The sequence below is a fragment of the Lutra lutra genome, chromosome 4 (genome assembly GCF_902655055.1).
Source record: "Lutra lutra chromosome 4, mLutLut1.2, whole genome shotgun sequence".
In the NCBI taxonomy this organism is placed as follows: Eukaryota; Metazoa; Chordata; class Mammalia; order Carnivora; family Mustelidae; genus Lutra; species Lutra lutra.
The window spans coordinates 79,686,289-79,758,377 of record NC_062281.1 but is presented as its reverse complement, the minus strand read 5'-3'; the positions used below and the strand labels follow the sequence as shown (position 1 = coordinate 79,758,377).

Here is a 72,089-nt window from a genome sequence, read left to right as displayed (position 1 = left end):
TGTTCTTCCATTAAAAGACTTCTAAAGAACTGTAAAAATCTAGATTTTTTTTTTTAAACTCTCGAAATAAAAAAGGAAAAGCACTGGATTTGGAATCAGATGATCCTGGCTTAAATTCTATCTTTGGGGGAAAGGTGCTTTGTAACTCTGCTCACTTATCCCTGAGAGTTCCTCCATCTGCCTTCTGGGTATGATGCCAAGGATTGCATGTCAGAGACCAACTCTGAGGGCCACACAATTCATATGAAGTTCGAGAGGCAGAAATTACAAGATTAATTTCAATCAGGAAACTGAAATTGATCTGTTCCATACTCAACACACAAACAATAATCTCTGGGTCTTGAAATATCTACCTTAGACCTCATGTATTTATCTCTTTATTTGGTTAGATCCCTAAAGAAAAGCACAGATTTATCACAAATGCATATTTGATAAAATTTGTTAAATTTTTTTGGCTGTAATTAGCACAATCTTCTGGAGAGAGGAATTGCTGAGTCAGAAATAAACCTTTTCTGATTTTGAATAAGATTTTGTAAGAATTTATATTGGTCCCTTTAAGTATCTTTACACAGATAATATTGAGCCTATCACCATGATGTCTGTTATTAGCCTTTTTATTTAAAAACCACCCCAAGAATCTCAGTTTGGGGGAAGAAAATAAAAAGCTCTTAGAATTCTCATACAGAACATCTGCTCTACTTGGGTTGGCACCTCAGGGCCTTTATAGGAAGAGGGAGAGAGAATCTGAAACTGACTTCACACTAAGCATGGAGCCTGACTTGGGGCTCAATCTCACAACCCTCAGATTATGACCTGAGCCAAAATCAAGATCCGGTTACTTAAAGGACTGAGCCACCCTGGTACCCTGACATTGCAACTTTAATTTCCCAACTAATGATGCTGAGCATTGATTTTATTTTTTTTAATTTATTTTATTAAATAAATAAAGTAAAATTCACTTTTTTAGTGCATGTGTTTATGACAGATCCATAGGGACATAGAACAGATCCATAACCACAACCACAGTCAAGGTACAGTACAGTTCTATCTCCCACCAAAATTTCTCTGATGCTGTCCCATTATTGACCCTCTTCTACATTTATACTTATGTAATTGTCAAATACGGTTGGCTTATGTATACCAGTTTGCTATGTTTTTCAAATCTTTCTTTCTGCTCTTATTTTTCCTATTTTTATCTTATTATAGAATAATCAACCATGCTCTTTTTAAAAATATTTTTTAAGATTTTATTTATTTATTTGACATAGAGAAAGACAGCGAAAGAGGGAACACAAGTTGGGGGGGTGGGAGAGGGAGAAGCAGGCTTCCCGCTGAGCAGGGGGCCTGATGCAGGACTCCATCCCAGGACCCTGGCATCATGACCTGAGCTGAAGGCAGACGCTTAATGACTGAGCCAACCAACCATGTTCTAATATTCAATTTTATTTCTACTATAGGCATTTTAGCTATATGTTCTTGTATTTATTTAGTGGTTGCTTTAGGGTTTACAATATGCATCTTTAATCTTCTAGTCTATTTTCAACTAATTCTATAACCATTTACATATAAAATAAGAATTTTCTCCCACCATACTTCGATTTCTCCCCTCTCATTCTTTGACCCGTTCTTCCATATGTGTTATTTCTACATATGCATTAAATCCTACAATACAGGAGTGGTTGGGTGGCTCGTTTGGTTAAACGCCAACTCTTGATTTCTGCTCAGGTCATGATCTCAGGGTCGTGAGATTGAGCCTCATGTTCTGTTCCCCACTGAGCATGGAGCCTGGGATTCTCTCCCTCTCCTTTTGTCCCCCTCCCTCTGTGCACTCTCTCTCTCTCTTTCTCTCTAAAAAAAAAAAAAATAATAATAATAATAGCCATATAATGTAGTATTTGTTTTTTAAACAATTGTCTTTAACTTTTTAACAGATTTATTGAGCCATGACTTTCAAAGATTTCAATTTTCTTTTAAAGGTATGAAAATAGACATAAGAAAATCTTTTACATTTACCCAAATATATACCATTCCCATTGTTTTTCATGACTTTATGTAAAACCTCATCTCTATTGCATCTCATTTTCCTTGTTTCTTTGCTAAAGAATTTCCTTTAACATTTGCATAGTACAAATCATTATCAGCACATTTTCACTGCTTTTTTTGGTATGGGAAAGACATTATTTTACCTTCACATTCCTCGTGGAAATTTTTGCAGGATATTGAGCTCTAGATTAACAGTTATTATTTTTTTTCTTTGTGCATACTGTTTGGGTTTCATTGAGTTTCTTGTTTCTGCAAATTACGGTTTTCCTCAGGTTTAAAAACTTCCTAACTATTATTTCCTCAAGTACCATTTCTGTCCTTTCTCTCCCACGTCTTCTGGGACTTTAATTAAACATGTATTAGGTCACCTGATAAGGCCCTGCAGGTCACTGAGGCTTTTCATTATTTTTTAAAAGATTTTATTTATTTATCAGATAGACAGAGAGCAGGAGCAGGGGGAAGAGCAAAGGGAGAGGGAGAACTAGACTCCCCACTGAGCAGGAGCCAGACTGGGCTTTGATCCCAGAACCCTGGAATCATGACCTGAGCCAAAGGCAGATGCTCAGCCACTGAACCATCCAGGCACCCCCTTTTCCTTATTTTATAGTCTTTTTTTTCCCCCTGTGGGCTTAATGTTAAGTAGTTGCTGCTTCTGTGCTTTCAGATTCACTGTTACTTTTTTTTTCCTTCGGTAGTGTTGATTCTGTTTATCTTATCCAGTATTTTATTTCATACATTTGTCATTTCTAGAAGTTTCATTTACACACACACACATACACACACACACAAAGACATGTCCTTACTATGTTAGTGTTTTAGTATAAATCCTTCAGCACATTTATAAGGTGTATAATTGCTGTTTTGAAGTTCTTGCCAGATTCCACCATTTCTATCATTTCCGACTCATTTTCCTACTGCTTATGGATCATAAGTTGCTAATTCTTTGCATGTCTAGTATTTTTTAATTAGATGCCAGACATTGCATATGTTACATTGCTGAGTGTTTGCATTTTGTTATTTTACTTTAAAAATGTTAGTTTTTGGGGGGGCAGCAATTAAGTTTTCCTTGGATTATGTTGATATTTTGGGGGGGTTGTTTTAGAACTTTGTTAGGGCAGTCCTAGACTATCTTTATCTCTAGAATTAATTTAGCCCTTCTAAAATTTTACTGATTTTTTCAAGTTTCCAGCAAGTTCTTTGTACTCTGTCTGGACACAATTCAAATAACAGTGTGAACTGTAGGAATTGTTCACCTCATATCTCCCAGCGTTTTTCTTTGCATGGACTTGTAGAGTTTCATCTTTCACATTCATAGATTAATACTCCACCAAAGACTCATGGGGACAACTTTGCAAATTTCTGGACCACTTTTTCTGTGTGGTTCCCTCTTGTCTGGTGATTTGCCCTCATTATTTCAGGCACATCCACCTCTCTGAACTCCCGTCTGTCTCTTCAAATCAGCAAGATGGCCGTGCTCCACTGAAGAGTCCCCTCCTTGCTCTGTGGTCAGGACATATGTCTCCAGGCAGAAGTCACTACAGGTGTAGACTCACCTCATTTGTTTCTCTCCTCTCAGGGATCACAGTCCTGTTCCACCTGGTTCCAGGTGTTTTTGAAACAATCATTTTACATAATTTGACCATTTTTCTAGTTATTTGTAGGAGGAGATAAATCTGGTCCCAGTCACTCAAGCAGAAGTAGAAATTGAAGTTCAAGAATATTTGAAAGATCAGGAGTATTTGAAAGATTTGAAAGAATCATCAGTATTTCCCGATGTATCAGATGTAGTATGTGAGAGAAAAAGATGCCAAGTGTCTCCTGCATTTTTAGGCTGAGAAATGAGAAGGATGGAGATACCCTCAAATGAGATGGGACTCTGTGGGAGAAGGAGGAAATCTCATTGTGAATTTGTTAATTCTGAGATATTCATTAAGTAGGCAGATGGAGATGTTGAGTAAGCAGTTAACTGTGTATTCTCTGGCTTTTAGGAGAGGTGTGTGGCTGAGGATATCACTGGGGATTATCAGTGTATATTATATTAATGCACTCTGTGGTACTTGGTGTGATCACTAGTGGAACCACTATAGATAGAAAAGGAAGAAAGTCCAATGACCAACCCCAGGACAATTCATCAGGAAAAAGGAGTGTGGTCCTGGGAAACCGCAAGCAGGAGAAGCAACTAGGTGGAAAGAAAGTGAGCAGCTTTCAGTGGGTGAGGGTCCAGGCTGTGGCTGGAGCTCCAGTGACAAGGCTACCATGTCCTTCATGGGGGACTCTTGCCTCTCTTCTGTGTAGTTGATAGTGTGGGTGATGAAGAGATGAAGAGATGGCTGACAGCGTCAAAACCTTTCTCCAGGACCTTGTCAAGGGGATCAAAGTCTCTGTCTGAGATATTTGTGCCATCTCAAAGCTAGATGCTCAATTTCAAGAAAAAAGAGAGGAGTAGTATTGGAGAAAGGCAAGTAATGTTTCCAAACAATGGAGAGAGGAGGCATAGTGCAGAAGCAGGAGAGTGAGCCATGCATTATTACTGGAATTTTCCAGTGCTGTGCTTGGAATGGAGGAGTATTCTGGTGTGTTCTCCACTTGTTTCCTCAAGCATTTATTCTTGAGCTTCAGTCATAAATGGCACAAGTTATGGGTGATCCATGGCTACTTGGAGATGTTTGGTCTTGGCTGAAATTCTTTCTTATAGCAATTTCCAGTGTTTCTTGGGTACTCCCTACTACCTGTGCTTAGCAAAGTTGTCAGTGCCATTTGGTTTCAGGATACAGTGGATCTGGCATTTGAAGTATCAGGGAGGAGCCTCCCCCATTCCCTAGTATCAACGAAACAACTGCTCATATGCTTTTCAGCAATTTGCTGCTGACTCTTTTCTTCATCCAGGGAATGTTGTGAGTCACTTTCCCACCTATCTTGTTGCTCAGCTGGTTAGTCTTCTGCATATGCGCCTGTCTACTGACTAAACTGCTTTGAAATCCCTAGTTCAATAAAGGAATCAATGGACCCACCACTATCAGTCAGAAAGTAATTGGCCTTACTAGCTTGGATGTGATTTGCCTTGGCTCTCCTCACAGGAATGCAGTCCTCATCCAGTATCAGTGGCTCCTGTTCTCTATCCTCCTTTATTTACTCATATTAACTCAATGCATGGCGATGAGCCCATGCACCTTTTCTTAGTGGCCTTCTTAAACAAAGACTCTTCCATAAGACTGTCTACCTGCAGTCTGCCCTGAGTATTAATTCTCCTCAAAGCAGTTCTCTTCGCCACGTTGGTCTCCAGTTAACTGTAGGCAGCTGCCCACCTATACCCTCACCACCTGCTGCCTGTGTCCAGAGGGGTCAGGGGGAAGGGGTGGGATTGGAAGGACCCTTGGGGCAGCTCTTCTCTCAGTTCTCCTCACCAGACTCCACCTGGGGCCCTCTGCATATTCCCTTCTCCCTGAGGAACTGGGATTTCTGTTTCTGGGGAGCACAAGGCACAGTCTTCCTGACACCCATATGTGGATTCTTAACAACACCCCCTAACCTGAAAGGGCCCCAAGATTCCCCCCAGCCCTTTTCTAACATTTGCCAGCTTTGTGCGGTGACTGATTTGGCACCTTCGTTTTCTCCCCTTGCCATTTATGCTTTCACCTCCCCTTCCTACCCCCCACCACCATTGGATGAATGGATTTTGTAATTCTGTCTGTTACATTTTATACATTTGTTATTTTTGTTTTTGTTTTCTGTTGTAAGGGCCAAGGGCAGGTGGCCCCAAAATGGCCCACTTTGGCATGAAGATTATTTGGAGTTAAAAAAATAATCAAAACCCAGCAGACTCATGAAAACATGTTATTTCCCCAACTGCCTAAAAATTTAGACAGAGGGCTTGCTCAAGGAAGAGAACTGTTGATGAGGGATAGAAGCATAAAAATATTCACCTTTAGCCCAGAAGGCTGACCTATAGCCTGCATTGCTTCAATAAGGCTCAAATACAGGCTGGTTGCTATATTCTTTTTTTTTTTTTTTAAGATTTTATTTATTTATATGAGGGAGAGAGAGAGAGGGAGAGAAAGCATGAGAGGGGAGAAGGTCAGAAGGAGAAACAGACTCCCCATGGAGCTGGGAGCCTGATGCAGGACTCAGTCCTGAGACTCTGGGATCATGACCTGAGCTGAAGGCAGTCTCTTAACCAACTGAGCCACCGAGGCACCCTGGTTTCTACATTCTTAAAGGGTCTCATGACTGCCTGCACATCTCACTGGTAGTTAATATTGAACTGAATGATAGCCGCAGAGAAATCTTATGAGAGTAGTTGTACGAGTAGAAATTCGAAGAAGACATTTATGATCTGACAGTCCCGGCACGTCCCCACCCCCTTGAGCATTAAGCATATAACCACCATCTTCATATAGCAAAAAGGCTGCTCTTTCCGCCCATAGGTCCCACCCCCATATTACTCAAATAAACTTACTGATAGGGAAAAACTGTGCTCTAAGATGGCTGACCAAACCAGCAAGGGAATTCCAGTCCCTGTCTCAAAGCCCTTCTGGGTTCTTCTTTCCTACCCCGTTTCCCCCGCGTGCCAAAAGTATCAAGTATGCAGAAGTAGAAGGGTATATATCCCCCTCCCTGCTTGTGCTCGGGGCTCAGAACTTTGAAGAACAATCTCCTCTGGGCCCACCGGTGTTAAATAAACCTCCAATCCTCCAAAGTCTCTGAGTGCCGCTTGGTTCTTCCTCCAGGATCCAGTCCAGGTTCTGTAACATTACTAACTTGAACAGTAAAACATTTCAAGAATTCTTTCTTGGCCATTGTGCTCCATGATCCCACAACACTACCACCATAGGTAACTATATTGTGATATGAACTAGGCAGGCACAGGAGGAACCCAACAAGGCCTATTTGATCAAAGTCCTCTCTGTCCCCTTGTTTCAGCTCAGGAAACATTTTTTTTTACCCTTTTTATTACATTACATTTATTCTTTCATCTTCCTATGAATTGCATTCCTTTCCTTTGAAGTCTCAGACCCCTATCCCCTTCTCTTCAGTTGAGAGTCATGTACAGACCTCATTTTGCCCATCTTTGGAATTTCTTGTCTGTATGGATTCCTCTTATACATGAAATGAAATTTGACTTTCTCCCGTTAATCTGTCTCATGTCAATTTGATTCTTAGTCCAGCTCAAAGGACCTTAAGGGGCAGAGGAAATTCTTCCTTCCTTACCCTGTGAAGCACCTACATTGGATGTGGGGAATGAAGGAATATCTCAATTTTTGCTGAACACTCAGTTGTTAATCAGGTTAACTTTTGGTCTCTCTTGCTCCACTGGGGCAGAGGTTGGGGGTGGGGAGCAGTCTGAGGAGATGGAACAGGAAGATAGAGAGATCTGTTAGATTTTGAGAAATGATTTTTTTCTTTCTTTCATTTTATTTGTTTTATTGGTTCATGTACGTACATTGCAATTATTAAAACACTCACTTTAAAGAAAAAAGATTTATTTATTTATTTATTTATTTATTTATTTATTTGAGAGAGATGGTGCTTGGGCACACAAGCAGAGGGAACTGCAGGCAGAGACAAAGAGAGAAGCAGGCTCCTGGCTGAGCAGGGAGCCCTATGTGGGACTCAATCCCAGGACCCTGAGATCATGATCTGAGCCAAAGGCAGAGGCTCAACCCACTGAGCCACCCAGGCATCCTGGAATGGTTTTCTTTCTTCTCAAAGAAGAAAAAGCTTTTTTTTCACTCGTGCGTTATAAATTCCCCAAAATGGGGAAGTACTAATTCTGTACCAGTGTCACTGCAAACAGGATACTCAGAAAACCTGAACTTTTCTAACACTGGAGATTGGAAATTAACTGCTGGCCAGGGCCAGATCTGTCTAGTAATTCAAAGGAATAATGGTTGCTATAAATAGTAATTGAAGGAATAAATTTATTAAATCCCAAACCTCTGATTATTTGGTGGATTTTTGGTTTCTGGTCTTGTTGTTGTTGTTATTTTAAGAAACCATAGAGGGTTTCTTATGTGGTGGGCAGATGTCCAAACAAGTATATAATTTTAAAATGTCACAGTTAAACCTGAGCTAGTCTCCCCTCCACCAAACCTCCCAAAAAGCAAGTCTGCCACTAGATAGCAATGTAAACTTTGGTAACTCATTTAGAGTGTCTGTTGCTTTCTGTATAAAATGAACCAAGTGAACTGATAGAACCCAAGATCTCTTTCAGCTTTGAAATTCTCATCTACCTTTTCCACCTGTAGAGGCTGTTCCAGACAGAAAACTTAAATGTTAAGAAGTTCTAAGGTCTTCCGATAATGTTCAACAAAGGTAATTTAAATAAATTAAAATATTGTGAAAGCAAAACAAATCAATGGCTCTGAGATTTCAAGGTCCGGTTCACTACTTACTGGAAGAAAATTATACCAAAAAATAAAGAAGCAAGGACTATGCATAAAAATAGAAAAAAGGTAGGTGGCAGAATATATAATTGTATAGAAGTCTGAGGAATATGCAGGCTTGCAAATGAGTTTAATATTAAAATGTCAAAGAAAGAGTCTGAAAGGGATAATTGAAGGTCAAGAGTAAGCCAGAGAACCGCTGACTGAAGAAGCCATAAATATACAGAACAGGAAGAAATACAGGAAATGTAAATCTATTTAAAATGTTTATTTAAACAAATGAAGGCTATAAAACTTGAGATGACTGAAATAAGGAGGAGGGGAAAGTAATTAGCATTCACTGACTACCTATTATGTGTCAGGCTTTGGGCCAGGTGGTTTACATAGCCTATGCAATTTAGGACTCCACTGAAGACTTAAAAAAGGAAACTAGGACCGTCATGAATATTTATTGTTCATTATGCACAAGTCTTGAGGAGTCAAAGAAGTCTTGGTTGCCAGTCCTGAATTTCAGCAGGACCTCAGCACAGGCTCGTCATCTGCAGTTTGAATGTTTCTCAGATGATTGTGACGTACAGCCAAGCTTGAAAATCACAGGTCTAAAGCACACCCTTAAACTTGGTGTGTTCACATTCGACCGGTGAAAACAGTGCATTATTGTTAATTGTGCAGGAGAGAGTGGGAGGCTATGGAGATGTGCAGAGACCCCCAGGAGAGCTGGAAAATGGAATGGAGAAGGGAAATCAAAGCGGTCCCTGTGGCTGGATCAGACATGGCCTACTGAGGAAGTCCCACTTAGACCATGTGGATTCCAACTAGGATAAGACTAGAGAGAAAGATAATTGATAACTGATAATTGACTAATCTTAACTACTGGTCGGGGTAATATCAGAATTGGTAAAGCAGAGCTGGAAAGTGACTGGGTCCTCGGGATAGTCATTGTCAAGTACCAATTGTGTTATACCACAAACTCCATCCAGGTTTGGATCCAAGACTCTATGAGGTATGCTAGCAGGCTTCCCTGCAAGGGAACAGGCTTCCTTGATAGGTAACAGCGTTGAGGTCCCACGGCAGCCAGGGCAGTAACAAGGACAATTATTAGATGTGTTGTGGGGAGGGAAGATGGAAGTAATAAGAAATAGGCAGCTCAGTAGGGTCTCAGACGAGGGGGTGGGTTTCAGAACTCAGTGGCTCTCATAGTTACTGGGAACTAGAGTAAACATAAGATGTCAAGTCACGGGCCCCCTCATACTAAATGGAAAGGTACAGTGACATTAAGGGGGGAATCAGAGTCTTGCAGGTCCACACCTATGAGTCTACACCAGGACCCCAGATTCCAGGCCACTCTTGTGTGGAACACAGGCCCATGTGCTCCAAAAGCAGGTGACCCATTCTGAATTCCAGCATTGCCACTATGCTTGTGTGAACTTGGCCAAGTTACTTAACCTCTATGAACCTTAATTTTCTTCCTGTAAGTTGAGTATCTGAATAAGAGTTCTACCTCATAGTGTTTTTGTTAGGATTAACTGAAGTAAGGTATGTATATTTCACAATAAAGAACCACTCAAAAGAGTTAGAAAATGTTCACAAGGGCTAGCTGTTGATGTTACCATGAGCTGATGAAGAAGATGAGCCAGACAATGGCCGTGGAATTGAGGAGTAGAGGGAGAGAATGGATGGTGGGGGGGGGGGGGGGGGGCAAGAGGGACCTAAAGTGAGCAGACAGACAGGAAATGAGAATTTGAACTATAGGAGGGCTAAAAAAAAAGAGAGAATTGAAGTCATACGGTGAAGGACAGGTTAATTGACTTGGTGATTTGGCTGTGAAGAAGCAAAGGCCCTGTCTAAGCGGCCAGATATTTGAAGCCTTAATGACTAGGGTGATAGGGTAACTGGGACAGAAATAGGAAGTGTGCCAGGGAGAAATTGTTTGGGAAGAAGAGGAGAGTGAGTCAGAGGTATTGGGATTTTAAACTACTATGTATGTAGAGATGAGTCAAGCCCCCAGGTGGAGTTTGAGGGATCCATCTGTCAGAGCTGAGAGAGATGCTGAGGTAGGTGGTAGTGGGGTGGGTGATGGGGACAGAAACGCCGAGAACCAGCTCAAGAGGAAGGCCCATAGAGAGGCAGAGAACACACCAAGAATGAGCAGAATCAGGACTCAAGAGGTGGCAGCTCATGTTTCAAAAGGCAGAAGAAATAAGGAAGGAAGAAAAAAGCAGAGGTATCAAGCACCTAAGTTGGCATAGAGCCCAGATGCAGCATGAGGACGTCATGCACTGATCACCCACATCCTCCATGGGTGATGAGGAAAACAAAGGTAAGAGAAATGTAGCTTAAATTAAATCTCCTTACAGCTTGCAGCCCACTGATAGACACCTGAAACATGCAGAGTGTGACCTTCTTCAAGGAACTCATGGCTGCCTTAGTACTTATGTTTTGTTAAAGACTGATAGTAACCTTATCTTAATAGCAGCTGGCCCCTCAAGGTCCTGTAAGCCTTGCTTCCATATTCCTTAGAGACTTAAGCTATCCCTTACACCCACAAACTAAAAAGTATATAATCAGTCACTGCTCACCATCCCAGGGCAGCTCCTTCTGCCCACAGGTCCTGTCCCCATCCTATAATAAAATCATCATTTTGTACCAAAAACATCTCACCAATTCTTTCTTGGCCATTCACTCTTGAACCCAAACTTCATGTCACATCAGCCAGTGAGAGAAACAGCTTCACTTGGGCTTTAACTTTCTTCTTTAGTGAAAAGGGAGTTTAACACCTGATCTCTGAGGTTGAAATGCTGTTTGGAGCCAGAGTGGTAGGGCAGAGACCAAGCTGTGTGCGATAATAGACAGAGCTCTTTAAACAGAAGGCAGTGAGGGAACACTGAATTTTTCAGAATTTTTACAGTGAAAGGAACTTGTGTAATAGCTTCAAAAATCAGCAAGGTCAAATGAAGGCAGTACTGACCTGGATTCTAGTGGGAAAATAGAGTGAGCATAACAGAGTAAAATCAACAGAAGAATCCTAAGAGGGGGGTCCTATGTCTCAGATATTCTCTGTGAAACATTCTGGTTCTTACAAACTGAACTGAACCCACCAAAGCCTAGAGAAGTAGGAGAGCCAGGACCATGGAGTAGCTTGGAAACAAAGGCAGTCCTTAATGGAGACTATAAATACACATTTAAATATCTTAGGGTTTTGATTAACTGCTTATGATATCCTGTGGACTAGCACAAAACTACCTTTTCAAGTCCATATGTTATAGGAACCTTATACTTTACATAACATTAAGTTTGTGTGTCACCACTAAGGACAACAGTCTCAATAGATAAATAGTCAATAGGCAATAGTCTCAATACATAAAGTGTGTGTGAGATTTCATATTCATGGACCTTAAGATGAAATAAAGTTTAATTGAACAATAAAAGCCTAGAATTTCTATGGTGTGTAGGCAGTGACAAAGCTAAGAGTTTCTTTATTATCGTGTTCTACCTTACTATAAAATTGTCTTGGCAAAACTAACCCAAGTCTAAGGGTCCTACAATACATGAAAGTACATTTAAAGGAAAACAGTTTAATCTCTCAGCAGATAATCATTCAGATCATTTAGTGGGCTTGGGCCTTTAACAATGAACAGAAGATTTCTCCAAAGAAAGATTTTTCTCAGAAAAATAAGATTGCCTTTTCAGGATGATGATGTTATTAAGAAAATGTTTTGTGTTCAAAAGAGTGGAAACCTTGGACTTAACAAAAACCTTTTGAATTTCAGCCCAGAAAAATCTGTCTGGATTTTGATTTAACATTTACCGAGTATATCTGGCATACAGATCTAGACAGACATTGCCAGACAGAGCTCAATGCTGTGAGATTAGAGTTTCTGAATTTACTTCTTCCCTTAGGTCACACAGACTCTAGTTTAAACACAGTTTCCTTCCAAATGCCAATAATTTCCCCTGTTGCTATAAAACAAAGATAATAGGAAGTCTTAATTTTGGTCCTCAGAAAAGTTCCTTGGTTGCTAACCCATGCATAGTTAATAGCAATTGTTCTTGGTATAGTTTGATGGTTTATAATTCATCTCAGTCTAAATCATTGCATCATCTCTTGATAATCATCCTGAGATGTACTTATCATCCTCATTTTTCAGGTGAGAAAAACATGACTAACTTAAGGTTATTCAGTGAACACATGATTCAGAATGTAGGTCTGCTACCACCATAGCAACATGCACATTCTATTCCATGTAATCCACACACATGTTCATTCATTTATTCAAAAACATTTGCTGAATAAAAGAAAGGGAATACAAAAAGCATGTCTTGGGCACAACCTAATAAGCTCCTATACAAATAGCTTGAATTTTGTTAGTCATAATCCTCTAAAAATGACCCCTAATCTCTCTATCAAACTAAATGGGAGGTGTAAGTATGGCATTATAGTTCTAGGGCTGGTTTTACTAAGAAACAGAATGGAAATAAGTATAAGTCGTCAGTGCTATTTGATATTTTCTGAATTCCTAAGGTGATCTGCGTGGAAGATGGAATCAAATGAGTCCTAGGGACAGAGAAATTGGGAGAGGAGACAACATGAAAGGAAGAGCAGGAGGCAGAACAAAGGAGAGAGTCAGAACATAAGTTTCACAATGATCTTTCTACCTGGATCCACAGTCTTGTCAGGAAAAGAGTGACTGCCTCCTCTGAATCAACAAGCATGAAATCTAATCTGAAACTTAAAATGGAGACCACCTTGGACATATTCAGAACATGTGTTTGTCATAGACATGTAATTGAACTTCCAGAGTTGAAGTACACGTTGAACCTATGGACTTTTAGTTGGTTGAACTGTTAGGATTTCCTCATGGTCTTTAGACTCACAGGAATTAATATAATGAAGCATGGATCTTTTTTATTGTCTGTGATTTTAATATGTTTAATATTAACCACACTGGTGTTTTAGAAGTTTTTGTTCTCAAAATTTAAGAGTGCATTCTCTATACTAAAATGATTGTAATAAGAACCACTCCATTTTATTTGTTTACTTATTAGATATGTCTTTTTTTGAGCACCTGCTAAGTGCAAGGCACTTTGCTGGGTTCTGTAGAGAAAATTGAGCTCTTAATTGTTGCTTGTTAAACCTGAAAATATAAATGTAACTACTGTGTAATGTAAGACTCTTAATCGAAATCATTTGAGTACTTGGATTTTCTATACCTAATATTTGATGTACTCATTAAGACAGAATAAGAATGTTTAATATTCAAGCCAGAATGCTTAACATGTCAGTTCAACAAATATTTGTCACACATATCCTATGGATTCCACACTATACTAGGTTTTGAGGATACGCAGATAAGTATACCTCCTTTTATCATGAAGCTCATTGAGACCCAGAGCTATTAACACCAACTATGCTGCAAAATTTCCTGTGGTGCCTTAGAAATACAAAGACCTCTCACTGTGTTCCTCAGTGTTAATTTGGGACAGGACTTGGTATCTGTTATTTTTATGCCTCATGGAGGATTGTAATACCCAGTCAATGAAAAGAATCACTAGTCTCATGGAAATTATTTTGCTTATGAACTATTCTTTATTTTTCAATGAATCATTTAGTGCTGTTTCTCATATAACTAGACATACACCAGCCCTATCACCTAGCAATTTTACTTCTATGTTACTCAAAACAAATAAATACACATGTCCACAAAAGGACATGTACAAGAATGTTTATGGAACTTTATTAGTAATAGCTTGTGTGTTCAGCAAAAGGAAAATAGGGGGCGTGACCCTCTGATATACAATGAAATACCACTCACCAACTTAAAGGAATGAACTACTGATATATACAACAATGTGAATAAATCTCAGAAAATATAATGCTAAATGAAAGAGGCATTATATAAAAACATGCATACTGGGGGCACCACAGTGGCTCAGTGGGTTAAGCCTCTGTCTTCAACTCGGGACATGATCCCACGGTCCTGGGATCAAGCCCGACATTGGGCTCTCTGCTCGGCAGGGATCCTCCTTCCCCCTCTCCCTCTCTGCCTGCCTCTCTGCCTACTTGTGACCTCTGTCTGTCAAATAAATAAATAAAATCTTTAAAAAAAATGCATACTGAATCATCCTATTTGTCTTCAGTTCTATAATAGGCAACCATGGTGGAAAATAATCAAAACAGTGATTGCCTTGAGGAGGTTGGCAGGTAAGAAAGGCCAAGAAGGAACTTTCTAAGATGACAGCAATATTCTATTTATTAACAGAGATTTGGTTATCCTGGGAAATGTGTTTATCAAAACTCAAAGCGTGCTGTACCTAAGAAAAGAAGAAATCTCAAAAGAAAAAAAAAAGATCTTGAGCTCTAATTGGTAGTATGTACGTTGAAGTATCTAGGGGAGGAATGTACTGATGTAGCTTACATTGATGGATGGGAAAATGAGATAGATTGATGGATGGAGGGCAGGATAGATAGATTTAATAAAGCAAATAGAATAAAATATCAATGCAGAATCTAGGTGGTGGGCATCGGGGTGTGCACTATAAGATTGGTTCAGCTTTTTTGTATATTTGAAAATTTTTATGATCAAATATTAGGAAAGATTATAAAAGCTTGTCTACAGTAGTTAATGTTATTCCAAGCACTTTGTATGTGTTAACTCATTTATTCTGCATAAGTCTTGTGACAGAAAGAGGCTGGTTGTCCACCAAATCCACTACCTCTTCTCCCTAGTCACACAGATGCCTTCTAACAAATCATGTGTTTACCTGTGGTCACATGACAGTTCTGGCCCTTGGACTGGGAGTGGAAGTGATGGGTACCATCACAGGGCCTGGCCCATAGAAATCTTCCCCATCTGAGAGTGGATGGAAACCTCATTACCTTGGTACTTTTCGCTGACCCACTGGAGGAGCAATACTGGCCCACTGGAAATATCTGTCTGGGACTTCTTTCGAGCTTGAAATATACTTCTTGGTTATACAATAGAAATGTGTGGTTTTATCTACTGTTTTTATCTACTGTTTTAGTTACCACTATAACTTGCACATAATTCTACATGATAGGTACTAATAGTATCCTTATTTAATACATAAGGACATAATCTAGAGGTAAGACAGCTCAGCAGCAGCCCTGGGATGCAAACTCAGGCAGTTTGGTTCCAGAGTCTAGACTCCTGAGTTTTAACACTATCTATGCCTCTTTTTCTCTTGTAGGTACAAGTAAGTAATTGTTTGTTTCTCCTTCAAGCAACAGATATAACTCAGTGCCAGTGGATCACCTTGCAAAATACAAATTTGTATTCCCAGGAGCAGACTTTTCTTAATAATGACTGAGTGTGCTGGTCTGCCAGTTTTGTTCCATGTCAGTCAGGCAGGGTAGACAGTGTCTGGGGAATGGAGGGGAGGCAGGAGGGAAGAAGAGGACACAAACAGCAGCGCTGACCTTTGAGGGCACATTATTGTCACTGTTAATCTAAATAAGAATGGGGAGGAATCCCTATTCACTGTATATAGCTTACTGATGTCCTTTTGACTGGTGCTTCCTCTGGTCCCCCCAAATTCATATCAAAATAGGGAGGGTTGAGCTTCTCCCTTGACCTCTACATGGCCATATCTCATCAGTAGTGATAATAGCAGAAAAGGTAGCTTCTTCACCCCAGATCAATACTTGATATAAACCATGTGTATTGATTTACTGAACTCCTGGTAATGAAGCAGTGTCTGCAAGACCCAAAATGTAAAATGGAAATACCAAAAGAGAACCTCTGATATTTTGCTGAGCTGAGTTTTGATAGGTTCACCATATTCCAGAGAAATAAAATGCTGAGCATAGATCCTCCACGATGCACATAGAGGCAGGAAGCAGAAAATTTGTACATAAACCTATTACTGTGGTGCTCTGGAACTTTTACTAACCATTGGGCTCCTAATCACCAGATGCCATGGAGCTTTGAGTTACATTTAGGAAATTACTGAGGCTGCCAAATTCATATTTAAAAAGAATAACAAGGCACACAGAAATGTCAGACAGCCTTGTGAATCAACACAGAATCAAATGAAATTCAGCCATGCCCTTTCTGTTTTCATGTTTGTTATGCTTTATCAGGTCACTGAACATGAAAATAAATCAATACAGATCCTTTTGCTTTACTCTGGTCAGAGGTTGCAAGCCAGCAAACACTTGGTACCAGGATTATTGGCAGTTGTTTCTGAGTATTAATGGTTAAAAATTTCCGAGCACCTAGGTGATCTGAAATTTCTTAGATTTCAAAATGCAGTTCTCAATTTCCTCAAAGATCTCTAGATCTTTCTCAAACCTTACTCTTTAAACTTAGCCTTTAAAAAACTTTCACAGTCTGAGCCTAAGTAAACCAATAGCATTTTATGAGTGTTGACACCACCATCAGTTTCTCCCATTCATGTCAGATTTTGGGGTTTGGTTTCTAAGCCTTAAGGTCTGCTACATTGGTCACTGTGAACATAAAGAATTGGATCCTAGATTCTTGGCTCTGCTCTACCACAGAATTTCTGAGAGGTAAATATTTATTTAACTACCCAACTTCAAATAGTACCCCTCAGTCCATGTCCAGGCAGAACCCCAGAAGATGACCTTCCTTGTAAATAAGACTTTTGCAGATACAGTCAAGATGAGGTGACAGTGGATTAGAGTAGCCAATAGTCCACTATGCCTCGTGTTTTATTTATTTTTTAAAAGATTTTATTTATTTATTTATTTATTTATTTATTTATTTGAAAAAGAGAGCAAGCGAGCATGCGCAGGGAGGGAGGAGATGGAGAAACAGACTCCCCACTGAGCAGCAGCCTGATGTGGGACTCCATCCCAGGACTCCAGGATCATGACCTGAGCAGAAGTCAGACACTTAACCGACTGAGCCACCAGGTTCCCTGATGCCTGGTATTTTTATAGGAGGAGAAAACACAGATAAGAAAGACACATGTGGAGAAGGCCATGTGACAGTGGAGGCAGAGATTGCTTGTCTTCAATTCAAGGAACACTAAGGATCACCAGCAACTACCAGAGCTAGGAAGAGGCAAAGATGGAGCCACCCCTAGAACCTTCAGAGAGAGCCAGGTTCTGCCAATGCCTGGATTTCAGACTGTAACAACAGACTCTGTTGTTTGGCTGTTCTAGGATCTCATACAGATAACACCTGATACAGAGATAATGTTTCCAAAGATTTATCATGAAATATTTGAAACCAAATCAGCATGGAATACATGATGCATTTCTCTTTTTTGCTCACAAGCTGGCCTCTAAAAACAAAAAAGAAACAACTACTTTTGCTGAGGTGGTAGCTGGTGGACAGTGGGGCATTTGTCACCCTCCACTGTGTCTGAAGGAATGACAGCCTTCCCATGATAAAGAGGAGCCAGAGAGTATGCCCAGAGCCCCCAAGACCTCTTCTCCAGTGACCAGCAGTATCTTCTGAGATGGTACCTGTGACACTGATCCTGAGAACACCCTTGTTGTTTACAGTCGCAAAGCATAGTGGCATCCCTTTGCAAAAACATTTGGCTCTAGGTTCCAGGGCATGAGCTCAGTGGCCCTCATCACATGTTTGGGCTTGCCTAGCTGGCCTACCCTTCCAAAGCCTTAATGTCCTCACCCAGGGAATGCTAGTCACGGTACTGCCTGTCTCTCTCAGTTATTCTGAGAGTTGAGTGAGTTAACACGTGGAAAGTGCTTGGATTGTAGCTGGTACACAAAGCCCTAAATCAATGGCAGGTGCTATTCTTGTCTAGGACAGCCCCAAAAGACCCAGAAGGAGAGCTTTATACAGAACATTCTTCGTTGCTTCATATGGCAGAAGAGTTTGGAAACCACTTCTCGAAGAAAAAAGTTCAATATTGAGGATAGCACAGTCTAGGAGACATTTTACTCGATTCCTATTTCCAAATGCCTACAAGAGAAGACTGGAACAAGTCTGAGACAAGTGTTTATACATTGCCCAAAGTAAGGAGGTAAGGAGGTTACCTCCTTTGGGTAAGGAGGTTACCTCTCTGGTAAATAACCTTGTGTGTCCCTTGGCACGAGCAGCTTCATACTTCCTGATAGCAGTGACGAAATGAACTTTGGTGCAGAATAAGTGAACCTTTCCTTGCACCTTCTTGAATTAAAGAGAGCACTCAACCTTTAGCAGAGCTGAGATCCAATTTTAAATGACACATTCAGTAGAGCCGGCACCAAATTTTTCTCCTACATCGTGGAGGATTCTGACTTCATCCACATTTGCACCAGGTCTTTGTGAGGCTGACAGACACCTCCAGTGCTCAGAAAGCATAAGCATCTTCACTGAAAATTTGGTCTCTCTTGCATATTGTGGCTTTCTGAATCTGACAGTCTCTAGTCTTTCACAATATGTGTATCTCCTAGAGAAAAAGTTGATCACTTAGTGGAAACAACCAAAAATCTGTCACAAAATTTTGAGACCCCCTTAAAGCAAAAGTTTAATGAGAAAGAAAAACGTAAGTCACACTTCTAAGTGTGGAGTCTATTTACTGCCTTTCCACATAAATTTGGTTATTTAAGCTTAAGCTGCTTAATTTCCTTGACCTCTGTGTTGATTCATTTGCTCAAAGTGTAGAATAATAGAATGAAGTGTCCAAAAGATGGATGGTGTCAACATAGGACTGAGTTTACATCCAAATTTCATATGGTCTGTGGCCAAATGGCTGCCAAGACAACAAAGAACTATCTTCTGTTCTCAAGCTACTACAAGTCCCTGCATTCAGTGCCTCGAACAGGCAACATAGCTGACTCCATTTTATTTCTGGAGACTTCGTTCTGGTCTAGCAAGTAAAGAACTCAGATGTTACCACTCCCATCCTCCCCACAAGAGAAAAACTGGAAATCAGTGACTTTTCTTCAGATCCATCCAAGAACTGAGTTGACAAGGCAAACCACCAGCCTGAAAACTGGAAGGGAGTACAGAGAACCAGAACCCACAGGGAGCAGACACTGCAGCTGGTGGGGACACATGAAAGATACATAACTGTCCTGGAGGCTGAGTGTGGATTAGCTCAAGAGGAAAAAATATATATTCCTGTGAACCCAGTCTTAGGGGTGCCTCATACTTCTGTGAGTTTTACCTGCAAGAACCACACCAGATTCTCAAGGGAAAGATCAGATAATAATCCCTGCCTACTTCAAGCAAGAGGAGGGAAAAGTAGCCATTATGAAATATACCCAGAACATTCTGTTCTCATACAAAAAAGCCTGCCATCAAGGGAAACTATCTTCCTAGAACCTACCTGACTTGGGTTTTACCTGAGTCTGACCAACAGAGGAGAAAGGAAATGCCCAAGACCAGCCCCCATTAGTCTTTTTACCCACCTAGGAGGGTGAAAAGGAGCTGAGAGATGCCTGTGAAGGTCATAGCCCAGGGCCATGAGCCTACACCTAATCATATGCATCTCCCTCTCTCAAACCTTACCGCTGTAGCCAAAACATTCCTTTATAATAATGGAGGATTAGAGCTAAAAAGAACTGCAAGATTCAGACCCAATTTCAGGAGTCCCTAAGAGAGCCTAAACACAATAAAAGAGATGAAAACAAGGACGCCAGAGGATATGTTATCCTCTGGCACCTGCCAGCATAGCAAACAGTAAATACAGTCTACCCAGCAGCCAGACAAACCTGAAACCTCACACTGAAGGTATATTTACCTTTGTTCTTACTCAGTACATCATGTCTGTCCTTTAATGACAACAACAGCAACCACAAACACAGGCTAAAAAGCAAAAGCACAGATGGGAGAGGCATAGCAAACATCACAACTGGACTCAGATATGTCAGAGATTTTGAAATTATCAGACCAGGAATTTAAAATAAAATGAATAATGTGCTAAGGGCTGTCAAGTGGACAGAAAAACAGAAAGGTGGACAACATGTAAGAACAAACAGGTAGTGTAAGCAGAGAAATGGAAATCTATGAGGAAATCAAAAGGAAATGATAGAAATGAAAAACTTATATAGTAGAAGTGAAGAATCTCTTTGATGGGCTCATTAGTGGACTGGATACAACTAAGGAAAGTGTCAGTGAACTTTAAGATACATCGACAGAAACTTCCCAAGATCAAAAGCAAAGAGAAAAAACAATGGCTGAGGCTGGGAGCCAGAACCAAATATACAAGAACAGTGGGAGGATTATTGTCTTAAATAGACTTAATTTTTTAGAACAGATTTAAATTTACAGTAAAATTGAGAAGATAGTTCAGAATTCTCATATACTTTTAATGCAACTTCCCCTATTACTAATATCTTACATTTTCATGGTACATGTTACAATTAGTGGATTAATATTCATACATAAGTATTTACTAAAGTCTAAACTTTATTCTGATTTTCTTAGTTTTTTCCTAATGTCCTTTTTTGGTTCCAGCGTCCCACCTGTACACATTACATTTAATGATGTCTCCTTGGGCTTCTCTTAACTGTGACAGTTGCTCAAACTTACATTATTTTTGATGATCCTGACAGTTTTGAAAAGTATTATCCCTTGGGATTTTCCTAGGGTTTTTATCATGATGTGGATTTGAGTTACAGTTTGAGAGGAAGAAAACAGAGGTAAAATGCCATGCTCATCACATCAAGGGTACATACTATCAACATGACATATCATTGTTGTTGGCCTTTGTCACCAGGCTGAAGGTAGTGTTTGTCAGTTCTTTCTACCATGAAGTTACTCTTTTCTCTTCCTATACTTTGGAAGGCAGTCACTATGTACAGTCTGCAGTTAAGGAATGGGGGGTTATATAACACCTCCTTAAGGGAGAAATATCTACATAAAATATTTAGAGTTTCTTTCTTTCTCCCTATCTTTCTTTCTTTCTTTCTTTCTTTCTTTCTTTCTTTCTTCCTTTCTTTCTTTCTTTCTTTCTTTCTTTCTTCTTTCTTTCTTTCTTCTTTCTTTCTTCCAGTATAGACACATAGATGTTTATTTTACACCTTGGGTTATAATATAATACTTTTTTTTTCTTGCTCAAATTGTTCCAGCTTTAGCCATTCAGAGACTATTCATGTTCCTTTGACATCTTCTCAGAATTATGGCTTTATATATTTATTTTGAACACATCCTTACTTTCTGGCACTAAAGTTGTACTTGGCCCATCTTATATATTACCTGTCTCATCCTAGAATTGTCTCTGGTCACTGGTACTGGAGGATGTTATGAGAAACCACGGTCTGGGTGCTAGGCATGCTCATTGCTACTGGGGCTTCATCTCTTTTAGACTATGTCACTTGACAGAATAAGGAATAGATGTTATAGAATAGCACAAGTATATCCACACAACTACATTTTCTATATGCAACTATCTGTATCTGTATTAAGATCAACATGATGTTAGTTTGAGATCTCCATCTCGTTATTACATTGATTATGCTAGCTTCCTCCCTCTGCTTGTCTGTAAATTCCCACTCCAACTGAAAAACTTGGCTCACACCATCTGCCATCCATTCACTCAGTTGCTTAATTTCAATATACAGGTATGCAGTATCAGCATTGCTAATCCTTACCTTCTTGGGAAAAAACCTTATCAACTGGAGTACAGTGCTTACATGCAGTTCTTTTGTCTCTAGTCTTATAGACTCCAGTATTTCCAACTAATCAGCACATTTTCCCCACCCCTTCAGGGAACTTATTTTATATATTTATAATACACTTAGATCCTCTTGTCATGATTTGCTTTCCTTCCTGGGACCCCTCAACCTCATAAATTATTCTTAAAATTTGTATATGTTAAGTTTCCCTTATTATACTGTGAAGTTCTAAGGGTTTGAAGTTCATATGTTTTTTATTGTACATCCACCATCACAGTACCAGGAAAATTATTTCACTGCCCTAAAATTCCCTTGTGCTCTGGAGTGCCTGAGTGGATCAGTGGGTGGAAGCCTCTGCCTTCGGCTCAGGTCATGATATCAGGGTGCTGGGATCGAGCCCCACATCGGGCTCTCTGCTCAGTAGGGAGCCTGCCTTCCCCTCTTTCTCTGCCTGCCTCTTTGCCTACATGTGATCTCTGTCTGTCAAATAAATAAATAAAATCTTTAAAAAAAAAAAAACCCTTGTGCTTTACCCATTTAATCTTCTCTCCCTCCCCTTGAGCTTCTAGTAGTCAGCAATCTTCTTCTTGTCTCCATAGTTATGCCTTTTCCAAAATGTCATCTAATTGGAATCATATACTGTGTAGCTTTTTAAAAATGCCTTCTTTAACACTGAAATGTGTATTTAACTTTATCCATATCTTTTTGTGGCTTAATAGCTCCTTTTTATCACTTAATAATATTCCATTGTTTGTATATACCACGGTTGTTTATCCAGTCACCTATTGAGGATAGCTTTGTTGCTTCCAGTTTTCAAATCACTTGGGGACATACCTAGGAACGTAATTGCTGGATTATGTGGTAATACCACATATTTAAAAAAATCACTTCTGGTACCAATGTTTTATGATCCTACCAGAAGTAGCATTATTTCCATTTTATAGTAATGGCTAATAGTAATAAAATACAAAATATGAATATAGGGAAAGTAAAAAATAACAAAGATATACCATACCAACACCATTTTCTCCCCAAAGTATTCTCAGTGAATTAATGCTTTCTCTTAACTAGTTTATTTGGAATTAACAACAAATTTACATAGTGAGATAGATGCTGATCTATTGTGACTACACCTAAGGGATATCAAATAAATCAATGTATTTTCATGTTAATAGCCATTAGGAAGTCATTTTCTTTTTCAGTGTTTCAAGGAATACTCATTGGCCCATCTCTGGCATTTGGTGGGATATGTTCATGCCAGATATTAGCAATGTTATATAGTCATGTGACATCAACACAGTGTTTTATGATATGACTTTTAAAATTGATAACAATGCTATAAAATATTCTTGAAAGTTGCTAAGAGAGTGGATCTTAATTGTTCTCACCACAAAATAAAAGTAATGGTAATTTATGGAACATGATGAAGGTATTAGCTAACCCTACACCAGCAATAATATTACAAAACAAAACTTTATCAAATCAATATTTTGTACACCTTAAAGTTCTAAAATGTTATATGTTAATTATATCTCAATGAAATTGGGAAAGAAATGAGACTTTTTTGGAAAGAGACCTGATGAAATTTGGAATTTTCTAAAAGTTTTTTCTAACCTTTTCTAAAAAGTTTCAAAGCTATACTCCAAAGCACTGTGCTAAGCTCTGAGGAAACACATATTATGTGTAAGACTCTGCAGCTAGACTCAAAAGAGCTTGTAACTGTATGCAGGTGGCTAAGGGAAAGGGATTGGAACATGGTCCAAAGTGTTTCTGGAAGAAGATAATTTAAGACTAGTATCATATGAATGAAAGAGAAGACTATCACAGGCATAGTAAAGATGAAGAAAGTATTTCCTGTGGAAGTGATCTATAAGGTTGAGATTTCCACAACTGAGCAATGCCAAATGAGTGGCCTTATATATCTCAATAAAAGTCATTAAGTGCCAACAGGAATCTCAATCCCATTTGAAAAAGACACTTCAGAAACCAAGCATTCAGTTCATAAAGAGAGGTAACCATACTAACCATATTAAATGCCCTGCTATTAAAGTTAATTCTTGACAGTTATTTAACAACTGGACAGTGTTACTAATCAAATAGTATTTTATGAAGTATTTCTTTTTTTCAAATATCTGTGTATGAATATTTACATAGATGCAGGAGAAGTACTTGAGAAGTACTTAATAAAAATAATGTAAATTAATATGAAAATTAAATATCCAAAGCAAAATACTTGAAACTGTATTTCTTTTTATTTTCTAAATAAGATTGTATATGTGGGGGTGCCTGGGTGGCTCAGTGGGTTAAGAGTCTGCCTTGGGCTTGGGTTATGATCTCAGGGTCTTGGAAATCTAGGCTCACGTCAGCTCTCTGCTCAGCAAGGAGTCTGCTGTTCTCTTTCCTGCCTGCTCATGCTCTTTCTCTCTCTCAAATAAGTAAATAAAATCTTTTTTAAAAAGACTGTATGTGTGTAGCATAAAATTGACTTCCAAATGATATACATTCATGGCATCGTAATCATTTCCAATCATTGTCATTTTAATCATTTATTGAGTTTAAGAATTTCTTTTCCATATAACCCATTGATTATACTGCTTGCTCATCATTGGGTGTCCAGTGCATACTGAGTTCCCCTGAAAGAATGGCTGGGAGTGAGGGTCTGCTCTCAGGCCCCACAGGCCCCATGTTCTTGCCCACAGTGCCCCTATCACTGCTCCAGGCTCACCTCTTCTTCCAGTGCCCTGCCAGCTAGAGTCTGGAAGCATGGAGTGCAGCCAACCCCAGTGCATCTGCTACCACCTCCCCCTCTGTGCTCTTGTACCAGCTCACAAGCTCTGCTGGGAATGCCATCCTCTTAGGCTCTTTGCCAAATGGTATGGAAGATTTTGCAGCTTATACCTCTATACCAGGGTCACAATTTAATTGTGTGTGTGTGTGTGTGTGTACAGAGATAACAGATGTATATTAGGTAATGAAAGAAATGATCCTATGCATTTAAGTTATAGTCTCATTTATGGAGAATAACAGAAATAAAAACTTCTCCCCTCCTCTCCATCCCCTTCACCTTCCATTTCCATCTGAACATATAAGTCTTAAATGAAAGTCACTGTAAATTACAATCAAAACATTCTGAGTTTTAAAGAGCTGACTGTAAGCTCTCCCGTTTTTTTTATTCTGTAAAGCTTTAATGAATTTGCTCCTGTACCCTGTCATATAATCTAATACCCCACCTGCCACTAATGCAAACAGAATAAACTACAAATAAAATACATAAATTACTCTAAGAGCAAATAATTATGGGCTCTTTGATGCTTTGTTCAGCCTATTAAGCTTTATACAATTTGCCTCAGGAAATGTATTCAACATTGTACCAACAAAGGACATATCTATTTGTATTTCTGATTTTAACTCAAAATTTCAAACAATCTAATTTGATAACAGATTATTAAAGTAGATATTTTTTATCTTCCTTTTTTTTAGTGGGTAAAGAAACCAAGACAAAGAACTGTCAAATAACATTCAAAGTCATAAATTCAGGAAATGCAGGTGATTCCAAATCCCAACATTCCTACAACATTATGGGAATATCATTTGTATAGTTTGATACAATATCTAGAAATCTGAAATATATGTAATGATAAATTTACATTTTATAAGCTATTATGATGGAGGAACTATCCATACCCAAAAGAAACTTATTTTTTTGTATTCTTATAAAATGTCTATATTTACTGCTTATTTCCATTGTTAATAAATTCATTGCAGTATTATCTCCCACTCCACAACTGCCTTTTTAGTTATGTCCATTTTCTGCTGCTTATGGTCCAGTAACAGCTAGAGGAAGGAGATTTAATATGAGTCTTGGAAGCCTTAGCATTTATATATTTCTATTCTTTAGAAGGGATGTGCACTGGTGAGTTAACAAGGTTTGGAAGCTCAGGGTGATTCCTTTTCTCATAAAGAGGAGTAGTTTTTCACATCTTCCCTATGGAGAGATGAACGGGGAGGTTCTGAGTGGAGGCAGGTCATGAAATCTGACTGCTTCTATCTGTGTCTGTTCTGGTTATTATATGACAAAGTACTACAGAACACTGTGGTGTAAAACGAGCATCTTTTTCATGCTCACTGATTCTGTGGGTGAGGAATTTGGAGATAGTAGGATGGCGCACTCTGCTTCACATCCGGGTTCTCAGCCTGGAGTGACTGTATGGTAGGGACTGGAATCACAGGGAGTTATCTTCATTTGTCTGACAGTTGAAGCCCTCTGTTGGCTGGGCCTCAGCTGGCTCTTTCACTGACCCATAGCTTCTCCATGTGGTCTCTCTCTCCAGGGGCTTGTTTGGTCTTCCTCACAACATGGCAGCTGGCTACAAGAGAGAAAAGCAGAATTATGTGGTGTTTTATGACTTAATCTCAGAAATCACATGGCTTCATTTCCACCATATTCTGTGAATTGAGACAGTAACACTGATCTATTCAGGTTCAAGGGAGCACATAAACCTCCCAGTAGATAAGAAGAATTTCAAGATAATCACACTATATGAAGATTACTTGGAATGAAAGATAAAGTCATGCCATTTTGAAAAATGCAGTCCACCACAATGAGTCAAATCAGTCTTGAAAATTACTGTCATTATTTCATAAGCTATGTGATTTTCCAGCAGCAGAAGTATAAAAAGAATCAATTGTCTGAGGGTATTTTTAAGTTAAATTATCCATGCCATGGACCTCCTTCTGGAGATGAGTGACAGTTGATTTATGTCCATTCTTTATTACTGGATCTTTGTTGCTTCTATATTCCTATGATATAGAAATAGTGGTGTAAGACAGGTAATACTTTACCCATTGACTGCCAATAATTTCTTAATCTGCTCCATGATAATAATAAGAATGACACCGGCAAAGCCTGCTCAAGTAGATGTCACTCAGAAAACCCAATGCAACATATAGCTGAATCACAAAAAAAAATGAAATCCTGGAAAGCCTTGACCAAAACAATTTAGTAATAAAGACAATGTTGACCTTCAATTTTTTTTTAAGATTTTATTTATTTATTTGACAGAGAGAGATCACAAGTAGACAGAAAGGCAGGCAGAGAGAGAGAGAGAGAGGGAAGCAGGCTCCCTGCTGAGCAGAGAGCCCGATGCGGGACTCGATCCCAGGACCCTGAGATCATGACCTGAGCCGAAGGCAGCGGCCACCCAGGCGCCCCCAATTTTTTTTTTTAATCCCTGACAAAATATTTGAGATTTAGAGCATGTATATATGGGTTGGTATTGTTTAAGTCCTTAGTTATATTTGAACTAATATTTGAATGGCATAATCAAGAAAATGTCCTTAAGTCAAAAAAATTTTACCTACATATCAATCTAAATGGAAATACCCTCTATTCCTTAAAAAGTAGGCCTTAGAAACAGATGCTTATGTACAGAATGATTTCAAAATGTAACTGAAAGAAACACTGAGATTTATTTTTTAATCTGAAAATAAAGTTAGGTGTGTGAAAGTAGCTTAGAATAAAGGAAGCATACTGGAAAAGACCTTGAGAGGGTCATCTTATTGTAGTGCATTCATCTAAGCAGAATTCCAAAATGAAAACAAGTTATAAAAAAAATCTTCTACTTTACAAAAAAAAATTTTTCAGTGTTTATGAGTACACTAGTCTTCAAATTATCTCAGAATATAAACATTCTTAATTTTCCCTCGAATGGAAGCATGCTCCAGCTGACATTTGTCCTGGTTTTGTGTAGGGTTACAGGAAGAATGGCAAAACTCTCCCATCTGTACCCAGATTGAAGACATATTATTTTAAGTCATTTTCCCTCATTGCCCCCATCTTGTAATCTCTCCTCCATGCCAGTAAAATGTCTGGATCTCTCATCCTCCAAATGGTGTCTAATTTAGACCTGAGAGTTGCAGGATACATTTGGATATAAATAGCCACAAAGTCTAATTGTTATGCAAGATGTAAGGGGGTATAAAATATGAAAGATATGGAGGGTATAAGAAAAGCATGAATTTTGTCATCATGGTAAGCAATTGTACATTGTGTTTTTATTAGCAGTGCCATTTTTAGTGTTATTTCTAACATCTGTGCATATTCATTTTTTTCTAACAGATGTCACCATGTATTATTTCTAAAGTACTGTCAGTGTTAGGACCCTTCAAAAGTATTACTTATTCTGACTTATGTGTTAAATTTTACTTACTAAATTGAAGACTATTTAATGATTCTTTTTTAATATGAAATTTGTACCTTTGACTACTAATTGTTAAATAGAATTAATTACTGAAGAATATAAATATTTGCATTGTGGGTTTTCTTCTTGGCTATACATAAATCTGGAGCCCCTTTCCCAGAACAGGAGAGAAGTGATACAGCTGTCAGAATGCCGTGTTCCCCATCCCTGTGGCAGCTGAGGCAAATGACAGTGCTGTTCTCATTCTCCCTTTCCCACATCTCAGCTCACCCTCCACCTCCACCTGTGAATACCATTCACATGCATATTCCTTTAAATGCTGCTGTCCCTGATGGCTAATGATGATGAACATTTTTCATGTGTCTGTTAGCCATTTGTATGTCTTCTTTGGAGAAGTGTCTGTTCATGTCTTCTGCCCATTTTTTGATGTGATTATCTGTTTTTTGAGTGTTGAGTTTGAAGAGTTCTTTATACATCTTGGATATCAGCCCTTTGTCTGTAGTGTCATTTGCGAATATCTTCTCGCATTCGTGAGTTGCCTCTTTATTTTGTTGACTGTTTCCTTTGCTGTGCAGAAACTTTTGATCTTGATGAAGTCCCAAAAGTTCATTTTTGCTTTTGTTTCCTTTGCCTTTGGATACATGTCTTGAAAGAAGTTGCTGTGGCCGATGTCAAAGAGGTTACTGCCTATGTTCTCCTCTAGGATTCTGATAGATTTCTGCCTCATGTTGAGGTCTTTAATCCATTTTGAGTTTATCTTTGTGTATGGTGTAAGAGAATGGTCAAGTTTCATTCTTCTGAGATACCACCTTACACCAGTTAGAATAGCCAAAATTAAGACAGTAAACAAGTGTTGGAGAGGATGTGGAGAAAGGGGAACCCTCTTACACTGTTGATGAGAATGCAAATTAGTGCAGCCACTTTGGAAAACAGTGTGGAGATTTCTTAAGAAATTAAAAATAGAGCTACCCTATGACCCTGCAATTGCACTACTGGGTATTTACCCTAAAGATACAGATGTAGTGAAAAAAAAAAAGGGCCATCTGTACCCCAATCTTCATAGCAGCAATGGCCACAGTTGCCAAACTGTGGAGAGAGCCAAGATGCCCTTCAACAGACAAATGGATAAAGAAGATATGGTCCATATATACAATGGACTATTATACCTCCATAAGAAAGGATGAATACCCAACTTTTGTATCAGCATGGATGGGACTGGAGAAGATTATGCTGAGTGAAATAAGTCAAGCAGAGAGAGTCAAGTATCATATGGTTTCACTTACTTGTAGAGCATAAGGAATAACACAGAGGACATTGGGAGAAGGAGAGGAGAAGTGACTTGGGGAAATTGGAAGGGGAGACAAACCATGAGAGACTGTGGACTCTGAGAAACAAACTGATTTTGGAGGAGAGGGAGGTGGAGTGTTGGTTGAGCCTGGTGGTGGGTATTAAGGAGGGCATGCACTGCATGGAGCACTGAATATGGTGCATAAACAATGAATCTTGGAACAGTGAAAAAAATAAAATAATTTTTTTTTAAATGCTGCTGTCTCTGACTTTCTACTCCCACCAGTCTTCCCCTTTCTTCTTTTGGAGCCACTGAGGAAAGAATGGAAGGTTTGACAAGATTGGTACTGTGGTAGATAACTGTGGGAGTTCTCTTTCCAGAGTTGTGCCCTCACTACCTGCTGAACTTCACATGGCGTGATGTGTCACATGGCAGTGATGTGTCACATGGCTGTGTGAAGAAGCCCACGGGGAATCTCGGAGCTGTGCAGTTTTAGAATTGGAAGAAACTATGGAAATCATGGAATCTAATGTTTTTGCAATGGGTCTAATTGAGAATAATAGTAATTATATTAACTAATACTTATTGAGTACTGACTTTTGTTATAGGAGCCCAATAATTCCATGTGGTAGATATTCTTTCTGTCAATGTTTAACAGAGGTTACTGTCATGCAGAAAAAATAATATCTTGCCTATGACCACACAAATCTGAGCTGGATATGGGATTTAATCAAAGCCATCTAATTCCCAAGTGTATGTTAATGTTTACTTTCTCGATCTCTTCTGTTGCAGCTTACCAACATCCGAGAACATTGATCCTGAGAAATGTCGTTATTTTCCATGTCATAGTCTCTGTCACTTATTCTGCCACATTGGCAAACTTACTTGACTTTTCCATTTCAACTAACTCATAGGTTCGTTGAATGTATGAACTCAGGACATAGAAAACACTCAGTATAACAATAAACAAGAGGTTGTATAATAATTAACACTAGCCATAGCAGCACTGTTAGTTTTAAATAAAAACTTAACTGATACTTTTCTTCAGTAAATAACTCCTAGGCTTGAACAGCATATTTTTAGGCTGAATTTCCAGTTGAGGCACATTATCACACAGAAATATAAAGTTTTATTTGTACTTTCAAGGATACAGAAAACCCACAGTTTTGATGAAGTAGAGAGTCATCTGAGACTTCACAAGTAGTCCCTGTTCCTTCTTTCCCATATCTGACATTGAATCTCTTTCCCTAAATAACAGCTGAGGTTTCTGATGCAGTTGTAGGCCCCTTCAAACAGCAAGAAGTGTTTACATTATGAAACATACCCACTTTATGCCCTTCAAAACTATAAACTTACTGGTTTATTACAAATAATCTTCTAGCCAGGGACATCCTGCTAAGGGCATTCTATGGATAAGGTCTCTTCCACCAGGCAAAAATCATTATTTTTCAGAGATCCTATTGAGGATATTAGGCAGTTAACATCTTTGTTCCAGCCCCACCTGTAAAGAGGGCTCCTCTTCAAAGGGATGAATTGGTTGCAAACCAGCTATTTTTAACTCTTTCCTATTTCCATTAAAAATTGTTGAAAGTAACTACACTAGACCCTGTAGTTTGGTCTCTGTTTTACAAACACCTTTATAGCACAGGTCGTAATTATCAATGTCTTATCATTTGGTATAATTCCAAGATTATATCATTCCTGAATGATTTGGCTTTCAACATATAGCCTTCCTTGACTCTTTAAAACCCACGAAGTCACTTATCTTATTTACTAGTAGTTGCCATTTTAACCATCTTCATATGTAAGAATACCATTACTCTAACTTTTCTAGTAGTTTCAAGTGCAATGTATAGACATAGATAAAAGCATTTTTTAAAGTATGTCTACATAAATGGATAGATATAACTTTTAGAATAGGTTGTATCCACTAAGTTGTGCCCTCATTGTAGTACATTATAATTATTTCTTTAATTGTTTATTTTTCTTAGATATAAGTATCAAAATTATATCTGTTTTATTTACCTAGGAAGACTCTGGCATAATTCCTGACATAAATATGATTGAACATCCTCTCAAGAACAGCTACTGAAAAAATTAGTTACGATATTTGTTTTTTATCATTATCAACTAGTTATTACAAACCTCAAGGCTATATGTAGGAATGTACAGCATAACAAATTAATTACAGAGAGGAGAAGATATCGTAATGCCTAAAATTTGCTGCAAATTTAGTTTTCTCTTCAGTACAGCTATAACACACTTGATATCCAATCCCAAATGAAAGTGAATTATCAATCAAAGATAAAGTTTGTAACAAGAAATTTGCTGTTTTAAATAAAAGTGGGCCATGCTAGTGTGTTCTCTCCAATTAGCAAGAGGAGTCCCTCTTTGACTTCCTTTCTCTAAGTTTGTTTCTACTTCAAAAAAAAATCTTCCTTTTGTCAAGATACAGGTTTTTAAATTACTCTTTATGTGTACAAATACCATGAGGCTTAGCAAAAAGTAATTTACAGTGGCAATGCTGTTGTATTGGAAGAAGGGCAGCAGAGGTTGATTTCTTTATGTTTTTATTGATGGGACAGTTTTGTTTTGAATTTTGAATATTTTCCATAATGGAAAAGTGGTTTTCCATAGAGAAGGCTGTGTGTAACATTGATTCTTGGATCCTGACAGGATAACTGTGGAAAGACATGAATTTTCCTAAGCGCTTGGTAGGTTTTAGAATTTAAGATCGTAGTTTAGATCCTTACATGTTTTGCTCCTTTCCATTAATTATCCACAACATTGTCATGGATGAAAAAACAAAGAGACTGTTTTTGGTTTTGAGAAACACTTAACATTGTTCTTACTGAAGTACAGCATCATCAAAGCCATTAAAGAAAATATGATTTACCACAGTACTCGTGTTTTGAGCAGGCACAATTTTTATTTTATTGCAAGACACACAATCTTATATACGATGCGTAATTATCACCTTCCAAAATTACAAGATATAAATATATACAATAAAGAATATGTGAGTATACTTTTGTTTCAGGGAAGAAAACTGCCTCAGAGCAAACAGGTTTATGCCCTTTTGGGATGGGATTTTTGTACTTATGCTGAAACTTCTAAACAGTTCTTGTTTAAAAAATAAATCTCATTGGATGGACATATAGCCTTGTCATAGTTTTCTCGTTAAAAAAGTCTAATTTTAGAGCGAGCTAGTAAGGAATACCAATGAAGTGTATTCCAGTTATTCATCTTATTATGTCCCAATACTAGATAAAACATCTATAAATTATCCAATAATGGTTCTATAGGTTTAAGAACCTGTATTTCTCAGCAATACATCATAGAATGAAACCATTTTCTTAAGATTTATGTGAATATTCCTTGATTTTTTCAAAACTAACTTTCCAAACTGTGTTCTTTTGTAGCATTATGCTTCGAGTTTTGACTTCAGCTCTCTGCATAGGGGATGCTTTTAGATTCTTAGGAGTATTTCTGAGACATTAATGCCAGTCTCCCCCAGCTAGAATTATGGGTTTTCATCCTCATTGCTGCCTCCTGCATGGTTGTTTCATTTCTCTGTATCTTTTTATGACCCCTCAATAGATCTTATCTTCCAGAAGTCACCAGGGTGGGAAGATGGAATTTAGGTAGCGTTGATCTTGAGGTTTGATACACACAGTTCTGGTCTGTGTGTATCCTCCTTGTTGTGATGAGAAAGCAGGAATATCAAAACATGGAACATAGACAAACATACATCATCTCACATACACATGCATGCATGTGAACACACAATCACATATATACACACATGCACTCACACTCACACACGGATGCCCACAAAATCACATACACAAAAACACATATACTCATGAATACATGCACAAACATGTACACTCACATGTGCATACTTACACAATCACACACATATATCCACACATGCAGCTATGCACACCCACAATGCACACACATAAAGACATATATTGACACTTTCACATATGTATGCTCACATGATCACATGAGCACACACACAGACATATACACTCACTTACTTGCACATGCATGCCCACATACACACTTTTGACAAATGAATATTTTTGTGTAAATGGTATTTTCTTTAACATGGATGACTCAATTTTTCATTCTTTAAAATGGTGCCCTAAAATGACAAAGCCTCTCTCTCTTCTTCCAGTTTGGGGAAATCGGTGCCCACAATAATAGAGAACTTAGAACATCTCTCATGGGCACTCAGAGCTACTTCTCTCTCTCCATGAGCTGCAAACTTAGATATAAAGGCATGCAGGATAATCTGGTTAAAGTTCAGACTCTAATAATGGCAACAGATGCCATAAGGGCACGTGGGGTGCTAAGTGAAAGAGAAACCATTACCGTAGTTACTATAATTTAATTCCATGAATGTATATTTTTGCACTGTGTAAGAATCCTTCAAGAAAATCCCCTGGGTCTTACTGTTCCATAAAGAGATTTGTATATTTCTCCCATCAGTAGGGCTTGTTCCTGAAACTGCTCTCTGCATAAATATCCCTTCTATATGGTAGTCAAGATTTTTAACCATGGGGTAAATGCCAATCAATATTTAAGCCATTCCTATCTACATTTAGATGTAAGAATACAAGGATACCAAAGAAAACCAGTGAAATTTAAGAAATGCTCAAAGAGCACTGTGGGTTCATTTGGAAGAACTTTGCCTTTTGGCCTTAAGTCATCTGTCAGATGCCATGAAAATCTGGGATATAGACAAGTATCATCAATAGCCACATATAAAGCCTTCAGTGCAAGGTTTGCTTCCAAAAGGAGTATATACACAAGACAGAAAGTACACAGTGTGAACAGAAATTATAGATGTAATGATGTCTATGAGTACGTAGGACTATAAATTTGATTTTCCCATTAAATTCCATGAGGTGCTGCCCTAATAACATATAAGATTAAGGAAGAGAAGAGACAGGGGTTATTTCTAAATTATCCCTTTCTTCTCCCCAGGCAAATTACAGAAAAAGCCATTACCTTTGAAATCATAACTTTCAGGGGAAAGATGAGGGAATTAATATATCATCTGGAAGTTTTAGCAAAATTATCCTAAATGTGCTCTCATAGCATTATCCTCAGCTGGTATGTTCTTCACAGAACACAGTGCAAGGTATGGCCAAGCACCACAGGTGACATAATGTCCTTGTTCAGCCCGCAATTAGGCACATTTCTACTTCCTGCCAAAAACCACAAAATCCTAGCCCAAGATTAACATGAGCAAAATGCCCTCCCTCCACAGATAAAGAACGTTTGGTAAAGCTATATATTCATGAGGAGATGTTGCGTATAAATTGGATTCTGTCAAGTCAACAACCTGGGAATGAGTAAAATATTTTGTGGTTGTTAACACATGAGTTATAAGCACCACTGAATTGCCTAAATGGTGCTCAAGGGTCTGAAAAAGATGGCATCTGACAAAGACGGTGTTTGACCAATTCCCAGAGTGAAGCTCCTGTTGCCACAAAGTGTCTCCATATCAATTGTTAATAACTCAGGGGATATTGTGAGTATGTCCTCAGGAAAGTGCTTGACTGGGGGGCAAGCCCAGCCCTTATTAGCATGTATACTATTAATTACAGATGAAATATATATACTTCAGTGGTATTTAAACCATTTTGTATTTCTTGATATCAGGACATGCTTTATCATGAAATTATCTGAATAGCATGCTGTGAAATGAACTATGCCTTTTAAGAAATTAAACTATGTTGGAAATCACCTTTTGCATGTTTAAATAACTTCATAAATATCAAGATAATTTCCTATTATACATGAACATCAGACACCTCAGGTGTGGGTCCAAGCCATACTTAAGCCAGAGTCATCACTACACAGCCACATGAAATGTGTGTCCACATAGCATAAAGTGAGCTAGGCACATGTCCTGGAAATGGTTCTTGTTTTTTTCAGGTTGTTGTTGTCAATGTAAAGCATCTGGATAGGTCATCCACTAAGCTCTGAAACCAATAATTTTTCCTTGTCCTTTTTTCTAAACAGAGCTTTTGGAACCACACTGCACAGAAAGGCCACAGCAGATGTGTCCTGGACTAAATCTAGGTAATCAGAAGAAAAAGGCTTATTTCTTTGTTCATCAAAGGAACTGGGAGTCAGCCTTGCTTCCTTGCCTTATAAAGAGGCTGAATTTGCTTACTCAAATCCTTTATACTCCATCCCTACAGCTTTGACACTTCCACAGACCTGAGTGGCTAACCCAGCCTGCATCTTACAACTTCAGACCATGAGATTTCTAAAAGTTTGTTAAAAATTCTACCTTTCCATCTCAGACTTCAGTACTAATCTGAGTTAACCCGAGATCATTAAACTCTTCTCTTCCTGAAGAACTGTAAGAAGACATCTCCATGACTAGTCATACTGGTTTATTTATCCCATCAACATCCCTCATGTAAGTAGGATCCTGAACTGTATTTCTGACTCTACTAGTGCTCTGTCGCTCCATCCTCATCTTAATTGGAAAGCAGAAGTCTCTGAAACATCGCTTGAAGTTTTCATCAAGAAAGGCATAGAGAATAGGGTTCAGGCTGCTGTTAGTATAACCTAAGGCAATGCAGAAATAATAGCTGGAAAGGGCAGCTGTGCTGTGAGAAGCATTCCCCAGAGCCTCCACAAGGATGAAAATGTGAATGGGGGTCCAACAGATGATAAAGACCGCCACCACCACCAGAACCAGCCTGGTGATCCGACGGAGGTTGCGATCTTTCTCTCTGGAGCCAGAAAGGAGTCGGACACTCTTCAAACGCAGGATCATCAGGGTGTAGCAGATGATGATGATGATGACAGGGATCACAAAGGCAAAGACGAAGACACAGATCTTCATGAAGAGGTCCCACCAGGAGTAATCATCATCTGGGAACTGCAAGGAGCACTCAATGACATCCACATCTGGACAAGGTGAACAAAATAAACAGAAGCACAAAAAGAAAATCTTTTCTTATTACTGTGGCTGCAAAGTATTCTAAAAGTGAGTTTTAATATGTCTGGGTACTAAGATCCAATTATGGTGAGATGATATTACCTAAAGTAGATCACAAATTAGGAATGAATGCTATGTATATTAACCATCCTATCCATGCTTAGATCAACGAAGCCAGAAAGTCACCATTTATTGTTAACATATGCAATGCTATGAAATACATATTACTAGCTTGTGATATGAATTATGTAGTTGTGGAAACTAGCTTCATGTGAATGTGAAGAACTAAACTGGTAATTTATAGCATAAGCCCTTACTTACAATTCCAATCATTAACAATTCTCCCAGATCTAAGGCTCTGAAAATAAAAGCTAGTATCTATTTGTAATAAAGGAGTAAATGTTTCAAATATAGCCATTCAATTTAGCAAAAGCCAACCTGTCTGAAAACATCGAGTGATTTACAAAAAACATTATGTGGGCCAGTAAAAATTTATACAAATTGTGTCTAAATATGATGCAGGAGTTGTGACTTAAAGGAATCAATTGCTTAAGGGTGTTGTTGAAACATGAGTAAATTCGGGGAGAAGGAAGAGGAAGAGGAAGAAAAGAAAAGAAAAAGAAAACAGAACAAGGAAAGGGAGAAAAAGGAGGAAGAAAATCATCTTCATTAGCACCATCATCAAGGAAATTCATAAGTGAGACATATTTTTCATTTTTATCAACACTATGTAACAGATAAAACAAATATCTTATTTGATCAATTGGAAAATTGTGTTATTTGCTCTGCTTCTCTTTGCTGGATAGTATTTCTTTGGAGTGACCTTCATATTGGAAAGAGCAGAGACCAGAAAAAACAGAGATCCAGGAATAAGCACTTTTTTGATACTTTCTTTGGGGGCCTGCTCACCGCTCTGGGGCTCCCTTCTTCCTCAAGAATCAGCCAGCCCACATTTTTTCCTCTTCCCTCTGAGAAATCATTGAGCACAGAGCAGGAAAAACTCTTTGTCATGATCTGATCCTTCTTTATTGATAAAGTAATCATGAGCAATAAGAGCAAAATTTTTATAATGATATATTCTTCTGATATTGAGAAAAATTACTTCAAAAATAGAACAAGAATATTTTTAAGTAGTGAAACATCTATATTTTCTAAAACATTTTAATGTGATCTTAATCAAATATCTCTAAGTAAAAACAAAATGTACCATCTTAGAATCTCAATTAGACATACTTACAATACAAAGAATATAATCATTTTGCCCAATTAAGATGACTATCTTAGAAATTTATCTTTTATCAACTAGATACCAGATAAAACCTTTCATAGTAAATGCAAACTTCCAGAATAACTTGTAATTTTTGATTCTCTGAAAAAAATCATTGTTTATAGTACTATTACTATGAAGACTATTAGAAACAAACAAGCATCTTTTTTAATTTGTGCTTTTAGTGTTCATGGGAATACTAATAGTTAAAATCATTTTTTAAAAAATCACTATTATCATTAAAAATCATATTATTAAGCAACTTTTGACAGTGCACATTGCAAAAATCTGAATTTAAAAAATATACCAGTCTGGATTTGACTTGTCTACTGAAACTAGTCTCCTTGAAAGTAGGGAACATGTTTAGTTTTGTTTTGTCCTTTCCACGCTTAGCTTTTGTGTATATCAACATTGTCTCTTTCTTAAATGTCACATCAGAGACATTTATACAGAGTCTGATCCACTTGAATAGTTCTGTCCCTTGCAACTTATATTCTCTCTATATATTATACTCAAATTATTTTTTAATCATTATATAATGACAGAAGCTAGAAAGAATCTCTTCTGTAATAATATGTTACCTTTCCTGGTATTTTTCTCTCCATCCAGAATGCATACTACCTTAGGGTGGATAACCAGCCTGCTGTCCTCAATATATAATCCTTGCCACATAGGGTAGAAAGAACATTGGATGCTCAAGGAATACAAATCTTTAACTAAGAACATAAGGTGCTTAAGGAGTACAAATTGTTAAATAAGTGAATAAATGAATACCACATGGAAACCCTTGAAAATGGGGACTGATTACAGTAGTTATTATGGAAGAGCAATCTGCTGAGATAAGTAAGGCAACCTAAGAGCTGATGTTTAATCAGCTTCCTCTTGAAGAAATTGTCTTGCACGTTGTAGGAGCTCAATAAATATTTGGTGAATGGGTGAAATAATCAACAACCACTACTTTTATAAGACTTTGGAAAACATTCAGTGATAGAGTTAGAAATATCCTCCAGAAATGTCAGTGAAGCTAAGCTTATACCAACAAAGATAAAGGAGAAGACTGAGGCAATCATCAAGGAAATTCAAGTCCACATGCACCATTTTTTATTAAATATTCTCTTTCAGGAAAAAAAATGTATCTTTTGCTTTAATGACACACATAGATTGAAACTGAAGGATGAAAAAGATATTCCATGCAAATGGAAACCAAAAGAGAGCAGAAGCATCTATTTTTTTTTAAGATTTTATTTATTTATTTGACAGACAGATCACAAGTAGGCAGAGAGGCAGGCAGAGAGAGAGGGGGAAGCAGGCTCCCTGCTGAGCAGAGAGCCCGATGCGGGACTCAATCCCAGGACCCTGAGACCATGAGACCATGACCTGAGCCGAAAGCAGAGGCTTAACCCAGTGAGCCACCCAGGGGCCCCCAGAAGTAGCTATTCTTACATCAGACAAAACTGGCTTCAACTTAGAATCTGTCATAAGAGGGAACAAAGTCACTATATGATGATAAAAGAACCAAGTTATCAAAAGGATGCAACAATTGTAAGTATATATGCATCCAACATTGGAGTAGCTAGATATATGAAGCATATATTAACAAAACTGAAAGGAGACAGAGATAGCAATAATAGGGCACTATTTTTTTATTGTGTTATGTTAGTCACCATAAAATACATCATTAGTTTTTGATGTAGTGCTCCAAAAGTAATTGTTTACATATAACACCAGAATAGGGCACTTCCATATCCTACTTTCAACAATGGATAGATCACTCAGATATAAAATCAATTAGGAAATAGTAGACTTGAGCAACACTATAAATTAAATGGGGTGGTGGGGGAGGCCTGGATGGCTCAGTTGATAATGTGTCTGTCTTTTGGTTTTGGCTCAGGTCACAATCACAGGGGTCATGAAATTGAGCTCTGGGTGGGGCTCACCGTGGAGTCTGCATAAGATTCTTTTCTCCTCCCTTTCCTTCCCCTTCTGCTCCCCCCCCCACCAAAATAAATAAGTAAATAAATAAATAAACAAATAAATAAGATCATTTTAAAAATAAATAATAAATTAAAAAATAAAATGGACTTCACAAACATATATAAAACATTCCATTCACAAGAAACAGAATACACATTATTCTTAAGTGCACATGAAATATTCTCCAGCATAGAACATACATTATGCCATAAGGCAAGCCTTAACAAGTTTAAGAAGACTGAAATCATATCAAGTATCTCTTCTGACCACATGAAAATAGACATTAAATAGGAAGAAAATTGGAAAATTCACAAATCTGTAGAAATTAAATAATACACTCCTGAACAACTAAGGGTCAAAGAAGAAATCAAAGAAAAATTTAAAAATGCTTGAGATGAATAAATAGAAATACAATGTACTAAAACTATGGGATGTTGTAAAAGCTGTTCTTAGAAGGAAGTTTATAGTGATAACCACCTACATTAAGAAATAAATAACATAGCTTTACATATTAATGAACTAGAAAAAGAAGAATGAACAAAGCCCAAAGTTAGTAGAAGGAAGGAAATAAAGAAAAGAGCAGAAATAAATGAAATAGAGACCAGAAAACAGTAGAAAAAAAAAAACAGTTTTTTTGGAGATAAAAAAAGTCAAACCCTTAGACCAGGAAAAAAGGAGAGAAGACGAAATCAAAGAAAAGACATTACAACAGATAACACGGAAATACAAAGGATCATAAGAGACTACTATAAACAATTACATGTCAACAAATTGCATAACCTAGAAAAAAATGGGTAAATCCCAGAAACATACAACCTACAAAACTGAATCATAAAGAAATAGAAAATCTGACAGACCAGTAACAAATAGATTTTGACTACATCAAAAACCTCCCAACAAAGGAAAACGAAGTGCCAGATGGTTTCACTTGTGAGTTCTATCAAGCATTTAAAAAGGATACCAATACATTTCAAACTTTTTCAAAAGTTGAAGAAGAAAGTATACTTCCAAACTCATTTTATAAGGCTAGCATTAACTTGATACCAAAACCAGACAAAGACACCACGATATCGCTGATGAACATGATGCAAAAGTCCTACAAAACACTAGCAAACCAAATTCAACAGCACAAGAAAAGAATCATATATTACAATCAAGTGGGATTTATCCCTGGGAGGCAAGTATGGCTGAACATATACAAGTAAAATAATGTGATACACCACATTAATAGAATGAAAAATTAAAAATCAAAAGATCGGGGTGCCAGGGTGGTTCAGTGGGTTAAGCCTCAGCCTTTGGCTCAGGTCATGATCTCAGGGTCCTGGGATCGAGCCCCACATCAGGCTCTCTGCTCAGCAGGGAGCCTGCTTCCTCCTCTCTCTGCCTGCCTATCTGCCTGCTTGTGATCTCTGTCTGTCAAATAAATAAAATCTTAAAAAAATAAATAAAAATCAAAAGATCATCACAATAGATGCAGAAAAATATTTGAAAAAAATTCAACATTTATTCATGATTAAAACTCTCAACATAGTAAGTATAGAAGGAATGTACCTCAACATAATAAGGCCATATATGACAAGCCCACAGCTACATCCTACTCAATAGTGAAAGATTGAAAGCTTTTCCTTTAAGCTCAGGAACAAAGCAAAGATGCTCATTCTCACCACTTTTATTCAACATAGTACTGGAAGTCCTAGCCATAGCACTTAGGCAAGAAAGAGATGGAGAGAAGGGAGTTGAGGGAAATTGGAAAGGGAGGTGAACCATGAGAGACTATGGACTCTGAAAAACAATCTGAGGGTTTTGAAGGGGCGGGGGGTGGGAGGTTGGGGGAACCAGGTGGTGGGTATTAGAGAGGGCACGGATTGCATGGAGCACTGGGTGTGGTGCAAAAGCAATGAATACTGTTACGCTGAAAAGAAATTTTAAAAAAAAAAGAAAGAAAATAAATAAAGGGCATCCAAATCAGAAAGAAAAATATAAAATTTGTTTGGAGATGACACAATCTTACATATAGAAAACCCCAAAGACTCCATTAAAACACTATTAGAAAAAACTAATTCAGTAAAGTTGCAGAATTCAAAATCAACATACAAAAACTGGTTGCATTCTATACACTAGCAATAAACTATCTTAAAAAGAAATAAAACAATGACATTTATGTTAATCTGCAAATAAATCTAACATATCTGTATACTGACAACTGTAAAACATTGATGAAAGAAATTTAAGAAGATACAAATAAATGGAAAGATATCCTATGTTCATGGATCAAAAGAATTAACATTATTAAAATGTCTATACACACAAAACAATCAAAAAATTCAGTACAACCTCTATCAAAACCCAAAGGCACTTTTCAAGGCAACAGAATAAAATAATCCTCAGAGGCACCTGGGTTGCTCAGTCAGTTAAGTGTACAATTCTTGATTTAGGCTCAAGTCATGATCTCAACATTGTGAGATTGAGCTCCACGTGTGAGGCTCCTCACTGAGCATGGAGCCTAGGTAAGATTCTCTCTCCCTCTCCCCCTGCTTCTCCCCACCCTGCACTCAGTGATTCTCTCTCTCTCAAAACAAAACAAAACAAAATGAAAAAATAATCCTCAAACTCATAAGGAACCACAAAAGACGCTGAATTGTCAAAGCAATCTTGAGCAAGAACAAAGTTAGAGGTATCACAATTCCTGATTTCAAAGTATATTACAAAGCTATAATAATCAAAACAGTCTGGTGCTGGCATAGAAAACAGACACATATTCCAATGGAATGGAGAATAGAGAGCCCAGAAATAAACCCACACATATACAATATAGTAATCTTCAATAAGGATGCCACAAATAGAAATGGGGAAAGGATAGGCTCTTCAATAAATGGTGCCGGGAAAATGGGATATCCACATGCAAAAGAATGAAAAGAATGGACACTTATCTTACACCATACATAAAAATCAACTCAAAATGGATTAAAGACAATGTAAATAAAACCACAAAACTTCTAGAAGATAACATAAAGGAAAAGCTTCTTGATACTGGTCTTGGCAATGATTTTTTTTAATATGACACCAAAAGTACAAGAAACGAACCAAAAATAAACAAGTGAGATTACATCAAACTAATTCAAACTAAAAACAAACAAACAAAAACCAAAAACCCAAAACAAACAAACAAAAAACCCCTCCTGCACAGCAAAGGAAACAACAAAATGAAAAGGCAACCTAAAAAAATGGAAGAAAATATTTGCACATCATGTATCTGATAAGGGGTTAATATCTAAAATATATAAGGAAATCATGGGGCCCTGGGTGGCTCAGTGGGTTAAAACCTCTGCCTTCAGCTCAGGTCATGATCCCAGGGTCCTGAGATCAAGCCTCATGTCTGGCTCTCTGCTCAGCAGGGAGCCTGCTTCCTCCTCTCTCTGTCTGCTTCTCTGCCTACTTGTAATCTCTGTCTGTCAAATAAATAAATAAAATCTTAAAAAATAAATAAATAAAATAAAATATATAAGGAAATCATACAACTCAATAGCAGGAGAGCAAAGAACCTAAATAGACATTTCTCCAAAGAAGACTTACAAACTGCCAACAGGATTATAAAAAGGTGCTCAACATCACCGATCATCAGAGAAGTGTCAATCAAAATCACAATGAGATATCACTTCATACCTCTTACTGTGGCTATTATCAAACATTTAAAAAAAGGTAAGTGTCGGCAGGGATGTGGAGAAAAGGGAACCCCCATTGGTGGGAACGCAAACTGGTACAGCCATTCTGGCAAACAGTATGGAGGTTCCTCAAAAAGGCAAAAATAGAACTATCATATAATCCAGTAGTTCCACTTCTTGGTATATGTCCAAAGGAAATGAAATCAATATCTCAAAGATATCTGTACTCCCATGTTCACTGCAGCATTATTTACAATAGCCAAGATATGGGGGGGAAACTGTGCACCAATGGATGAATGGATAAAGAAAATGTGGTATATGATGTGTATATACACATACACAATGGAATATTATTCAGTTATTAAAATGAAAGAAATCCTGCCATTTGTGGCCACATGGATAGATCTGGTGAACATTATGCTAAATGGAATAAGCCAGACACAGAAAGACAAAAACTATACGATCTCCCTTATATGTAGAATCTCATAGAAGCAGGAGTAGAACTGTGTTTTCCAGGAGCTTGGGGCAGGAGGAATGGAAGGCAATAGCCAAAGGTTACCATTAAGCAAGTAAAAAAGTTCTATAGAGGGGCCCCTGGGTGGCTCAGTGGGTTAAGCCTCTGCCTTCAGCATCGTCCTGGAATCGAGTCCCCCATTGGGCTCTCTGCTCAGCAGGGAGTCTGCTTCCCCCTCTCTCTCTCTGCCTGCCTCTCTACCTACTTGTGATCTCTCACTCTCTGTCAAATAAATAAGTAAAATCTTTAAAAAAAAAGTTCTGTAGATCCACTATGCAGGTTTTATAGCTAACGATATTGTACAGCATACTCAACATTTGCTAAGAGGATAGATCTTATGCTAAATTTTCTTATCACATAAGAAAAATAATAAAGCAGAACGAAACGTTAGGAGATGACAGATGCCCGTAGTCTTGTTGGGGTGATGGTTTCACAGGTGTATATTTATCTCTAATTCACTGAGTTGTTACATGAAATATGCACAGCTTTTTGCTCGTCTATGTTCATAAGGTGGCTTTCTAAAAAGTCTTTCTTTTCTCTTTATAGTAACATTAAAAGGCTGTAGTTTTCTGTAGCACATGTTCCAATGTCTCAAGGCTGTCATAATTATGGAGTTAGTTCTAATATCTAAACTAAAGCTTGCCTTGTGTTTATTCTTTTTGTTAAGAATAATTCTGTTTCGGGGCACCTGTGTGGCGCAGTGGGTTAAGCCTCTGTCTTCAGCTCAGGTCATGATCTCAGGGTCCTGGGATCAAGCCCCACATCGGGCTCTCTGCTCAGCAGGGAGCCTGCTTCCCCCTCTCTCTCTGCCTGCCTCTCTGCCTACTTGTGATCTCTCTGTTGAATAAATAAATAAAATCTTTAAAATCCTCAAATCTTTAAAAAAAAAAAGAATAATTCTGTTTCTGTTTGTAGTCAGTACCATAACTTAGTAATTATAGTAGTGGTAATAAACAGACTATGAATTCCCAAAATAAATACTACACACATATATACTGTGTAAAATGTTATATTTAACATCATATACCCATAAAGTGAAATTCTTGCTGCATGCAAGAGCCCTCGATATTGAATGAATACCCTACAGATGTTAATAAACATAAGCAATAAGGCAGGACCAGTTAAAATCACTATGTCAGATAAAGATGCTAGTTAACATTTATCAATGGCTTACTAGACATGGCACTGCTTCTTAACTTTCCATGCAGTGACTCATTAGATCTGGAAAACACCCTAGGAGGTAGACACTATTATTTATCCCTATTATGCAGATAAGGACATTGAGGGACAGAAATCTAAGTAATGTCTCCAAAAGGATAGTGTCCATAAATGATGAAATCAGGATTCAATCCCAGGCACTTTGCTTCCAGAATCTGTGGTCTTAACCAAAAAGAAACCAGAAAGAAACTCAGAAGCATTAACTGAAATTTCTCATCTAGGTGGATGTGTTCTAATGTAGTTGATGCCTGATTTCCTTCAGTAAGCATTCTCCACAAAATGACAGTATAAACTACCAATGCCATTCAGTTCTGATTCAGGGCACAGAGATTGTCTAAAAAACTCCTCTTGGTCACCCAACAGTCTTGACAAGGAGTGTCACTCAGCATTCAAAAATGAATATATTAGATGGTTCAGAGACAATCTTTCATCACATAGTCAAAATCCGCTTTAGAAAATTGTTTAAAGAATCATCTTCTTATAATTAAAAAAAAAAGAAACAAAGAAAGAAATGAGCTCTCTACAAAACTACTTTAATTTTTCCCATTTTCCCCTCTGTTTGCTGCACAAATTAATCTCCCAATACTGGTGGATCCTTTCTTCCATGGCATCTGCATACATTCATCTACAGCAACTCCTTCCTGGAAAACCTACATTTATCTTCATTTCGTCTTTCAAAAACTGAATTGAAATCCATTGCTTCTAGGATGTCATTTTTCTGACAATGATTAGAGGAGTCCAGTGGCTAAGTCTGCAAGTATGTCATGAAATATCAAAATCAGTTCCTCATTTGCCTAGGGAAAATCGCCACCTTCTTTTATCATTTGGCCCATTCTTCTAGTCCTCATGGGGTATATGCAGCCTCTCCTTTTGAAGCATTTCTTGCAACTATATGTCCATTTGTTGTATACACAAAGAAACAAAATCCTGTGTGTATAATTAAAATGCTTCTCTGATAAAGTTTGGTATATCTTAAAATTTACCAAATATTATAGCTTAACACCTTCCACAGCTAAGCTGGAAATTCATTTTATAGTTTAAGAGGGAAAAGATTGTGTTTCATTACAAATGTGAACTATACTGGAGAAGCTATGATTTTAGCACCTGCCCTTTCTATGATCTGGTAAGTCCCTACTACACATATTCAATTATCTGTATTTACAAGTGTCATGAGCCTCCCTAATAAACTAGACTTTTTAGAGAATTGCTACAACAATAAACAGCATTTATAAAGTCCAAAGTGACGGTTCTGTTCCCCTCTCCCCAATGGATTTCTACTAAGACCAAAGATATTTTCATAGCTTTACTTTTACTAGTAAAATAAAACTGATGGGGCAGTAGTCCTCACCCTAGCCAGATCAGAGTCCCTAGGGACATCTTAAAAATCTTAACACCCAGGGGTGCCTGGGTGGCACAGATGTTAAGCATCTGACTCTTGGTCTCAGCTAGGATCTTGGAGTCAAGCCCCACACTGGGCTTCATGCTCAGCATGAAGTCCTCTTAGGTTTCTTTCTCCCCCTCCTTATACCCACCCCCCCATAAATCAATCAATCAATCAATCAATCAGTCAATCTTTAAAAATACCTTGATACAAAGACTGTGCCTCTGGTCAATTAAACCAGAGCCTCCAGGTGTGGGACCGAGACAGCAGTATAGCCCTTGAACAGCATGGGTTTAAACTGCACATGTGCACTTACACGCAGTTTTTTTTTTTATTACAGAACAGTACTAAAAATTAATTTTCTTTACCTTATGATTTTCTCCATTACACTTTATTTTCTCCAGCTTACTTTATTGTAAGAATACAGCATACAAACATATAACATATAAAATATGTATTAATCAACTGTTTATGTTATCAGTAAGGCTTCTGAGTCAACAGTACACTATCAGTAGTTAAGTTTGGGGGAGTCAAAGGTAATACAAGGATTTTTGACTGCCTGGGGTTGGTGCAACAACATTATTCAAGGATCATCTGTATTTTCTGAAGTACCCAGGTGAATCCAACATGCAGCCCATGGTGAGAACCACTACCCTAGTAATACTGGGAAAACATCAGGTATCCTGTTTGCATTAGGTAAGAACTAGTATATCCAAAATCTAAGTTTTGCTCATGTGTACTATCATCCATCAGTGAACCCAATTCTGAATGTCCTACAACCAAATGAAGGTGTTATAATGGTGACATGGAGATTAATCCCTAAAGAAAATGAGTGAAGAGTCAGCATAGCTTTCTAATGATTTAGCGTCCTTTTTTAAGGAGGAAGAAGAGGACCAAGTAGGTGTATCTTACAATTGCCAACATGCAATAAATTGTATTCTAAAAATCTACATGCCTGTGGTTCCCTGCTTCATCCCCACCTCTCCAGATTCTGATAAACTCTTCCAGAGTAGCAGATAGTTTGGGCATCTATGTTTGGGTAATGTCTTTATCCATCCTATGTTTAGACATAGAAAGCATAAAAGTGTTGTGTTTCTCACCTTCCATGGATTTATGCCTTGTGTTTCCACTGGTTTTTGGTTTTTCCCCTAGATATGTGTCCTACTCATTTCCAAACTGAAAGTTTGTCTAATTAGAAGTAGGATTGTAAAAATGAGATGAACACAATTGTTCTTACCTTCCCTGACTTTGGTCCCTCCAAGGACTATCGCAGATATGCCAACAGATGATGATAAGAGCCAAATACAGATGTTAATGATCTTTGCCTTCATGGGGGTGCGGAAGTCTAAAGCTTTGACAGGGTGGCACACAGCAATGTATCGGTCCACACTCATCATGGTCAAGGTGAATATGCTGGTAAACATGTTATAGTAGTCAATGGAAATGACTATCTTGCACAGCACATCCCCAAATGGCCACGAATTCATCAGATAGACCGTGCTCTGGAAGGGCATGGTTGTAGTAACCAAAGCATCTGCCAACGCCAGGTTAAATATATAAATGTTGGTTGCTGTCTTCATCTTTGTGTATCTAAAAGACAAGAAACAAGAGCATTTCTCTTCAACTTTGTATCAAATCCATGAGTGTGTTTATAACACAAATCCAAATGTGTTTGTAACAACCTTTCAACTATTGAATTTGTTTTTCATTCACTTATTCTTTATATATTTATTGAGCATCTAATATGTAAAAGGACTGTTCTAGACATTAAGGGTAATAGGAAAAAAGTGGACAAAAATCTTTGACTTGACTTAGCTTTTATTCTGGTGCTTTGTTCAAAATATAGTGCAAATAAAATAGCATAGATGAATAGATGAATATACATAACAGATCTTTTTGTCAGACTCGCACATAATACAGGTTGGTCTTTATTTTGTGACTGGCAATTCATTTTAATCCTACCTGGAGTTGCTTGCTTTTAAGCATTTTTTATACTTTTTTATTTCTTCCTCTTCACTGTGTAAAACAAAAGATAAAGCTTCTTCAACTTTTCTTCAGGGTCATTTTGAGAAATCCATCATTGTAATTACGTCTTTTGAAAAGTCAAAATGGTTTTCATTTTTAAAATACATTCAATTTCAATGGCTAAAACACAGCTAAGTGTGTTGACTTTTGTTTGCCAGTGTGCCATTAGTTTTTCATTGTAAATGCATTATGTAAATAAGTCTGACTGAGTTCTTACTTATACACATCACAGCACAAAATGTAATCTAGCACAGTAGGTGAGAACTCAGTTTTTCTTTACTCTCATCTTGAGAGATTTTTAAAACACATAAGTTGTTTCTTCTTCCAACTGAGGGGACAGTAACTTTCAAAACAGGCCAAAAACATTGCCTTTAAGGCCAAATTATTCTTCCCATTATAACATGAAGTTTAGAACAATTCTATTTTCAACTAAAACTGAATTAAGAGGACTGTTTTACTTAGAAAATGCTCCCTGAGGGATCTATAGGGCATGAAACATTCCAAACAGTATCAGCAGGTTTTCAGAGGCCAAATGCCTCTGAATATGTAGGGGAAATCCATGTTAATTACTTTCTATACACCTCAGATTTATAGACCTTATCGTAATTAATTCAGTCATGCCCCACATACCTTCTTAGTGTTATGGTTTTGACTGTTATTTAGGGTCACTTATAAGGAGCTGTCCTATGGAAAATTACTGCTTTCTTTATAAAATCAATATCAATGGTTTTTATTGATCACTGCTAGGGTGTCTTTCAATACATAAATTTCTACATGAGAAATGTCTTTTAACATGTAGTGACAGAACAACCTTGGCTCTCCTGGGAGGCAAGGTGGTCTTCTATGAAGTTAGATCATCCAGAGTCTGGATTTAGTGTATGACTTTTCTGAGTTTCATGTCCTGTCACATAAAGATAATAAAACTGAATGGCCATACCAGAGGTAAAAGCAGTAGATGACATGACACAAAATGTGTGACATACAGGATCACTCTTAGCACCCCACTTACCCTCCCCCAAATCTTCCCCTCCTCTCTTTCCTTCTTGCTAGAAAATGTTTTGTCTGTGCTGGGTTGAAGGCATGGTAAAGCATGGCACAGAGTCAGTATCTGTGGGTTTCCATTCTGATGCTCTGCTATTTAAACAGTGCTTTAATCTGGAGAATGAGAAGCTTATTTTAAAATATGTCATGTTTTACCTTTACAATTTTCACTCAAATATTGTTAAGTGGCCTATAAATTTTATTAAATGTGGAGTGCCTGGGTGGTTCAGTCCCGTTAAGTGTCTGCCTTTAGCCCAGATCACTATCTCATGGTCTTGGGATCGAGTCCATGTCAGGTTTCCTGCTCAACTGAGAGTCTTCTTCTCCCTCTGCCCATCCCCTCCCCAACTTGTGATCTTTCTCTCTCTCTCTCTCTCTCTCAAATAAATAAATAATGGGTAAATGTATATGGCCAATGCTCAGAGCATAGGAATTATAAAGGCATAGATAACTAGGGAAATTCACTTACTGAGACAGAGCAAATATTTCCAATGAGCAAGACTGAAATGCTATCTGTTCAAATGTCTTCTTTAAGGTATAGTTTTATGTTTGAAAAGTGCATCTTACAAGCCAACCTCCTATTCTGTCAACTTTCTCTCCAAGAATCCCTGATATTAACAAAGATTATAGTGGGGAGTGCCTTTGACTTTGCTCTCATATTTAGTGACCCTGATGTTCTCTTCTTACTTTATGAAGTTAGGCGGATGAGACAGTTCCCTGATTGGGTAGACTTGGGTTCCAGTCCTTATTTTTCCCTCTGTTAGATTTTGAAGAGGTCACTAAAAATGGAGCATCAGTTTCTCAACTATAAAATGGGAAATACAATGTTTATCTCATAGAGCTCCCGAGATAATTAATGGAATGCCGCTAATCCAAAGAATATGTCCAATTTATTTCATGGTCTTTAACTCCTCTCCCTCCCTTATGTATGTGGAAGCCATCAGTCTCCACAAGAAGAAAAAAAGGAACCTAGTTTTCGTTAGAGCCATAGTTCAGCTTTAATATGAAAGACAATAGCAAAAATGATGCCTGCAACATATTGGAAAAATGTGAATGAAATGAAATATGAGTTATAATAAAATGTAATATGCACCTTTATCAACAATAGCCCAAATTATGGAAAGAGCCCAAGTGTCCACTGACTGATGAATGAATAAAGAAGGTGTGATATATATACACAATGGAATATTACTCAGCTATAAGAAGAATGAAATCTTGCCGTTTGCAGCAACAAGGATGGAAATTATGTATTATGTAAAGCAAAATAAGTCAGAGAAAGACAAATACCATATGATTTCATTCATATGTGGAATTTAAGAAACAAAACGGTGAACACAGAGGAAGGGAAAAAAGAGGAGGCCAAAAAAAAAAAAAAAAGGAGAGAGAGAGAGAATGAAGGAAGCAAACCATAAGAGACTTTCAACTGTAGAAAACAAACTGAGTTTACACACTTCACAGCACTCACCATAGCACATACCCTCCTCAGTGTCCATAATATTTCCAAACATATTTTTTAAACTATTTGTTATTAATCTTTAACTTTATTGTATTATGCTAGAAGACGTGGTATGCAAAATATTTATACCATGAAATGTACTAGGGTTCAATTTAATATTTAATTTTTTAAATGTTTATAGTATGTTTGTAAAGCTTCAATATTCTCTGTTAAGTGAAAAGTTGTCTATATATCTAATAGTTGAGGCTCATTTTTTTACATTGTTTGGGTCATAGACATTATTGTATATTTTTTCCCTGCTTGATATGTTAGCTTCAAGGAAAGTATTAAAATCTACCATTAAAATTGTTGATTTGTCAAAAAAAAAAAAAAGAAAACAAACTGAGGGTTGCTGGACGGGAGGTGGGCAGGGAGATGGGCTAGATGGGTGATGGGCATTAAGGAGGGGACTTGTGATGAGCAGCGGGTGTTATAAGTGTGATGAGTCACTAAATTCTATATCTAAAACCAACATTATACTATATGTTAACTAACTAGAATGTAAATTTAAAAATTGATGCAAATATGTATAAATATGTATCTTTAATAATAAAATGATGAGTAATTTTCTCTTAGCTTTTCAAAAGTACTTGAACAAATAAATGTATGAAATTGCTTAAGCCCTGAACTTATAAAGAATCCAAATCCTGTCATTTCTCAGAATAAGAGAATAAGTACCTATAACAGAAATGTCTACAAATTACATTAATTTTAAGTATACTAGTTGTATCAAAAGCTCTTCGAGAGAAACAAGCTCGGCCGGACCATTCATGTAGGAGCTATGACTGTCACCATCCTCCAGGGCCAGAGACACCTACCAGAGACCTAAAGACATACCTGCAGCCTCCTGCCATGGAGATGCCCCGATCCAACAGCATACCAACGTCAGGGCATCACTCTCATTTTGAGATGGTTCATGTTAATGATGACAATCTTAGTAATCACGTATTTCAAAAACTCCCTGTGTCAGACTCTGTGTACCTCCCACACATTTATCCCATTCAGTCCTCACCACAACTTCACATGGTACATATCAGTATCCCTTTTCTACAGATGACGCCACTGAGAATCATGGGAGTTACATGCATTTTTTCAAAGTAATATGGTTATAAACAGCATTGCAAGACTCAAACCTGGATGCTGGATGCTAGTTTCTGCATTCTTAAATGCCCCCAGCACTGTATAATTTACCAAGGCCAGTGCTTTGACTTCCATGTATTTTATCTGATTCTTAAGACAACAGCTCCTCGAGTTTAGCTGGGAGATTTATGTCTTCTCCCTAATATTAGTGAAGCAAGTTAGACTCAGGTGAGTAAAGTGATGTTTTTGTTTTTGTGTTTTTAATTTATTTTTTCAAGATTTTGTTTATTTATTTGTCAGAGAGAGAGAGGGAGAGCGCACACACAAGCAGAAGCAGAGGGGTCAGAGAAAGAAGCAGACTCCTTGTTGAGCAAGAGCCCAATGTGGGACTCAATCCCAGGATCCTGGGATCAAGATCTAAGCCAAAGGCAGATGCCTAATTGTCTGAGCCACTCAGGCATCCTAACATGATGTTTCTAATGTTGGCAAAGGTGGGGACTCCATGGGATGATCTGAAAGGGGCAGCAAGGCAAGGCCCCTCTCCCAGGGTTCTGAAAGACACATACTTATAAACTTACCACACAAAAAGAGAGAAATGACAGGTATAATTCAAACTAGTGAATAAACTATAATTTCAACAATATTTACTGACAGTCTTTTATGTACTACATTGGACCAGATCCTTGAAAATAAGACCTCCACCCTGTGATAATAAGACTGTCTGGTTGAGCACTCTGGTTTTGTTAATTTAATTAAAGGAGATAGTAGCTAGTCCTTTAAGTCACATGTGCCCTGAGGGAGGGGGGAATAAGCTTTCTTACTATAAGATATGAAATTATTTTCCATTTCATCCATCCTGCTTTACAAAAATGTGCAAGTATTTCAAATAAAATGGCACCATCTGGGTGGGAAGTTTTGGCTCATGTGGAGAAGCTGGAGGTGAGCTGGCAGCGAGTGGTTGCACTTTTTAGCGTACACACCACAGGAGCATATGGTACTAAAAAAGCAAAGTCTGTGGGCTGTCCTCACTACACTTGTCAATGTTACAAACCCAAAAGTGATGGTAAGGTGTACCAGACGGGAAGCAGGGAGCAGGCTGGGAAGAGAGGTCAACCAGAGAATCCAGGGTGGCAGCCAGGAGGAAGGTCATCACCTGGCTACATGTCAGAGGATGTCTCTGGGAGTAAGGAATGTTCCTCATCATATCTTAATTCAAGACCTTCCTACTGGAGTTCTCTTTACAGAGAATTAAGGGGTGGCTTCTGGACTGGCAGCCATACATGCACAAGGTTATCTGCTGAGCTATCAGGAACCAATGTCTCCACGCAGGTTTTCTGGGAAAGCCTGGCACTTGCCCTGAGAAAAATGAGACACCAGCAAGGGAACATTGACCTTGAACCACAGAGTCTCACATCTTCTTGTCCTTCCCATATGCCTGCTGTGCTCAGATACTGTGCAGGTAGAAAAGCTTGTTCTTGAATTATTAGCATCCCTTGCTGTTGAGGTGCATTGCCCGAATGCTTTTTTATTTTAAATTTAAAGGATGCTTCCTTAGTCAGGAGCTCCTTTTTAGCCTTATGACAGCATAATAAACCTATAATCTTGATGGGTAATGACCATCTATCTTTAAATACAAACATGTTTTCCATTTATTGATTTCAATTATTTTTAGCTCTTACCTGAAATTGTCCCCCATGCTGACAATACACACACACCCTCTCTTCTCTCTGGTTATAGTCAAGCTTCCTCCCCTATATTCATCATTTCATTATTTCAACACATTTTTAAGTGCCTGCTCCATATACAACAATATACTGGGCATTGAGGATGACTGAGAAAACCAATAAACTGACTGTGACCCGAGGAGCTTTTCAACCCACTAAGTCAAAATTACAACGTAAACTAGAGGACCAGACAGGGCAGGATCAGCGTGTAGTGAAGAGATGGGGGCACATTTTAAAGAAGACAAAACCTGGACAGGATCTTGCACTTTGAGAAGGATCTGGAGAGAGAGGTTTTCATGGCTACAGTAATGAGAACCTGACTGAGCTGGGAAAAGGGGTGTCAGGGCACAGAGGACCTTGAATACCAAGAGGCAAAACCATGTGGAGTGTTCACAGAGGACTTATTATGGGACAAACTCTGTTTTGAGAACTTTATCTGGCAAAGTTGTCTTGATAACTAAATGAGACAATCCCTCAAAGTACTCATCACAGGACTTGGTATTTGTTGATTGATCACTGGATGCCAGTCCTCACAGTCATCATTCCTGCTGCTGGTATCATTGCGGTGGTCATTACCTGCCACGGCCCTAATAAACTGCCTCACAGTCCCATTATATACCACTGCCCCCACTTCTTTTGAAGAGTAAGCTATCTAAGAGATGATTCTCAGGGGTTCTCAGATTGCACAGCTAATCAGTAATGGCCATTCGGGGCTGTCATTCAAAAGTTTCTTAAAGAGGCAGAAATTTCAGAGAATTTATGTGATTCTGTGCATCTGCTCCTTCCAGGAGCTAAAGATTGAAAGCTATTCTGGTAAGTGTGGTAACTATGCATCATGAGGGGAAAAAACATTTGATATGAGGGAATGGGGCATGAGTCAAGGAATACTAATATTGAATACTAACATACTGCCCATCTACAGACAAAGGCTGTCATGTACACTACAGTGTTGCAGTTTTCCCACAAACAACACCCATTGTTTGGGTGAGGAAACAGAGTAAAGAGGAAGTAAATGGCTTGCCTGAGACCACAAATTAGTGGACATAAGGGAGTAAAATCTGTAGCCCTCAAACCACAGCTCCAACAGAATGAAACAAACAAACACCCGAGTGGTCATTTTTCTGAATAGAACCCTTTAGTATGGAGAATGCCTACAGGCCTTTAGAATACACCTGAAGAGGTGGGGGGGGTGGGAGGTTGGGGGAACCAGGTGGTGGGTATTAGAGAGGGCATGGATTGCATGGAGCACTGGGTGTGGTACAAAAACAATGAATACTGTTATGCTGAAAATAAATTTTTAAAAAATGAAAAAAAAAAAAAAAAAGAATACACCTGAAGAATCACTCTTTGGTCCTGGTGAAGAAAATGAGTGTGACCAAACACTCCTGACCCACAGGAAGCTGGCCACTCACTATCTTACAAGACCTGAGCTGCACTAGCTTCTGAAGACCCCTAACACACCATGCTCAGTAGAAGGAAATTTCTGTGACACCTGGGAAATCGCAATCCTTTTAAACCAACAGTGGATAATTAGCATAATGAGAGACATGCTTCAACATTCTTTTCTCTGCACTGTCAACAAGCATGATTTATTCATTTTCCTGGGCATGTTTTCCAGATACAGAGCATTCCAGATTTTATATTTTAAATGATCAGAAATGGTGGCTTTACTGATGTGAATTTTCAGAAGAACTTATTTGAAAACATAATGAGTTTGCTTCATTAATTCTCTAGATAACTTCCAGTTCATCTCAAAATTGAGTTGCTGTGTCTTTTTGGATTATTTACTATTGAAACTATGGTTCTTTACTAAGGGGCAAGGCTTATTAGTTTTTTAAGGGAAGGAAAGGAAATTTGGTTCTTGTTTTATCTGACTCTGAAATTGAATATACTCACTATATTCACATTCACTATGTGAATCCACAGATTCATTCAGATGTCAGGTCCCTCCAGTTCCCCAGAATTACTCTCCCATATTCAAAGACAAAAAGCTATAGGAAAAACAGAGGAGCAGATGTGTCCCTGAGTTCCACGACTGTCAAAGCTTCAGCAACCATGCTGGCAATGATGTATATAGCCAGAATGGTGGACATGCATCACCTCGCACGGCAGGCAGGCTGTCAGGCAGGGTGGTGGGAGAATGCAGAACAGTGATTTTACTGCTACAGCAGGTACCAGGACCTGCTCGTCCTCTGTAGGCATGGTCCTGACACCCAGCATCAATGTTCTAGTGTACTCAGCTGTGCACACAGCGTGAGTGTTTATCACTCATAGCCTGACGACAGTAGAACAACTGTAAATCTCATGTGATTGACATGCTGTTTCTCAGTCTACAACTATCTGGATATTTAGAAGTACACAGATATCTTAGATGATTTTTTCCAACTTTATACAGAAAACTGAAGTAGCTAAGGGTACCACAGGATGCTGGCAGAGAGGAGACAAGATTACCCTTCCACTCTGTACTCTTAAATCAGTAGGAAATGCCACCCCCCCGAACCCCGCTCCAGGGTGGAAAGCAACATGGTAAGCAGAGAGAGTTCGTTGTCTTGTGAAGTGAGCAAACACTTAGCAGGATCTCAGAAGAGAGCTCCTATTGTGAAAGAGGATCTCTAAATACTCGTAACTCTAGCTGTTTTTAATATGAAGCCTCCCTTCCCCCCCTTCAGACCAGTCTTTTGGGATCTCTCAATTTATCACATATTCATCACATGCCTTCAATTTTTCTCATCTTTCATCTTTGCTGGACCAAGGAAGGGTGAGTGTTCACACACATACATACACACACACACACACACACACACACACCCCTTTTACAATATTATCCCCACTCCTAAAGTCTCCTCTCTTACATAAACTTTCGTTATCTCAGAAATAAGTCAGTATCCCCTCCAAAGAAAGAAACAAAGAAAGACTGGCTGATTTTCTGTGGAGGAATACATCTTTTGTTAATACAGTTTTGAGCCTGCATTACTTGCACCACTGAAACCACATAAGCCAAAATTTAGAAAAAAGGCTATCCTGCAGCCATACAATTTTAGGTTTTTGCATTGCGGATGGGCTGAGCCCCCTGGGGCAATGACAATTGAGTGCATCCAGAAGTTAATCTGGAGTGAAAAAAACGCCAACTACACAGCTCACAGAAAGATACTGCTACTCAAGAGATACAGGTGAGTGATCAATGGAGAGAGGCAATCATCTCCCAGCCAGAAATAAGTCCCTCCTAAAACTAAGTTGAAGACAGGCACCAGGAAAAATTGTAAAGTCTCATAAGGTCAACAGAATCAAGAAGTGATTTTGAAGACTACGATTTTGCCTAGAGTCTGTTAAAGGTTAGGAGTTCTATGCCTGATGACTTTCTTTCTTTCTTTTCCTTTTTTTTTTTGGGGGGGGGGTGGTATACAGCTGATTCTTTTCTGATCTCTGAAACACAAGGATTTGGATTTCAGCTGCAATCTCATGTTCCACAGGGAAGAAAATAGTCCCACTTTGCAAATCCATATCATCACTTGCAATGAAATCAAGTCTCTCTTTTAAGAGCTTGTAAAATGACAAAATTACCTGGAGAAATGCAAGATAGGCACTTTTGGAAAATAATTTCTGGAGGGATCTTCACTATGCTTACTTTTGAGGAAATGTTCAACATTGGTTCCAAAGAGAGGACTCAGGATAAATGAAACATATTTTTCAATCAAAGCCTGAGATAAGACAGATGTCAGAGATGGAGCAGCACAAGGTTAATTATACCAATATGCCTCTGCCTTTCCTTCAGTGCCTCGCTAGGTATAGTCTGGCGATATTATCCAAGGTTGGCTACAGTAACACTTGAGAGAATGTGTAATATATGTGTATATACAATTGCCGTGATTGCAATGAGAACTTCGAGAAGGAAAAGATACTCTTTTTCATGGATGGAAAAGAGACTCATCAGACACTCTGATTGGGTCAACTCACTTCTTTCTTAATTCGGTGATAGCCACAGTTTCCTAGAACTGATACAAGTTCAGCCATGGGGCCCGGACCAACTCAGGGTGACCTGAGTCTGTATATGCCGTGTGACCTAAGATGGTCTCTGCAGAGTGGGATTTCTGTCAGCAGCTTGGAGAAGCACTCTGTCCCCTAATTAATAAGCAAGAAAATGGGTACCCTTGCAAAAAACCACCTCTGTGTCCAGCAAGCTTGAATGGGTTGGCTGCCTTTGGAGAAGAAATTTGAGTTCTGGAAATGGAAGCATTTCCAGAGTAATTTTGTGGTTCTGTTTTTGTTTTTGTTTTATTTTGTTTGTTTTTTTCCCTATGTCTCTTATAAAGCTGCCCGTTAGGAAATTTCAACACTGCCCAGGCTGAACTATAAGAAAGCAAAAGTCTTCTACTCCCAGGGCAAGGGTAGCAAAAGACTGACTCCCTAGAGGTCTTTATTGTGGTAGTGGTGAATTAATGAAAACTAATGAGAAAAGCAAAAGGCAAAACTTAAGACCAACAACCAAGTAATTTTGATTCCTATTATTTTTGTCCTAATAGTTTTTTCCTTGTTTATCCTTATATTTAACTTTAAAAGAAGTATGCCTTTACAAGAGGAATGCTTTCCTTCAAATTAAACAAAAGAGAACATATATACATAATTTTCATGAAAATTGAAGCTTGAGGAGAGTGTTTTCTTAAGGAGAACAGAAATAGGATGGGCCGAGATTAGGGCTGGGAATTATCTCCCCTCAGATACATGCAAATTCTATTTGAAGATAGAGACTTCAAAGAGGCAAAGTGAGGTAAAATCAAGGTAAAATGGGGTCATAAGAGCAGGCTTTAATACAATTTGACTGGTGTCTATATCAAAGTAGGAGATTAAGACACAGACACACATGGAAAGAAGACCACGTGAGGACACGGAGAAAAGAGCCATCTATAAGCCAAGGAGAGAGGTCTCAGAAGAAACCAACCCTGCCAACACCTTGATCTCGGACTTCTAGTCTCCCTGTGAGAAAATAATTTCTGTTGTTTAAACCACCCAGTCTGTGGACCTTTGTGACAGCAGACTTAGCACACCAAGATAGGGCAGAGCAAAGGTTTCCCTGAGAAAGAAGATCCCCCTGCCACAAGTAGCCTGCCTCTGCTGATGCCTGCCTTCCCACCAGACTTGCTCAGCCAGTCCCACCAACACATAACCCAATTCCTTGCGACAAATCTCTTCACAGGTACATCTCCTACTGGTTCTACTGTTCTGAATGAATCCTGACTAATACAGAGAGTGAGAAAAGTGAGGATAGAAGAGCTGAGAAGGCTCTGGAAAATATGACCAATTAAGAAACACAAAAAGAGTAGGCTGTGCTGTGGACAAGAGAAACCCAAGGATGTGCCAGGAAGTGAAGGACAGGGTGCTATCAGAGAAAGCAAGTGGCATAAGACTGGTTGAGAATATCAAATCTCCACAGAAATCAAGGCACAGTCAGCCAAAATGAGAAGCTGAAACATGATGCTCTAGCTTTGGTAAAGGAGCGTCAGGGAGGGAATCCATGTGCACAGGGCTGAGGAACATGTGAAAGACAGGAAAATGAAGAAGGATTATCCCTCTAAGAAGTTTACCTACAATACACAGGAGGATGAAAAGACATTATTAAAGGAACTCAGAAAAATGGAAGGGTCGTGGATATTGACTACCTGTAAGATGACAGATGCTTGAGTATGTCCAGGAGTTTAAAGGACAAAAGCAGTGGAGATATTATAAATAGCAGAGAAATGGGTTAGCTAACACAGCAGAGACCTCAGGAGAGCCCAAGGTGATGAGATTCAACCCTCAGGAGCAGGGATCTGCTATGGATACAAAGAAGGAAACATCTCCACAGAGATGGGATGATATGAGGGAGGGTGGCTGCCAATGCATGTGTATAGGCAGAACATTCCCAGCAGCTAGACTCTAGTGTCACAGTGAACTACTGGGTTAAGATGATCCCCTGACCATGATGAAATATGGTCAGGGAGGGCTTAGGAATTAGTACCGTCTAAATTAGTTTGGAGTTTTTTGCTTTTTTGTTTTCTTTTGTTTTGGTTTGTTGTTTTTGTTGTTCGTTTGTTTTGTTTTGTTTTTTTTTTTTGTTTATTAGTGACAAATAGGAAAAGGTATTGTTTCTTTCTGGAAATAAGAGAGAGACACAGAAACACTAGGCAGACTTGGGTTCAACTACTCTTGAAGGCGGCGACTTTGCCTTCAAGTGTATCTTTACAAAGATAAAATTGATTTTATTCAGCGGCATTCAATTCGCTGGGAATAGGAACAGAAAGATAAACTACTAGCTTGATCCAGGGTCGTGGTTCAGTGGAAGACAACAGCAGAAGGACAAGAAGGCAAGGCAGCTGAATGTATTGTCAAGAGAGGCTGCAGTGATGGTTTATGGTGTCCAGGCAAGTAAAGAGAAAAGGAGAGTCTGGGAGAAAATGAATTCTTACTGCCCAGTAAGAAAATATCCACAGGTCTGCCAGAGTGGTATAATGGGCAGTGAATTGAACAGTGAGCCAAAGCACAGGCTCTGGGGTCAGCCTGGCTCCACGATCAGCAAGGTGTGACCTTTGTCAGTTTATTTAATCTTTCTTTGCCTTCATTTCACCATCTGTTAAATGAGATAGTAATACACCTATGGTTGTATAGAATAAATAAAATGATTCCCATGAAGTAGGGAGCTTTACCCATCTGGCATATATTTAGTGTCTCTCAAGTTTTAGTCATGTCTGCTAGGGGTGGAGACAGCTGTATGCATGGAAGTTGCAGGAGAATGGAAGTTTTAGATGTCACAGGTGAGACTGCCTGGCAGGATCCAGGATGTGGGTGTGGGTGTGGGTGGCCATCACAACATTCGCTGCAGGTGACCTACACAGGTAGAGGTGGAGAGAACACAGGCTTAGGATCCTAAGTGTCACACCCATTGGCACACCCGAGGTCTCCGTAGAAGCCAAATATAGAGATCTAGGGCTGAGGTAAGAACCTTCCAACCTGGGGCACCTGGGTGGCTCAGTGGGTTAAGCCTCTGCCTTCGGCTCAAGTCATGATCCCAGGGTCCTGGGATCAAGCCCCACATCTGGCTCCCTGCTCAGCGGGGAGTATGCTTCCTCCTCTCTCTCTGCCTGCCTCTCTGCATACTTGTGATCGCTGTCTGTCAAATAAATAAATAAAGTCTTTTTTTTTTTAAGATTTTTATTTATTTATTTGACAGAGAGAGACCACAAGCAGGCAGAGAGGCAGGCAGAGAGAGAGGAGGAAGCAGGCTCCCTGCTGAGCAGAGAGCCCGATGCGGGGCTCGATCCCAGGACCCTGAGACCACGACCTGAGCCAAAGGCAGCGGCTTAACCCACTGAGCCACCCAGGCGCCCCAAATAAAGTCTTTAAAAAAAAAAAAAAAAAGAACCTCCCATCCCAGGACCACAAATGCCAAAGTCTAGTGAGAAGGGAGCATGTAGGTGCTTAATTTTAAGGTTTTCACAATGAAAAGTTACTATGCCCTAATATTAGGCAGTTATGGCAATTGGTACCTATGAAATGATGAAAACCCTTGAAATTATAAATATATTCAGAGGGTACTGAGTGGCATTTCAGGCATCCAATATGGGAAAGCAATGTATAAGACAGCTCTAAAAACAGTCAAAGCTTTTTCCACAACCCTAAGTTACTCCCCAGGTCTGAGCTGGCCATCTCGGACCTGCACCTGCCCTGACATCCAAGCATCTTTAGAATGATGTCCTAGATGGCTGAACCATGACTTTTTTCAATGTGTAGTATTTTAAAATAGTGTTCCTCTCAAAAGTGATCCTCCATCTTTTCAAGCAGTGTTGCTCAGCCCTCAAGATCAATTACAAATCTGCGTATGAATCCTCACTCCCGTTCTGCTCTCAGTTCTGATGTGTACACCATACCCACCTCTCTCAAGTCTTCAGTTCCTTCTTCTGAGCAAAATAAACCCAAGTTCACCAACTTCTCTTCTGAGGTTTTATTTTTCAAATCTTTGACCATGTCTCAGTCTTAACCAACTCCAAATATTCCTTAATCCTCTTGGCTATAGCTGTAAGCAAACTAATGTTTCAGTACATTGGCATTCCAGGATGAGAGCAGAACTCCTCACTTTTCATATTTCATCTCCAGTAAGTAAGAGTGGGGTGGGAGGATGGATGATTGTTACATGAACTCGCTAACTTCTTTTGTATTTTTAGTTGAATTTATCTCCTTTCAACAAATTTTAGTCCTGGGTATCTTTTGGATACACACACACATATAATTATAGACTGCATATGTTATATAAATATGTGACTAATTAGTAAGTGTACCATATTATGATTTATAATGGTGATTATTCATTATATGTAATTATATGTAATTGTTATATATATTTATATTTCATTTCTATTTCTATTTCTTCATATTCATATTTGTCATTAAAAGTCTTAGTTAATCTATAATTCTGTTTTCATTCTGACATGTCTACTGTTCTCCATGGAGTTGTCTTTACACGCATTTTAGGATTCTTCATTCCTTTTGATCATATTCTGCACAGTTATATAAACAGTTGTTAAGCAACTAAGAAGCTCTTCTCAAACTCACAACCTCAGGTGCTCATTCAAATAACAGTAAGATGTATTTATTTTGCTCATGCACTTAAATATAAGTAGGAACACACTTTTTTTAACATCTTGTTTAACAATGTTTTATTACAAAACAACAGCCTCTGAACAGAGATTTTTAAAAATTTTTAATTGTAATTGAGAACACAGCTGTCTTTTCTTTTCTTTTGGTTGCTATAATCTTCTCTCTAAAGGTGAGAAGCCCTGAAATTACTAATGATTTGGAAAAACAACGTGTTTTAAAATATTTTCTCCCTCTGTAGCCTTTACGCATCATAGAGCAAATGCCAAAAAATGCAATACACAATTACGGAAACCAAGGCTAATAAGCCACAAGCACTAACTGTAGGTGAAATGAGATTTATAATATGTATTCGGAGGCCTAAATGATGGGTTTTAGTTTCAGAGTGCAGATGAAGATAAAAGACCTTACATTCTCAAACCTAGATAGACAGTTTAATGGGCATTTTTTATTATGATGATTTCCCAAGACTCATGCTACTATAGATAGTGTTCTTAAGGGTCATATAAAATATAGAGCTAAAGTTAGAATTTAAAAACAGAAACATAGTTTTTATTCATCCCTTCAATGCCTCTGAAAAGAGTGACTTGTGTCCCTTATTTCACAGGAACTTCTCAAAGGAATGTAAGCCCCTTATTCACTCTCAACTCTCCCACAAAGGGAAATACATATATACCAAAGGGCATCCAGAGCAAAGTTGGGATTTTTTTTTTTCCTTTTCTTGTTTTCTTTGTTGAAAGAGGCCAAAATAAGCTTACCAGAAAATAAGCTTACCACTTACCAGAAAATTAGCAGATATAGGTGGATATTTGGGTATTAATAATTAGAAGTTGACTTCAATGTAATGCCACCAAAGAACAATAAAATAGAACCATCAGCTTCTCTAGATGGAAAATAAAAAGTAAAGCAATATTTGAAAACCTCCACCATCCACTTTAGAGGATAAATATTGGATGGCTTATTTACCAAAAAATCACTGATATTCTAAATAAATGAGGAAACATTTCAGTACTAAAAGGGCTCATGCATGGTTACCAACAACTCTAAATATTATATTGGCTTTTGCTCATAAACCATAATACCAATCTGATGAGTCACGTAAAATTCTGAATTATCTCCAATGTATTCGATGGGCCTGAATTTTACCTTAAGAAATATTTGCAAAGGACAGAACAAAGTGCTCCGAACTGGCGTGGGCAACCAGGCAAAAAAGCCAGTTAAAGGAACTAGCTTCCTTTCCAGAAGACACTGACCTTTCTCCACACCCTAGTACTTTGCCTGACCAGGGTTGGGGGTGGGTGAAGAGGAGGGTCATTCAAACGCTCAAATAGCCCCTGGCTGTGCGATTCGCCCCATGTGAATTTCGCAGTTCCCCACCCAAAACTCTTCCAGGAAATCCTTTACTTCAAGGAGGCCACCCTCTGAGAATCTCGGGGGTCCCCGCAAGAACTTCAAGGAGTCTCCGCCACCAGCTGGAGCCCCAACCTCCAGTCCTGGCGGCAGAACCCGACCTTCTCTTCAGACCCCACGCACTGCGGCGCCCGGACCCCACACTCACCGGATGATCACGAACATGACCAGAGAGTTGCCCACCAAGCCCACGACGAACACCACCGAGTAGACCGCCGTGATGATGACTGGGATGGCGGGAGAGATGTGCGCGGACTCCAGCTGCGCGCCCTCGGAGCCCTCGCTGCTGTTGCGGTCCGCCTCGGCCCAGTCAGGCAGCCAGCTGCCGTTTGGGAGCAGGCAGGTGCTCGGGGAGCAGGTGGGGCTCGGCTCCCCGCGGAAGATCTGGACCGGGGACTCCATAGTCAGGCGGCTGCAGCTGGAGGGCAAGCAGAGGAAGAACTGCGGGGTCACGAGAGCTAGCTGGACCCAGAGAGGCAAACTTTGCCCGCACGCGGGCCAACGCGCGGAGGCCAGTAGCCGGCGGAGCCCCGGTCCCCCTGATGCCCAATCCGGCGCCACGTCCCCCGGGGCGGGAGAAGGAGGGTGGACCTCTCGCTGCCGCGGGTACTGGTGAGGCGGACAGCCAGCGCTCGCTCCTCTTCCCCAGCTCCAGAAATCCCCTCCAGCCCTTTCCTAGGCACGGTCCCCTGTGGAATTGTCCCCAGACTGATGCTCTGAGCCCCCAGGAGCAAAAAGCACTCGAGCTCAGAACCCTGGCTCCCCAGGACTGCTCCTAGAAAGTCAAAAGCCCGAAGCTTACCTCCGGCTCCCGGAGCCCCGAGCAGTGGTTCAGGGGACGTCCTGGCCCCTGCGGAACCTTGCGCTCCCGGGGCGGCTCAGCCCTCAGAGTCGCCGCGCAGCCCAAACCCAGTGCTCCGACGGAGGTACCTTTTCTACCCAGCTCGGTCGCCACGGCTCACTCGGCTCCCCACAACCTGCGGCGGCTCAGCCAGGCCTTTGCTGCTAGGACTCGGCGGGAGCACTGGCCGGGAGGGGGGAGAGCTCAGGGGAGCCCCGCCCCGGGGCCGCGCCCCGCCCTGCCCCGCCCGGTCCTGCCCCGCCCCGTGCCGCCCACCCAAACCCAGCTTGGCCAGCGAAGGTAACTGCCCAGCCTCCGGGAGCCCCCAGCTGAGGCTCAGTGAGCACCAACTACCCAGAGCCACAGCATCCTATCTTGGACAGCCCAAAGACTGAGAGCTGCTGTTCCCTTTAGTTTTAGTAATGAGGAAGGATGTGCCTCAATGGGAGCATGCATCTAGATTATCTATAATAAAGTCTAGAACTACTGCGGGCCTCATTCTCCAGGCAGGTCTTTCAAGAGAGGAGAAAAAACGTGCTTTTGTTTATTTGAATGACCCATCCAAATAAAGTAGCAAAATAGTCTAATTAGAATAAGACTAGGTCATAAGATATTAAATATTTAGTATACATAAATAGAATATTCCTGTACATTCCATTCCTTCTAGTCTTCTCTGAGATGACACACATACTGCACCTTAGAGATATTAACTGTATCTCATGCTATTACCTGCGAATAAGTAAAATACTCTCCCTACTCAGGCCTTGGTGTTGGCTGGGGAGTTGACAATGTCTCTTTCTTTCTTTATTCCCTGCAGTCATCAATTTTCTGTCCCTAGGGTGCCTTCTCTATGAAGCCCCCAAGAACCTGAACTCCCGTAGAGAAATTCAGTCATTGTCATTTCTGTGGTTAACTCCACCAGTCAAGGATTGCTCAGATTCTGCTGGGTGAAAGACGCCCTCCAACAAAGAGACCCAGGGAACAATGACAAAAATGAAGGAAGGCCAAGGTAAGTTGTACAGGGGAGCAAGGACTCAGCCACTGAAGTGAAGGTCCTGAAGGACAGTGAGGAGCTTCCCCTTTCCAAATTGGGTATGGGAGTCAGGATGCTGACACAGTCATTCCATTCATCAGTCGACTGCAGAAGAGAGCTCCTACCTTATTCAAGATATTGTGACCCCCAAAGAGGCATTTGACACTGGAGTCTTAACAACAACCTCAAAATGCACAGCTCTTCTTAGGAATTTGATTCAAAGAACAACAGCAAAGCTCTCCTTTGCCCAAAAGAATCCCTCCAACCCTGGGATCATAGGTGTTTTGAAAATTATTATCAAATCTTACTTTTTTTTTTTTTTAGGTTTTGATTGCAGATTTTCATTAGAAGAAGACAAAACATCAGAATGGTGGGATCTCCATATGTCTGGGTACTTCTGTGTTAGGAAGATGGCAGATGAATCATCTCCAGATGTCTGGGGGCTCATTTCCTGCCAGAGGGATCCCAGACTACCACCAAACTAACCCAGGAAGACATTGTGTTTGAAAACTAAGCAGTATCCAAGTAAGAAAGTAAAAATAATATGTTTAAGTAAAATAGCTAGGAAAGATGGAATTATCCATCTTTCTGTCTACTACCTATTTATTTATGATTTCATGCATTGAAAATACCTACAACTGTCTCTGTGCAACACACTTTTCTTTTGTTTTGTTTTCATTTTGTTTTATTGCTTTTCAGTATTCCAGAATTCATTGTTTATGCACCATACCCAGTGCTCCATGCAATACGTGCCCTCTATAATACCCATCACCAGGCTCACCCAACCACCCAACCCGCTCCCTTTTGAAAGAGTATTTACAATATCTATCCTGCTTTTGCACTCACCACATTGGTTAATTTTTGTTGTACTTAGCACCCAGGTGGCTCATACAGCTGGTAACATTACTGAGCTGGGCTCAAACACAGGTGTTTCTGGCTCTTGCCATATGCTGATTGCACAGAATAGTTTCATGTAAGGGAGCAAATGTAGAGTGACTCTTCCCCAAAAGACAAAATATATATAGAGAAAGGGTTATTTGGCAAAGATAAAAAAGAGGAACAGGAAAGGTATTACTTGAAAAGATATAAGTAAACTTTCTTTTTTTAAGATTTATTTATTTGAGAGAGAGCGCATGAGTGGGTGTGGGGGGCAGAGGGACAGAGGGAGAGAGAGAAGCAGACTCCCCACTGAGCAGGGAGCCCAATGTGGGGCTGGATCCCAGGCCCCTGAAATCATGAACTGAGCCAAAGGCAGAGGCTTAACCAACTGAGCCACTAAGGCACCCTAACAGTTTTCAAGAGGTAAAAAAAAACTTTAAAGAAGTTTCCAAGTTTATACAATTCCAATAACTTGAACTTTTTGCTCTCTCATAGTGTGTGTGTGTGTGTGTGTGTGTAGAGGTTTGCTAGGTACTCTATAATGAAAGCAGAATGCAGAACTCAGCCTGGGACTTCTAAACTATAAGACGATGTTCTCATTCTGATCACCAATAAGAAAACTCTACTAGTTGGGACAGCCTTTTGAAGGCAAAATACTACTAATTATGATAAAGGCAGTTTTGTTTCATTTGAATACTCTTATTTTTTTTTTCTTTTTTACCAAACTAATGGCCAAAATAAAGTGAAGCCAAAATGGGCAGAGCATTAAGAAACCTCCAGGCAGTTGCAGTTGCCAGGGGAACCTGGCTTGTGTCTCTGAACAGTGAGGAAGTCTGCTTATGTGCAGTCAGGTTGTCAGGAATATGAGATTTTATCACAATATTGGAGAAGAGCCTATAAAATAGAAAGGAAAAACAAACTGCTAAAATGCTGTATAGTATTATGCAGTGATACAAAGCACATGTTATTAAACTTACCCGCACTTGATCGCTACCTGCCATTCTGCTCAGGGCTACCACTATGCTTATAACTACAAGTAAAGTACTTTTTTTTTTATTTTAAAGATTTTTATTTATTTATTTGACAGAGAGAGATCACAAGTAGACGGAGAGGCAGGCAGAGAGAGAGAGAGGGAAGCAGGCTCCCTGCTGAGCAGAGAGCCCGATGTGGGACTCGACCCCAGGACCCTGAGATCATGACCTGAGCCGAAGGCAGCAGATTAACCCACTGAGCCACCCAGGCGCCCCAAGTAAAGTACTTTTAAAGCTGCAAAATGTGTTCTCAGTGACTCTTATTCATGCTACAAAGTAGTTTGGGGAGTGTGTGCTTTGGCATTTCTATTGTATAGACTATGGATACCACCAGTAAACTGTGATCAACTGGATTTTTTGTGGCTCTAAAAGCAGATATAAACCTGCAATAAGTATATAGCTGAAGGCAGCAATTACATTTGCTTAAGACCCAGGTGTGGCTAGTGCAGCCTCAGAGGAGCCAGAATGCAGCAGTGTCCTTCATGTCACTGATCAGATATTGCTGAATACAGGTAAGAAGGCAGGACTCAAGGGAGTAACAAGACAAGGACAAATTATCCAATCTAGTGTGAGAGACAGAACCTAAATCTTTAAAATTTTATGAATAATTAATTAATAACAAGTACAGTTAACTGGTGAGTCTTTTATAGGAAACATATTTAATAAAACAAGGTAGTCAACGATGAATACAACTAGTTTGTGTGAAGTAAATAAAAGGCTCCCCTTCTTCAAGGCTCTCCTATCTTCAAATTGCCATAATAAAGATGTAAGTCCCCTTCGTGTCTTTGTCATGAAGACATCCTGTGAGCTATTGCAGGTATAGAGCCTGCACATGTTTAGGGAGGCCCCAAAGACCAGATGTCCTCACGACAAAAGCATCAGGGAAGTCCCTGTGAACCAAGTAGTGTTGAAGCGGCCACTTCAAGACTGTAGGTAGTTCTCCAGGTGAAGAGGAAGAAAGGAACATTCTAGGCAGGATCAAATAGCAAATGTGAAGAACATGCATGGGCAGAAGTGAAACACATTTATGGAACTGAGGGGAGTCCAAGGTATCTGAGCCTGGTGACCAAGGGAAGTGTGGCACAAGATAAAGTGAGAGCAGAGGTCAAGATTACACTGATCCCTGGGGCAACTGGGCGGCTCAGTCAGTTGAGCACCTGACTCTTGAGTTGCACTCAGGTTGTGATCTTGAGGTCAGGATATTGAGTCCTGTGGGTTTCGTGCTCAGCCTGGAGTCTGCTTGGAATTCTCTCTCCCTCTCCCTCTGCCCCTCCTGCTTGTGTTCTCTCTCTCTCTCTTTCTCTCCCTCTCAATCTCTCTCTTATAAGTAAATAAATCTTTTAAAAAATAAAGATTGAGCTCTTACAAATATATGGTTGAAGGTTTGGATTTCAGTGTAAGACACAGGAAGGGACATGAAGAGTCTCAGGCAGGAGGATAATATGCTCAGATTTGGGATTTTTGAAATATCACTTATCTTTAATTTGTATACTGTATTGGAAGAAAAAAGAGCAGATGTGATGAGTCCCTTATTGAATCAACATCATGCACTGTTACCACTAAAAGGCATCTTAGTGTGACACATACCAGCGTATTATATAAATAAGGGATAAAATGAGAACTTTCCCATGGTCACGGAGCTGAGTCTTAAACCTGAAACTACCAACCCTGAACCACTTGATCAAACTGGATCCACAGATTTGAAAATTCAGTGCCAGTCCCATGTCAGGTGCTAGGTTGGGGAGTGAGAGAAATTATGGCAACACAAGGCAATAAATGACAGTGTTCCCAGTGTTAGCAGCACTGATGATATTGAGGTGAGATCCAGGTGGAGGACAGAGGAATACATAAGTGGAGAGTCCCAAGGACAATGGTGCATAGACTGAGGAGTAGCTTGCAAGGAGGCATTGGTGGTTTGAGGAGGGCATATTTGAAGAAAAACATATTAGAACTACTATAGTAGTCTGGGTGAGAGATGATTCAACCCTAAAACAAGGTAATTGCTGCACACGTAGAGTACATGGTAGTTTTGAGGACCATTTAGGAAATTAGATTCGCAAAACCTGTAGTTTAAATGAATATAGAAGTTAGGGAGGATGAAGAGCCTGGAATTACTTTGGGCTTATGGTTGGGTGACCAAGTGGAGAACAGCACTATTAACTGAGATAAGAAATGGAGGAGAAGTCACAGCGAGCTGGGAGGAGAATGCAATGAGCCCAGGTTTTGCAAAGCTGTGTTTGAGGCACCCATGAGGCAGTTGTTTGTGTATGTGGTGGAGGATCATCTAACTCTGGGGAGAGTCTGTGTTGGAGAGATCAAAGACAGTTAGAGCCAAGGGCAGGAATAAGGGTGCCGGGGTGAGGATGGCAAGAAAGGCAAGCTGATGAGACAATGCTGAAAAACCACACCATAGGGGTAGGGATCTCACGAGGAGGACTGATAATAGGCATAAATGAAGGAGGAGAAAGAGAAACAGAGTCAGGGAAATCTGGAGAACAGAGAATTTCAAGGAAAGGTGATCAACAGTGTCCACATGACAGAGAATATAAAATAAGATACTTGACAAAGAAAAGGTCACTGAGGGCCTGGCATTATCTATAATAAAAGCGGGCTTTCTATTTGAGCAATGGAACAGAAATGAAGAGACAATTAAATGTAATGAAATTCTGAAAAGCCACTTGAAATTAGGGTTTTCTGTTGAAGGAACTCTCACTCTGGAGATGAGGACTATGTCAGCTGGCTAGTAGAAAAGACACCTGCCTTCTGCCCTACCCAAGGCCATTCCTCACTTTGGTTCTCACTGTGCATACGGAAAGGATTCCTACTGGGCCAATCACCAGGTGAGAGAATTATGCACACTATGGGGGGGGGGGGTTTCCACTCTGTATTGACAAGGCCCCAGGCTGTTAGTCTATATGACGTTCAGGAGTCAAGGACCCAGCTCTGAGGCAGGAGAGGCAGGAGAAGACCAGGTTTCCTGTTTCCCCAGAACCATGCGGATAATTCTGTTTGCCACTACACATCCACTCTCTGTCCTCTTCACCCCGTTCTGTGTCTAGAAAGTACTGGTTGGGTCCAGATACAGAAGCATACTGACAAGAGATGAGAAGGCAGGTGGAGAGTGAAGTCCTATTTTTGTCCCATGGTTCTTCCACCAGCGTCCTGTGTCAGCCTGCTTCCTCTGTGAAGGAACAACTCCTGCATGGCAGCCCCCTCAACACCGCTACCCTCTCAGGGTTGCAAGAATTCTTCCTTCATGCCAAAAGGTGGAAGAACTCCCCTCTCTCCTGCTTCTCTCACTGAAGTACTCAATTCCTCCTTTCCTGATTTCCCTCAGCTCTTTCCACACCTTACAATCTTTTTATTAGGAGGGCACTTGTGATAAGCACTGGGTGATGTATGGAAGTGTTAAATCACTAAATTGCACACCTGAAAGTAATATAACACTGTATGTTAACTAACTGGAATTAAAACAAAAACTTAAAAAAAATTCTCTCAGTTACCAAGTTTACAGTAACTCTCAGGACCCACATTCCCTGATTCACAAGGATCTTTGCTAATTATACTCACCTTGCTGCAAGGAGGAAGTTGGGAGAAGCGACTCATATGTTATCCTGGTCACACTTTACCTACAATCATAGAGAAGGAAGTTTTTGTGACTTTCTTTCAGTTCATTTTGAAACATTATACTTTTGTGTTTGATAATCTACCTTCCCTAACACCCTAATTAACTGAAAAGATACTGTCTTACCCAGCCTTGACTTTCTTGGCTCACCTTTGAGTTACATTAGAATGAATGAAACAATGCATTAGTGTCACAAAACAACATCAACACAAAGACTCCCAAGAAAACATTTCTTCTCCCTTTTAATTATCAACACTGTGTGTGTTTCCACTGAGATTAAAACGTACTCTTCACACGCTGTAGGTCGTGACCAGTACTTGGTGCTGACCAAGGGGTGTTCTCACTGGTTATTGTGGAGAGGCATGGCCTACCAATCCAACCCTGCCAGGCCATGGGACCACACATGTTGAAGCCACATTGTACCTCAGCTCATTAGGCACAGTGTGAATTATTTGTAGGAATTAGAAAATTTCCATGGGACTCCCAGTAATATCATATTTCATATAATTTTATTTTTCTAAAACCTTTTGCAGAAACATGTTAGAATTTTAAGAGACTCTTTTCTCTTTATTTGGTGTATTTCTGTCAAACCAATAACGTTGTGGATCCCTAGCACAGCCCCAATTAACACCTTATATTAATCATACTAAGACTGCTGTTCTGGGAATCATGCTCTCTTCCCAGTGTTTGTTTGCCCCTCATTTGGCTTAGAAGACACATAGTGAGAAGGGAATACTCCCAGGAGATGCTTTTAGTAGATATTCCTGAACCATCTCTTCATCTCTGATGCAAGCCACCCCAAGTGGGTCTAGAGAAGAG

The 72,089-nt window shown here is 39.2% G+C and overlaps 1 protein-coding gene and 1 pseudogene across 2 annotated transcripts; one reads left to right on the top strand and one right to left on the bottom strand.

Annotated features, from left to right (window-relative positions):
* Positions 1 to 4,369: 4,369 nt before the first annotated feature.
* LOC125097291 (etoposide-induced protein 2.4 homolog) lies at positions 4,370 to 5,009 on the top strand (annotated as a pseudogene).
* A 29,845-nt stretch (positions 5,010 to 34,854) lies between these two features.
* Positions 34,855 to 64,895, bottom strand: OPRK1 (opioid receptor kappa 1). Of its 2 annotated transcripts, XM_047728491.1 has the most exons (4): positions 64,664 to 64,895; positions 64,010 to 64,279; positions 47,702 to 48,054; positions 34,855 to 36,417 (listed from the first exon to the last, which is right to left on the bottom strand). In XM_047728491.1, the coding sequence occupies exons 2-4, from the start codon at positions 64,261 to 64,263 to the stop codon at positions 35,885 to 35,887; spliced, it is 1,140 nt and encodes a 379-aa protein (XP_047584447.1). In that variant the 5' UTR covers positions 64,264 to 64,279; positions 64,664 to 64,895; the 3' UTR covers positions 34,855 to 35,884. The 2 variants fall into 2 exon arrangements, with proteins under 2 accessions (XP_047584447.1, XP_047584449.1); XM_047728493.1 differs by lacking the exon at positions 64,664 to 64,895 and having other exon boundaries at positions 64,045 to 64,106.
* Between the last annotated feature and the right edge of the window lie 7,194 nt (positions 64,896 to 72,089).

Excerpts from the sequence above, each read along its gene's own strand:
- OPRK1 (XM_047728491.1), bottom strand. The coding sequence starts at position 64,263 with ATGGAGTCCCCGGTCCAGATCTTCCGCGGGGAGCCGAGCCCCACCTGC. Across the intron at positions 48,055-64,009 it reads GTCATGTTCGTGATCATCCG|ATACACAAAGATGAAGACAG; the intron begins GTGAGTGTGGGG and ends CTTGTCTTTTAG. Across the intron at positions 36,418-47,701 it reads AGGGACCAAAGTCAGGGAAG|ATGTGGATGTCATTGAGTGC; the intron begins GTAAGAACAATT and ends CACCTTGTCCAG.